The following is a 72,089-nucleotide window of genomic DNA, read 5'->3' as shown; positions in this document are numbered from 1 at the left end:
TCGGTACCTAATGGCAGTCAGGCTACCTCTGGCGAGCACATGGAGGGCTGTGCGGCCCCCCAAAGAAATGCCACCCCACACCATGACTGACCCACCGCCAAACCGGTCATGCTGGAGGATGTTGCAGGCAGCAGAACGTTCTCCACGGCGTCTCCAGACTCTGTCACGTCTGTCACATGTGCTCAGTGTGAACCTGCTTTCATCTGTGAAGAGCACAGGGCGCCAGTGGCGAATTTGCCAATCTTGGTGTTCTCTGGCAAATGCCAAACGTCCTGCACGGTGTTGGGCTGTAAGCACAACCCCCAACTGTGGACGTCGGGCCCTCATACCACCCTCATGGAGTCTGTTTCTGACCGTTTGAGCAGGCACATGCACATTTGTGGCCTGCTGGATGTTATTTTGCAGGGCTCTGGCAGTGCTCCTCCTTGCACAAAGGCGGAGGTAGCGGTCCTGCTGCTGGGTTGTTGCCCTCCTACGGCCTCCTCCACGTCTCCTGATGTACTGGCTTGTCTCCTGGTAGCGCCTCCATGCTCTGGACACTATGCTGACAGACACAGCAAACCTTCTTGCCACAGCTCGCATTGATGTGCCATCCTGGATGAGCTGCACTACCTGAGCCACTCCGTCTCATGCTACCACTAGAGTGAAAGTACTGCCAGCATTCAAAAGTGACCAAAACATCAGCCAGGAAGCATAGGAACTGAGAAGTGGTCTGTGGTCACCACCTGCAGAACCACTCCTTTATTGGGGGTGTCTTGCTAATTGCCTATAATTTCCACCTGTTGTCTATTCCATTTGCACAACAGCATGTGCAATTTATTGTCAATCAGTGTTGCTTCCTAAGTGGACAGTTTGATTTCACAGAAGTGTGATTGACTTGGAGTTACATTGTGTTGTTTAAGCGTTCCCTTTATTTTTTTGAGCAGTGTACATTAGGTGGCTGCTAAAGAATATTCCACTGATTTAGCACAATAATGAAAAATGACCTCATATACAGATAACGGCTGCTACTTTCCATAATATGGAAATATACACTGTTGCACCCCCTAATATTCTCATCTGTAATTAAGGGCTTGAAATCAACCTCAACAGTAGCCTAGCTCGAGGGGAGACTGAACAATGTCATTTCATGGGCATCCTACCTGATGTTGAATGGGAGTGGGGGAAAGGCAAGACGGTGGTTAAGACCAGAGAGCAGGCAGATCATCAGATACCATGCCCACTGGAGGGCAGTTTCTCGGGCAGGGACATGGAGCTGGGTGGCTGATAAGGAGGGATGGAGTGAATGGAAGGGAGAAGTACCTGGGTTTACTGTACACCAGATGGCTTCACTGTAGCATGGCCAATGAGTCTGACAGTTACCTACGTCTCCTTGAAGGCTGTCACCACGTGTCAGGAAACCATCACTCGTGTGTGTGTGTGTCCATGCATGCATGTGTGGGTACACATGAGTGTGAATGTACATGTGCAGCGTGCACTGTTCCCTTGACTGCAAAGCTACTTTGACCAAACCAAACCACATGACAAATGGCACTTTCTTAGGTTGAATATGTTATTAGAGGTCCAGTCATCTAGGAAACCATGCATGCCAAATGAATGCAAATTGACTTGTACAGGGCCTTATATGGCATTTTTGTAGGCGAGGCCTACTTTCAATGGAAAACTGTATTATTATTATTAAAGCGATAATTATCAAGTGAATTAAAATTAACATTAATTTAAGCATGAGAATAACATGCTATTCACCCGCTATTTGTTTGGGGTGGAAATCTATTAAATGAAGGTGTTTATACAGACACTCCGTATTCTGACCTTGACTTATTTCCCTCATAATTCCACAAGGTTATTTACAAATTGATAAGAGCTATTGATTTGGATAAGGGGATTGTAAATATAAATTACAATAGTTTTAGATCAATTTTACCTTATGATCGCTGGAGACAAACGTGAAACCACTCATATGGCAGCAAACTGAAGCATATCAACATGTCACCTTTTCCACAGTGACGATTATGAAATGCTGACCTCAGCTGACCAAGCAAAAGGCATCTGTAGCAAAGCGCAAATTATAGTATAGCACCTAAACCTAACGAGTTCATTTATGATTTCTAGAATATTTTGAATTAATGAATTAATGAACTAAATGTTATTTTCGTGTCAAATCGCCAATTGGCAATCCCTTATTATGGGATTAATTGACACTGTGGCGTACAGCATGTCAGCCACCAGGGGGAGACTCGTCGAGGCCTGGTGACAGACGGTGTATACATCTCGAGGCGATGGCTCCATCTGCTGGATGTGCCAGGTCTCGACGGGCTCTCCGGCAAGGACTAATTGGGGCTGATTGGGGATTGGTGCGTAATCAAGGGCTGATTGCTCACCAGCTGTACAAGTCCCATAAAGCTGCCAGAAGGGCAGCACACAGGGAAGAGACTGGGGGGAGGAAAGGACTCCTGTATAGTTGGGGATGGTACCAGAGGTAACAGGAGGGAGTTCAGTTTTGATCCCCACAGGATACAGCAAGACCCGGAGCCCAGAAGACGGTATCCCAGAGAGGGTCTCTTGGGGGATACAGTAAGACCCGGAGCCCAGAAGACGGTATCCCAGAGAGGGTCTCTTGGGGGATACAGTAAGACCCGGAGCCCAGAAGACGGTATCCCGGAGAGGGTCTCATGGAGGATACAGTAAGACCCGGAGCCCAGAAGACGGTATCCCAGAGAGGGTCTCTTGGGGGATACAGTAAGACCCGGAGCCCAGAAGACGGTATCCCAGAGAGGGTCTCTTGGGGGATACAGTAAGACCCGGAGCCCAGAAGACGGTATCCCAGAGAGGGTCTCTTGGGGGATACAGTAAGACCCGGAGCCCAGAAGACGGTATCCCAGAGAGGGTCTCTTGGGGGATACAGTAAGACCCGGAGCCCAGAAGACGGTATCCCAGAGAGGGTCTCTTGGGGGATACAGTAAGACCCGGATCTCTCTTTTTGACTATTATTTTAATAAACACCTTTGAAACTGAGCTAATCCTACTCTGTCCGTGTCTGATCTGTGTAAACGTTTAGATCCAACCCCCTGGTCTGCCACAAGCGATGGAGAATGCAGGCACTCTGACAATCTGGTCAGATTAGGGTTGATGTTTACGCAACATTAGCATGGACTAGTTGATAGCTCAGTCCATCCGGGCCCAACACGCGGTTCAGGAACGAACGCTGGAGGAACAGGGGCTACAAAACGTCCACCTCATTGAGGAAATCAGGAAGCTACAAGGAGGAGCGTCTACTGAATCACATCCAAACCAGTTTTTAATGACAACATCGAAACCTACCTCTGTACGTTTGAACGGACAGCACTACGTTCCTCTCTGGGAATGCCCAAAAGGTGTATTGGGACCTGAACGATGAACAGGCGACTAACTACGATGGATTCAAACGGGAGATACTCAGCCGCTACGGGTACAGCCTGGCCCATCGGGCTCAACTCTTCCACAACTGGAGGCTCGTAGCCAACGCATCCCCCCGAGCCCAGATGAGCAACCTACTACGCGACACCAGGGGATGGCTCCTAACCGACGTACCACCCGCTCCATCCTAGACAAAGTGGTCCTGGATCGCTTCCTATGGGCACTACCCCACGACATGAAGAGGGCAGCGAGTCTATGCGCACCCCAGACCTTGGAGGGCCTCCTGGAAGCAGTGGAGATACATCAGAACACTCAGGCCCTGCTGAGTGGGAGCTGGTCCGAGTCGGCAACCCATTCAAGGAGTTGGAAGGACAGCCCCACTGCGGGGTACCCCGAACCGACAGTCGGCAGGGCCAAAGGACCGCAAACCCATGGAGAGAAGGCTGGGGTAGGGCTGACCCGCCACCGATGACCCCAGGTAGATGGAGGCCAAAGGAGGTGTTTTGAGTGTGACGCCAAGGGGCACATGGCCTGGAAATGCCCAGCTCGAGAGGAGTCGATGCCATCATCAAGCCCCGGAAGCGAGGTGGGTCACGCAGTGAACTGTTGGGCACACCGCAAATCAACTGCACCCATGGTCCCGGTGAAGATTGACGGACATGACACGGAAGCTCTATTAGACTCCGGAATTATGGTTACCCTCGTAACCACGAGCCTGCTGAACCAGAAGACCAAACGTGGTAGGGCGATGTCCATTTCCTGTGTTCACGGGTACGCAAAGCGGTATCCAACCGTATGGGCCAATATCGTGAAGCCACAAGGGAACTGCCAGATGATGGTGGGTGCAGTACCAGAGTTGCCGGTACCTTTCCTAGTGGGACGAGATTGTCCACTGTTCGCGGCCCTGTGGGGGCACAAGCTGAGGAAGAAGGTATGAGCCGTCCGAAAACGAGAGAGAGGACGACCCATTGCCTGAGTGGCCCAGAAGCAAACGGTTGACCAATCTGTATCTACGGGTCCAGAGTCGGTGCCACCCATGCTCCCCTGGTCTGGATGTTCAGGGGAAGGGACACAAATGATCGGGTCACCAGGTAGTTCTTGTCCCTTCAACGCTTCCCTTTTTCTGTTGTGCACAGGTCAGGGGCGAAGCATGGAAACACGAATGCCCTATTGAGAAGGGAGACATACGTCGCACTGATGACAGTCCCCTCTACTACAGAGCTAAAGGGGGCGTACAGCAGGTCAGCCACCAAGGGGAGGCTCGTCGAGGCCTGGTGACAGATGGAGTATACATCACGAGGCGATGGCTCCATTGCTGGACGTGTCAGGTCTCGATGGGCTCTCCGGCCAGGACTAACTGGGGCTGATTGGTGAGTAATCAAGGGCTGATTGCTCACCAGCTGTACAAGCCCCATAAAGCTGCTAGAAGGGCAGCATACAGGGAAGAGACTGGGGGGAGGAAAGGACTCCTGTATAGTTGGGGATGGTACCAGAGGTAACAGGAGGGAGTTCAGTTTTGATCCCCACAGGATACAACAAGACCCGGAGCCCAGAAGACGGTATCCCAGAGAGGGTCTCTTGGGGGATACAGTAAGACCCGGAGCCCAGAAGACGGTATCCCAGAGAGGGTCTCTTGGGGGATACAGTAAGACCCGGAGCCCAGAAGACGGTATCCCAGAGAGGGTCTCTTGGGGGATACAGTAAGACCCGGAGCCCAGAAGAGGGTATCCCAGAGATGGTCTCTTGGGGGATACAGTAAGACCCAGAGCCCAGAAGACAGTATCCCAGAGAGGGTCTCTTGGGGGATACAGTAAGACCCGGAGCCCAGAAGACGGTATCCCAGAGAGGGTCTCTTGGGGGATACAGTAAGACCCGGAGCCCAGAAGACGGTATCCCAGAGAGGGTCTCTTGGGGGATACAGTAAGACCCGGAGCCCAGAAGACGGTATCCCAGAGAGGGTCTCTTGGGGGATACAGTAAGACCCGGAGCCCAGAAGACGTTGTCCCGGAGAGGGTCTCTTGGGGGATACAGTAAGACCCGGAGCCCAGAAGACGGTATCCCAGAGAGGGTCTCTTCGGGGATACAGTAAGACCCGGAGCCCAGAAGACGTTGTCCCGGAGAGGGTCTCTTGGGGGATACAGTAAGACCCGGAGCCCAGAAGACGGTATCCCAGAGAGGGTCTCTTGGGGGATACAGTAAGACCCGGAGCCCAGAAGACGGTATCCCAGAGAGGGTCTCTTGGGGGATACTGTAAGACCCGGAGCCCAGAAGACGGTATCCCAGAGAGGGTCTCTTGGGGGATACAGTAAGACCCGGAGCCCAGAAGACGGTATCCCGGAGAGGGTCTCTTGGGGGATACAGTAAGACCCGGAGCCCAGAAGACGGTATCCCGGAGAGGGTCTCTCTTTTGGACTATTGTTTTAATAAACACCTTTTGAAACTGAGCTAATCCTACTCTGTCTGTGTCTGATCTGTGTAAACGTTTTGACCCAACCCCCCTGGTCAGCCACACCACATAAATAAACATTACAGTAATTCGCTATGGCAATTAAATTATCATTCTTCTTCCGGTGTTCTCTGTATTGCGCATCGCATAAAGAGTAAACAAAAATATCAATACATAATAGTAAATAAGGTTATCCAAACAATAATTATATCCCTAGAGCAGTACAATAATATATATACATACATACAGTTGAAGTCAGCCGTTTACATACACCTTTGCCACATTTAAACTCAGTTGTTCACAATTCCTGACATTTAATCTGAGTAAAAATCCCCTGTTTTAGGTCAGTTAGGATCACCACTTTATTTTAAGAATGTGAAATGACAGAATAATAGTAGATAAAACCATTATTTCTTTCATCACATTCCCAGTGGGTCAGAAGTTTACATGCACGCAATTAGTATTTGGTAGCATTGCCTTTAAACTGTTTAACTTGGGTAAAACGTTTTGGGTAGCCTTCCACAAGCTTCCCAAAATAAGTTGGGTGAATTTTGGCCCATTCCTCCTTACAGAGCTGGTGTAACTGAGTCAGGTTTGTAGGGCTCCTTGCTCACACACGCTTTTTCAGTTCTGCCCACAAATGTTCTATAGGATTGAGGTCAGGGCTTTGTGATGGCCACTCCAATACCTTGACTTTGTTGTCCTTAAGCCATTTTCCCACAACGTTGGAAGTATGCTTGGGGTCATTGTCCATTTGGAAGACTCATTTGCGACCAAGTTTTAACTTCCTGACTGATGTTGCTTCAATATATATAATTGTACTCCCTCATGATGCCATCTATTTTGTGAAGTGCACAAGTCCCTCCTGTTTCAAAGCACCGCCACCACATGATGCTGCCACCCCCGTGCTTCACGGTTGTGAGGGTGTTCTTCGACTTGCAAGAGTCCACCTTTCCCCTCCAAACATAATGGTCATTATGGCCAAACAGTTCTATTTTTCGTTTCATCACACCAGAGGACATTTCTCCAAAAAGTACGATCTTTGTCCCCATGTGCAGTTGCAAACCATAGTCTGGCTTTTTATAGCAGTTTTGGAGCAGTGGCTTCTTCCTTGCTGAGCGGCCTTTCAGGTTATGTCGATATAGGACTCGTTTTACTGTGGATATAGATACTTTTGTACCTGTTTCCTCCAGCATCTTCACAGGGTTCTTTGCTGTTGTTCTGGGATTGATTTGCCCTTTTCGCACCAAAGTAAGTTCATCTCTAGGAGACAGAACGCGTCTCCTTCCTGAGCGGTATGACGGCTGCGTGGTCCCATGGTGTTATTATATTTATACTGAACCAGACTTGTGGAGGTCTACAATTCTTTTTCTGAGGTCTTGGCTGATTTCTTTTGATTTTCCCATGATGTCAAGCAAAGTGGCGGCCCTGAGTTTGAAGGTAGGCCTTGAAATACATCCACAGGTACACCTCCAATTGACTCAAATGATGTCAAATAGCCTATCAGAAGCTTCTAAAGCCATGACATCATTTTCTGGAATTTTCCAAGCTGTATAAAGGGACAGTAAACTTAGTGTATGTAAACTTCTGACCCACTGGAATTGTGATACAGTGAATTATAAATTAAATAATCTGTCTGTAAACAATTGTTGGAAAAATTACTTGTGGCATGCACAAAGTAGATGCCCTAACCGACTTGCCAAAACTATAGTTTCTTAACAAGTAATTTGTGGAGTGGTTGAAAAACGAGTTTTAATGACTCCAACCAAAGTGTATGTAAACTTCAGACTTCCGACCATCCATATACAGACAAATAAATACAGAAAAAAAAGAAACAGAAGTCAGAACCCAGTCTGGCACAAAGAGAAGATTCATATGGGAGACAAGCCTATACACAATCTATATACACAAGTGCCATTTACCCCATAGACTAAATATTTTTACTATTTAATTATTGTTAGCCCTTTTTTTCAGGCTTCATCTAAATATTCTGCTAATGGAAATACACAATGGACAAAAAAACATTTCAATTTCTCGTCATCACTCACTTCCATTTCACCACAATACCTACGCAGAGGCAATATCCCAGATCTTACCTGTGCACATAGCGATCTCATGCTTTCAGGTAGGTTATACATAATATATCTCTCACACACCAATTCACCCTTAATCAAACAAAAGGTTCTCAATTTGGGTTTATGATTACTATTGCATCAACAGTTGTTTTAATTATTTGCCCAGACTTTTCGCTGTATTTTTTAAAACAATTTGTATTCTGTTAAATATTAGCCACTATTGGTAGCCACTGTCAGTTATACCCACATACATTTATAACTTTCACTTTAGTGTTAGTTTCCTTACATTTTGCATCATTCTATTTTCCTTTCTTTCCAATGTCATGTTAGTGTGGTTGTTCCTGAGGATCGCTATTTAGGGGAAAAATAAGGAAGGAAAATATACGAAAAATAATAATAATATATAGTATATATTTACAAAAAGATAAATATGAGGGATTGTAAATTATGCAGATAGAAGCCACAACCTATCTACAATATTAAAGTTGATCTCCCCCCTACACACCTACTCATTCAAGTTTTATTTTTTATTTGTGCTATTTTCTACATTGTAGTGAAGTGAAGACATCAAAACTATGAAATAACGAATATGGAATCATTGGTTAACCAAAAGAGTGTAAGAAAAATCGAAATATATTTTATATTTGAGATTCTTCATAGTAGCCACCCTTTGCCTTGATGACAGCTTTGCACACTCTTGGCATTCTCTCAACCAGCTTCATGAGGTAGTCACCTGGAATGCATTTCAATTAACAGGTGTGCCTTGAGGATGAAAATGGTGCCGACAGAGATGGTCACTTCGTTTCAGGTCCTTAGAAAACTATGCAGTTGTTTGTTTATTTATGTATTATTTCTTACATTGTTAGTACAGAAAATCTCAAGTGTTAAATACAGCCGAGAAAAAGTATTGGTTATTAAAGCGATGTGAACTTACCATCATTACGACCAGGAATACGTCTTTCCTGAAGTGGATCCTTTGTTCGTTCCTCCACGCTGGACATGCGATCTTATCCCAGAGGCTGATCCAAAACAACGCGGTCGCCGCAGGAGAGGCAGACGGAGCGGCTTACTGGTCAGACTCAGAAGGCGAGCATACCATCCACTGCTTCCGAGCAAATTACTCACCAATGTCCAATCTCTAGATAACAATGTGTAACATTCTCTGTTTCACGGAAACATGGCTCACTCGGATATGTTGTCAGAGTCGGTACAGCCACCCGATTTCTTCACGCATCGCGCCGACAGAAACAAACATCTCTCTGGTAAGAAGAAGGGCGGGGATGTATGCCTGATGATTAACGACTCATGGTGAAATCACAACAACATACAGGAACTCAAGTCCTTTTGTTCACCTGATCTAGAATTCCTTACAATCAAATGCCGACCGCATTATCTTCCAAGAGAATTCTCTTCAGTTATAGTCACAGCCGTGTATATCCCCACAAGCAGATCCCTCGTCGGCCCTGAAAGAACATCACTGGACTCTATGTAAACTGGAAACCATACATCCTGAGGCTGCATTTATTGTAGCTGGAGATTTTAACAAAGCTAACCTAAGATCAATACTTCCTAAATTCTATCAGTCGAATGCGCGACACAAGCTGGTAGTATTCTGGATCATTGCTACTAGAACTTCCGTGATGTATACAAAGCCCTCCCCCGTCCTGCCTTTGGCAAGTCTGACCATGACTCAATTTTTTTGCTCCCAGCCTATAGACATAAACTAAAACAGGAAATGCCCGTGCTCAGGTCAATATAACACTGGTCTGACCAATCGGATTCCACGCTTCAAGATTGCTTCAATCACGTGGATGGGATATGTTCCAGATAGCCAGGTCGCAGTTGCAAATGAGAACTTGTTCTCAACTAGCCTACCTGGTTAAATAAAGGTGAAATAAAAAATAAATAAAAAAACAACAACATTGATGTACAGTATATGCTGACTCGGTGAGTGAGTTCATTAGCAAGTGCATCGGAGATGTCTTACCCTCTGTGACTATTAAAACCTTCTCTAACCAGAAACCGTGGATTGATGGCAGCATTCGTGCAAAACTGAAAGCGCGAACCCCGTTTTAATCATGGCAAGGTGACCGGAAACATGACCGAATACAAACAGTGCTGCTATTCCCTCCGCAAGGCAATCAAACAAGCAAGGCGTCAGTATAGAGACAAAGTAGAGTCGCAATTCAAGGGCTCAAACACGAGACGTATGTGGCAGGGTCTACAGTCAATCACACATTACAAAGAGAAAACCAGCTCCGTCGCGGACATCGACGTCTTGCTCCCAGACAAATTTAAACAACTTCTTTGCTCGCTTTGAAAACAATACAGAACCACTGACACAGCCCTCTACCAAACCCTGTCGGCTCTCCTTCTCTATGGCCAACGTGAGTAAAACATTTATACGTGTTAACCCTCGTAAGGCTGCCGGCCCAGACGGCATCCCCAGCCGCGTCCTCAGAGCATGCACAGACCAGCTGGCTGGTGTGTTTACAGACTTTTTCAAGCAATCCCTATCCCAGTGTGTTGTTCCCACATACTTCAAGATGGCCACCATTATTCCTGTTCCAAAGAAAGCTAAGGTATCTGAACTAAATTACTATCGCCCCTAACTTCTGTCATCATGAAGTGCTTTGAGAGACTAGTCAAGGATCATATCAAATCCACCCTACCTGACACCCTAGACCCACTCCAATTTGCTTACCGCCCAAGTAGGTCCACTGACGACACAATCGCCATGACACTGCATACCTCACACATCTGGACAAGAGGAATACCTTTGTAAGAATGCAGTTCATTGGCTACAGCTCAGCATTTAACACCATAGTACCCTCCAAACTCATAATTAAGCTCGAGACCCTGGGTCTCTACTCCGCCCTGTGCAACTGGGTCCAGGACTTTCTGACGGGCCGTCTCCAGGTGGTGAAGGTAGGAAAAAACATCTCCACTTCGCTAATCCTCAACACTGGAGCCCCACAAGGGTGCGTTCTCAACCCTCTCCTGTACTCCCTGTTCACCCATGACTGCGTGGCCATGCACGCTTCCAACTCAATCATCAAGTTTGCAGACAACACTATAGTGGTAGGCCTGATTACCAACAACAATGAGATGGCCTAGAGGGAGGGGGTAAGGTCCCTCGGAGTGTGGTGTCAGGAAAATAACCTCTCACTCAACGTCAAAAAAAGGAGATGATCGTGGACTTCAGGAAACACCCATCCACATCGACGGGACAGTAGTGGAGAAGGTGGACATTTTTAAGTTCCTCTGTGTACACATCACGGAAAAACTGAAATGGTCCACCCACACAGACAGCGTGGTGAAGAAGGCGCAACAGCGCCTCTTCAACCTCAGGAGGCTGAAGAAATTTGGCTTTTCATCTAAAACACTCACAAACTTTTACAGATGCACAATTGAGAGCATCCTGTTGGGCTGTATCACCGCCTGGTACGGCAATTGCAGGCTCTCCAGAGGATAGTGCCGTCTGCAGGACACCCACACTACCCGATGTCACAGGAAGGCCAAAAGGATCATCAAGGACAACAACCACCCGAGCCACTGCCTGTTCACCCCGCTATCATCCAGAAGGCGAGGTCAATACAGGTGCATCAAAGCTGGGACCGAGAGACTGAAAAACAGCTTCTATCTCAAGGCCATCAGACTGTTAAACAGCCATAACTAACATAGAGAGGCTGCTGCCAACATAGAGACTCAAATCTCTGGCCTTTTAAATAAATTGACTTAATAAAGGTATCACTAGTCACTTTAAATAACGCCACTTTAATAATGTTTACATATCCTACATTACGCATCTCATATGTATATACTGTATTGTACTGCATCTTGCCTATGCCGCACGCCATCGCTCACCCATGTATTTATTAATCCCTTTACACTTGTGTGTATAAGGTAGTTGTTGTGAATTTGTTAGATTACTTGTTGGATATTACTGCATAGTCAGAACTAGAAACACAAGCATTTTGCTACACTCGCATTAACATCTGCTAACCATGTGTATGTGACCATTAAAATGTTTTTTGATTTGATTTGATTTCAAAGTTAATTTGTGGCATTTCTTTCCATCTTAATGCGTTTGAGACAATCAGTTGTGTTAATGCGAGTTGTGTTGTCATAAGGTAGGGTGGCTGCCACAGGAAAGGAAGACCCAGAGTTACATCTGCTGCAGAGGATAAGTTAATTAACGTTACCAACCTCAGAAATTTGCAATAAACTGCACCTCAGATTGCAGCCCACATAAATGCTTCACAGAGTTAAAGTAAGAGACACATCTCAACATCAACTGTTCAGAGGAGACTGCATTAATCAGGCCTTCATAGTCAAATTGCTGCAAAGAAACCACTACTAAAGGACATCAATAATAAGAAGAGACTTGCTTGGGCCAAGAAACATGAGCAATGGACATTAGACCGGTGGAAATCGGTCCTTTGGTCTGATGAGTCAAATTAGTAGGTGAACGGATGATCTCCACGTGTGGTTCCCAAAGTGAAGCATTGAGGAGGAGTTGTGATGGTGTGGTGGTGCTTTAGTATTCAAGGCACACTTAACCAGCATGGCAACCACAGCATTCTGCAGCAATACGCCATCCCATCTGGTTTGCGCTTAGTGGGACCATCACTTGTTTTTCAACAGGACAATGACCCAACACACCTCCAGGCTGTGTAAGGGCTATTTGGCCAAGAAGGAGAGTGATGGAGTGCTGCACAAGATGACCTGGCCTCCACAATCACCCGACCTCAACCCAATTGAGATGGTTTGGGATGAGTTGGACCGCAGAGTAAAGGAAAAGCAGCCAACAAGTGCTCAGCATATGTGGGAGCTCCTTCAAGACTGCTGGAAAAGCATTCCAGGTGACTACCTCATGAAGCTGGTTGAGAAAATGCAAAGAGTGTGCAAAGCTCTCATCAAAGCAAAGGGTGGCTACTTTGAAGAATCTAAAATCAAAAATATTTGTAGATATTTTTGAACACTTTGTTGGTTAACCAATGATTCCATATTCGTTATTTCATAGTTTTGATGTCTTCACTATTATTCTGCAATGTAGAATGTAGTAAAAAAAATGTTTTTACTTGAATGAGTTGGTGTGTCCAAACTTTTGACTGGTACTGTACTTTGTGTATATATAGTGTAGCTCTCTAAGGTATAAAATGAGGAACTGATGATGCACTACCCAATTTCAAAATTGCTCCTTGTGCATTCTAATGTTACAACTTTCAGGAGTAAGTTTAAAGGGGTGGCAGGGCAGCCTAGTGGTTAGAGCGTTGGACTAGCAACTGGAAAGTTGCAAGTTCAAACCCCTGAGCTCACAAGGTACAAATCTGTTGTTCTGCCCCTGAACAGGCAGTTAACCCACTGTTCCTAGTCATTGTAAATAAGAATTTGTTCTTAACTGACTTGCCTAGTTAAATAAAGGTAAAATAAAAAGCCGTACTAAGTTTATAGCCAGACTTGCTCTTGGGGGCATGGCTCACAGTTTGGGAACCACTTATTTAAGACATATGTGTCCGACCGGCTCGATTCGATCTTATGTAAAAAATTGAAATTGTGTTTTATAAATTGGATAAAAGTAGAGACTCAGATGTAGAAAATGGTATATCATACACTACATTCAAGGAATAATGGGAAAGATTTCAATACTAGAAGCTGGTTTATACTAGGGGTGTGTTTGTAGCTTGCTAGCTACTTCCAGACACAAATGAGAGAACAGCTCACGCTGACCATTTTACTCACCCTAGCAGATCTGAGGTTGTTTTTATGTTATCCAGACTGTAACTGTGCTGCTGGCAACAATTTAATTACACATTTTTTTGCCAACGTTTACAGACACCGGCCATATTCAACGGGTGTTGAGTGTTCGTAAATACATCAGTTATTCTTCCAGACACAGTTATTCTTCCAGACTCTGGCACACTTAGAGGAGAGTGCTCTGAAATCGAAGTAGATAGCCAGAGAGAATTTACTAGCTACGTCTATCGACAGTTGTCGCAGTTGACATCAAGAACATTCTATTGAAATGGTTACTTCCATAGACAGTGGAGTCTTTTGTTTAGATGTAGCTAGCTAGCTAAACAATGAACCATAATCCCAAATCATAACGTTACTACCATGCATGAATCTACAGGTAGCTAACCAACCAGGTTCAATGTTAGCTAGCTAACATTAGGCTATAACTAGCAATGCAAATGGCTCTGAGATATGAATAATATTACTACATAGATCATACACGTAATGATAGCTAGTGAGCCAGCCAGCTAACGTTACCTAGATAGCTAACAGTATGCTTTATCTTTAATAAAAATGACTTTCTGACAAAATTAGAAATGTGTATTATCTGACAATGTAGCTAGCTAGACTATCTTACCCGTGGATGGACGCTTCTCCCTCTCTGTCACGAATGCCATGATTGCCCTTAATTTGAAGATGTAATCCTGAGACAGGTGTTTTATAGAATCACCTTCTGTGTGTTCTCTTTTCGATTCCCTCTTCACATTTGCAAACAAACACCTGCATTTTCTCCATCTCCTTAGCTACTCATACTCTAATTCCACTGTTTTCAAAACTCGGTCCTCCAGAAAGTGGAGACCAACACTTTTGCAGTTCTACTACGTGAAATCTTTCAAAAATGCAGCGTTAGAAAGGATTACCTACACATACTGACCAGCTCATATTATAGACAAAAGCGTGCTACATGGCAGACCAATCCGAACTCATCTCTCGGCATGTCCAGCCCATCCATTATCACAGCCACTCATGGCTAGCGGGAAGGTTCCTTTCTTTGACCATGGCTAAACCAACTAGGCTTGTAATTTTTATTCGCATGTACAGATGGCATACATGTTTATTATTAAGGCACATCAAATTCCACATGTTCCAGAAGGCATTTCTGCCAAACAACGCATTTTGATAAAAAATTTAAGTTTACCTTCAAATGGCTCTCCTTTGAAGTAGTGAAGCACGACATACGCCTAGTTTCCCGATACGAATCACATATAACCTATTTTAATCATTATGGAACGCAGACCATATAGTAGCATTTTAAACCTGGAGCCTGGCGCACGGTTCACTCCAGCTGGACCACTACAAGGAGCCACCTCTTTTATGATGAGAAACGATATTGCAACACTGCGCTACACTCTGTCGGCCCAGTCTACATATTCTCCGTAGATAGAGAGAATGCCTTTCGAGATTTTTATGCATGTCTCGGAGCATCAAATGTAGCATCACTAGAGCCTCTCGTCAGAGATCGCATTTATTTTTGGAGATGGCAAAATATTACCTTTCATTCAAGACAGGAGAAACATATGGTTTCAGTTGATAATAAATCATGTTTTGTTAAGTTACTTTTCCCTCAACTTGTTTCTCTTAACTTTGTAGCAAGTCAAGCTTGCTTGCAGAGCAGCCAGTTAGCTAAAAGCTAGGCTAGGTTGAAGATACCGCACTGTAGCTAGTGACTTCCACCTAATAGTTACCATCAAAAACAAATGTCATTACCATCACAATTAACATATACTGGAGGCAACAGTAATTTAATATAATTAGCTTAGCAGCCAATGTGTATTAACGTTATTTAACATGACTTGTACTCACTTAAAGGAATGGATTATTGCTTAGAACTTGCTAGCTATCCCATAAAGCCATCTTCTTCTGTGATTTTGGTAACCTGTTTTTGCCAGACTCTGGCTGCATCCATTTACCTCTGCTTTATGCCCTTGGGAGAATCCCCGCGGGCATCTTTGTTGTTGGTCCAAATTATTAGCCAAGCAAGGGAAGTTGACAATGTAAGCCCATCAGCCCTCGTTTTTGCGAGTGTACAATTATGTTCACTCTGGGGCCTGAAACACCCCATAATTTAATTTGCGATGATTGTACATGTGCTAAGAAAAGTCAGCCAAAACTTAAAACCGACATTAATATGGAGAAGTCAACATACACGTGTAAGTAAAAACGAATGTAAATAAGTTAGACATTGTACTAGTAATGCACAGGATGGCTCAAACACGTATCAAAAGTAATGTTTTTGTTTGGTTATCTTTTGGAAACATTAGCTTGTGCACGTTACTTTCCCTGACATCACACTTATACATTGTAATTTTCGATATAACTTTAGTAGGATGGTTAACATACGATGTCTGTGGATGCGTTGTCTTTTAGCCAAAATATGAAATGTAATCATAATTAACTGTAGTGAATATAAGACACACACAACAGTTCCATGATGACTGAAAACACAAGTGGGATGAACAAGTAGTTATACATTTCTGGGCAAGAGTGGTCCATTTAAAATGAATTCATTCTTCCCTCGCCCCTTGCCCTGCAAGTACCAACTCGTCAGAGGTCATGATAGGTCATCAGAAGTGTCCACTTATATTGAGGGCTGAGGAGAGAGGGTGGGTCTTTTAAGTGTTTGGAATGCAGCCTCTGGCTGGACTGAAGACCACACAAAGTTTGGAAAAATATCAAGTATGCGTCTCGCAACAGAGCCTTCAACCGCAAGGGGGCGTTGCGATTCCACTCCATTGTCGGCGTCCACATTGAAATGAATGACAACCGGTGCAATGTAGAGGAGTGCTTATGGTTAATGTGAACGAGGCTTTGTCTGAATCGGTCCCATTGAGCCTGCTGCTCCAGCACGAATGATGCTGATGCTGCGCCCACGCTCAAATGTCTCTACTGCGCAGTCGCCGATGCAACGAACGCAGTAAGAGAAAGGAGACGCAATAATGGCCCTTGATAATTTAATTTTCGCCCAATGCATCCTCTATTTTTTGGCGTTTGTTTTTGGTTTTATTGCCGTAGTGCCTCTCTCTGAAAACACGGAGGATTTTCATGGAAAATGCTTGCTTTTCACGCGTGGTATGTGGCAGAATGAGAACATCACAGTCTCAAAGCAGCGCTTTATCGTTGAGGAGTGGGGACCGGAGTCTTCCTGCAGTTTCATCACTTTTGTCGGGATAGCATCTCTCATCCTGTCCGCAGTGCAGTCATGGAGACTGCTGTTGTTTCTTTTCAAAGGCCACGACGAGTGAGTGTCAAAATCACTTGTGGTTCTTGTGTTTTGATTTGCAGGTTTTCTTTGTGTTTATTCTATCTGAATGATTTAAATAGAGAAACTAGATGTGTTTCAAGTAGTCCATGCCCATCCACTCCCACACCCGAATGATCAGTGATCCTTCTTGATTAATTACAGCCTTACGTTCAATTGCTTTTTCTGAGGTCTACAGATCTAGCCCTCAAAAAATGTTAACGTATGTTTTTGCTATGGCAAAATCTGCCCATCTTGCTGCTTTGCTCCGTAATCAATATGTTCAATCAGCCCGAAGGAAGACATGCAATTTTCTGCCTTTCAACAGAGGTGCAATTACAAAAACTGCATTGATTAATAGGCCTTATATAATGATTAGACGCTTGCAATCTTTATAATAACCGTTTTGCTACTGTGCAATGCAGAGGTTTTCATTAGTCTGTCGTTGTTTCATTCTGACATAGGGTGGATAGGGTAATCTATCCATCCACTTAAAAACATGTATCTAAACCTAATAATTAATTAATTATTGGCATACAGGTACACCACCAATCTCCTTCTATTGGTCATTATCGTCCATTAGAACGCAACATAGTCACAGTTAAATGAATTATCATCTAATCAAGTCCAATACATACAACATTAGGCAAATGAGCCAGGGATGGTAATGATAGAACAATTACATTATTGAACCTGTCTTACATTCTCTCTCTCACTTTCTCTCTTGCTCTTTCACTCTGTCTCTGTGAGTGCAGTTCCCTGTTCAATGCCTTCCTGAATCTGTTGATCAGCTCCTTGATGGTGTTCACAGTGTTCCTCTCCAGCACCATCATTAGTGTGGGCTTCAACTTGTGGTGTGACACCATCACAGAGGGCGGGGGCATGCCCAGCAGGTGAGGCTCATGACCCCATCTTATGGCTCTTGGACAGTCCGGAGAGTTATTTTCCTAAGCTAACTTTGTCTTGTATCTCAGCTGTGAGGACATGCAGGACACCGATCTGGAGTTAGGATTGGACAACTCCTCGTTCTATGACCAGTTTGCCATTGCCCAGGTAAGGGTCAGGCGGTTGTATATTGTCATACACTGTGTTGATATCTCAGACTTATTAAAACATGTGCAATGAACTTGGAAACCCCTAGCCCTTGTTTAAATCTGTGAGGCTATGTAATGTCTGTTAAACGTCCCCCCCTGCCTCCCCGTCTCTGCTGTGCAGTTTGGTCTGTGGGCAGCATGGCTGACGTGGCTGGGCATCACGGTCATGGCCTTCCTCAAGGTCTACCACAACTACCGCCAGGAGGACCTTCTGGACAGTCTGATCCACGAGAAGGAGCTGCTGCTTGGACACTCGTCCCACCGGGGCTCCGATGGCAACCAGTTGAAGAGTGGCATGATCTAACACCCAGAGGGCACGTGCACATTACTGACACATATCCTCCTATCCTACCCCAACTGCCAGCCCCTGTCAATCTACACTGAGTGTACAAAAGATTAGGAACACCTTCCTAATATTGAGTTTCACCCCTTTTTGCCCTCAGACAGCCTCAATTCGTTGGGGCATGGACTCTACAAGGTGTCAAAAGCGTTCCACATGGATGCTGGCCCATGTTAACTCCAATGCTTCCCACGGTTGTGTTAAGTTGGTTGGATGTCCATTTGATGGTGGACCATTCTTGATACACACAAGAAACTGTTGAGTGTGAAAAAATCAGCGGCTTTGCAGTTCTTGATACAAACCGGTGCGCCTGAGACCTACTACCATACTGCACTTAAATCTTTTGTCTTGTCCATTCACCCTCCCTCTGAATGGCACACAAACACAATCCATGTCTCGGTTGTCTCAAAGCTTAAACATCCTTTTTTAACCTATACCCCCCCCCCCCTTCATCTACACTGATTGAAGTGGATTTGGTGACATCAATCAATAAGGGGTCATAGCTTTCACCTGGATTCACCTGGTAAGAGCAGGTGTTCTTAATGTTTTGTACACTCAGTGCAATTTTCAATCAAGTGAAATCCATTAACTGTTTTTAGAGTGCATAATAATGTCTTGCTTGGACATACTCCTCCTCATACGTTTCCTGATTTTCCCCTTGAAAACGCTGCTCATGACTGTAAAGCGCTGTAGGGTAAAGAGATTCCGGCTGTATTGTGGAGCTGATTCAATCCATTTGTCCACTTGCTATATTTGTATTTGATAATGAGTTACTGCTGACATGTCTTCCCCTTCAAGGCACACACTGGAGCGTAAATGAGCTCAGAAAATCAAGGTCATTTAATGAGGATAGAAATGGTGCACTGAGACTCGTTTTTACCGTGATTTCCATTTAGCTGCACATAGATGGTGACTCACACAAGGTGGTTAAAGAATGGTTCAAATGGATCATATTTTCTTTGTTTTCATTTTTTGCATGTACTGTGTGAATATAGACAGTGTGAGCAGGCTGACATTTTTTTGTGTTGGGCAATATATTATTTTGTAACAGTCGAATACATTCATGATAGGCTTTCAGTAATGTGTAAATTCTTTGCATGCATGCAGCAACAGAGTATGACATATGATTTTCTGTCTGTTATGCAGTATCTACAATTACCAAACAGTATTTTAAAAAAAATGAAAAGTGTACTTTGTTAGAACTGACTGGAACATATCTCAGGATGAAATGCCTGAAAATCACATAAGTAGCTAAATCAGTCATTCTGTTCATCCTGATAATCATAAAAGCTCAGGCTGGCCCCTCCTTTGTTATTTAACACAATCTTGACGCAAAAAAAAAAGAAGTTTTGACAGTGAGTGAGAAGCCTGTAACATAGACGAGATGACACATTATCCAAGGCTAGTTCTGTGTTGTTGTGCGTGAGGAAATGTAGCCTGCGGCGTGGAAAGATGGATCATCATTTTATTGCACACATGCATGCTCTCGCTCTCACGCCAACGCACACACGCGAACACACAAATTCAAAAGCATGTTAGACTTTAAAAAGCTAGTCACCACCCTCACTGACTTTGGTATGCAATGACAGTTTTATTTCAAATTATTCAATTAAATAAAAAAAGATAGAAACTAAGAAATCCTTCTAAAAGGCACTTCTTTCAAAGTGACCACATACAGATTGTCAGCAGTGAAATGCAGCTACTAACCAAAATGTGCAGATACAGGCCATGTTTACTTGCTAGGTATTTGTGCTGCTAATGACAGTAGTTCTGCTTGAGAGTGCAGAGAAAACCTTCAGTCTCAGTGTCTCTTCCATTCAGACATTGGTTGCATCGTATTGCTCAGATTTCTTCCAACACTGACTCTTTCCTATAGTTGTGTTCCCTGAAAGCTGTATAAAGAATATGTATTATTGGAAACAATGTCTTGTGTTTTATTGCTCAGATTGACATGTATTTGATAAGCATCACATTGCCCTTTAAAGCTCAACACCTGTAAAGAAGAGACTCAATTTCTAAATGCTCTATATTTGAATGGTGCCAGTTAATGAAGGTCCCACAGTGATGCTTCAATTAGTGTCACAATGTTGCTACATCTTACCCTAGATCATTGGACCGTACAGTTAATGTACATACCTTTTATTTACTTTGCATCATAAACATTTGCTCTAATTTAAAGTATGTTTCAATCCCCAAATAATCCACAGCTTTTAAAGCATTTGACATGAAGATTAAAACCTGAATATCGGATCAATCAAAAAATAGAAATGCAACAAAAGCCCTTTCAAAATGTGTAAAGAAAACAAAAGTATTGGATATTTGAGTAGATGCAGATATGCAGTATATAAGAAATAAATAACATTTAGAGGATAGAGGATATTACTTGTGGCATTTTAGCATTTACCAAGAGGTACACTGTCATAATCACTCATTGAATTTGAGTACATTCCCAGGAAAGAGAGCGTTCATATTATTGTGCTGAAGTTGTCATCTTTGTCCAACTGGGATCACAACATTTATCTGACCTAAAAATGGTCAGACTACAGTTCTTATGCTGTAAAAGAAAGATGGCTTTGTCAATCAATTTGCTAGATCAACCTGGCACTGTGAATTGAAGCAGTCCTGTGTCGGTTTCAGAAATCCTTTTTAAAAGGTGTTCACATTGTGCTTGACTCAATCCATAATCCTTATTTTAGACAGTAAGGGTGTTGTTTTTCTTTTGCCAATTTAAAGCAGTTTTCACATTTTCTACATTCAATTATGTGCAATAACAAGGCGTAATATTGTGATAATCCTTACTATACGGTATATACACATTCATATCTGTAGTAATCTTTTAAGTACACAAAATTACGTACTGTAATAAAATAAATACAATTGATTTTGCAATCCATTAAACATTTACTCACATACAATAGATTTTGTCAAGAATGGAAAATGTAAATGATTGTAGCAATTAAGTGAGCATAATCAGTGAGCGTCAACATTGCTGATGTGCAAAACGTCTTATCGATAAAACAAACATGGCTGCATACCCACCACCAGTGTACAGGCGTGGAGGATACGTACTGCATCTCTGAGATGACACATTTCTCCATATATGGGTGTGAGCTTAGCAGTAGGGGTGCACATCTCAACACCATAGCTAGATAGTCAGTGTGTATGACTGAGGTGTGCTCGTGGACCAAGCTGGGTAAGGACACCTTAAGGGACATGTAGTGAGGAAGAGAGTGAATTCACTGCTAATGTCTCCCCCTTCGGTGGCTCCCAGTCACTGCATGGTTAGCCAGATCCAGCAGCCCCACAGTAGCTGTTTCATGTGTATCAGATAGACAGCCAGCGAGGCCTCCAGCTCCTCACACACACGCTGTGGGCGCCGGCGGTCCGTGCTGTACATGACCACGCCCAGCAGTGACATCAGCAGGAACAAGCAGGTGAACAGGGCCAGGTGGGGGCGTGGCGGTGACGTGTCATAGGCTGTGAACCAAAAGAGACCAACAACAAACTGTTGAATGATTTTTGAATTGCAATGGCTCATCCAGTCCGCCCGCTCAGGTGTGAGGGGCATGGCATCTTCCTGATTCCAAAATTAATTTTCTCCACCCATTGTAGCTAGAGGCCTGCTTTTTTTGTGTTTTTGGTTATGGCTCTTTGTTAACTGTATAAAATGTTCCATACACCAGATACTGGACTGGAATATGCAATATCAACAGTGGAAACAAATGGGCCAGTTCATTTTGCATGGCCCGGTGCCCCGGTGGGTGAAGATTTCACTTAATCTGCAAACGGGCCATGCAAAACGAACTCACTGGAGGGAGGAAAACCCATGCATCACAGTACAATATTAAAATATCTATGATGGCATATTTTGACATGAATCACCACACAACAGTATTCCATAAACGGGTTTACTATAACAAGTCAGTAATGACCAGTCAGTAAGGGTGACACTTGCTTCATGCTCTTAGTACGTTAATAATTGGGACCACTCTCAGACAGACTTACCAACTAAACAGTCATAGTATGGAATGTCTGCGAAATCGATAGATAATAAACAAGTAAATAACAGCTTCACATTGCACCTAGACATCTAGCTGCAGCCACAGTACACACATGCCTGGTGGCATACAGCTACAATGGATGGCTGCACGTAATTAGCTATCTCTGTGTCACAGATTGTATGCTAACTCATTTGCATAATTCATCATGAAGTGTAAATCACTTGAACATGTTTGTTCTTTTTCTAAATTCAGCATTGCATTAAATACTACAGTATCCTCAAGGGACAGTGTTTTACGATCTAATCACAGGATTTTACTGTATCTTGTTCATTTTCTTTTACAGCTACGCCATAACAATGCAGACCCCTTTGTGAGGTACATTGCCCCATAGAGAATGAGGAGAACAGTAGATTTAGCAGTATATCTCACCAATGTATTACTAAGAATTGCTTTATACATTTTGATATAGTGAGTGTTTAACTCCCCAAACCCAGTGGAATAGAGCTGAGTCAGTCCAATGATAAATGTGTTTCTTGTTTCTGCAGACCAGGGCCTCCGAGTGCAGTAAAGAAGTCAGAGTGATTGGGTAGAGGTGAGAATGCACCAGAAGGTAACCCTCTCCATCAGCTATAGTCTGACACACACGCTTTATCTCCCCTCGGCTCGTTACATGCACTGAATGGGCCCAGACTTTCAAAGCTAGGACAGGTCTTGTCCTCATGGCCTCCCTATGTTTGGTATTTGATCTCTTATCCTGCTGTGTCTCTCTCACCATGCACAGTGGTCTCAGGCTCCCGGAACCGGACCCGTCGCTCGCCTTTCCATCTGTGGCTGGGCTCCGAGTCTGATCCTGAGCCAGACCTCTTCAGTATGGACGTAGGGATTTTACCGTTGGTGACCTGAGGAGAGGGTGAGATATCATTAGAAGTGAGGACACAATGGACACCAGTTTTAAGTACATTGACTGGGAAAAAAAAGGTATTCTTAACAAAAGAGTGTCACCTTCGGTTTGGGTGTGTCATCCTGTGGACTGGGGTCTTTCCTGTGCCAGACCTCGGAGTGTTTCTCCCGATGGGAATGGGAGTGGGAATGGGGAAGACCGTTGTTGAGTTTGTCTCTGAAGGACTCGGCAGCAGCAAACCTCTTGGACAGCACTGACACACACTGGTCCAGGGAGTCTAAGGAGTTAACCATGAGTCAACATTAGTCTCTAACTGTCAATGGAACCTGGAGTCAAGGTACAAGTAAACATGCAGACAAATACTGGGTAGATAGAGCTGACGATGAAAGTTCAAAATACAAAACAAACATTTCTGTGTTGACTCCATCATGGCCATGTACACAGTTACAAAGCAATACACTAGCAATGGCTTATGATAGCTGTGCAATATAATGAATAAGCAACATGTAGACGGCCCAACTATCAATAAAGGAATTTATAGGAGGCGTGCAGCACACACCCATAATGACAACTCCATGACAGCGATTTTAAGTCACAGAGAAATCACACTTTGTGTATGAAACTAAGTTAAGGTTACACAGAGAGAAAACAGAGTCATTTGGATGAAACGGGTACCCTGACAGTGACCTGGATTACATTGCAAAGACAAACTGTGTTCTTGCTTCAGCTGTTCTCTGTATTTATTTACAAATCTATTTTACCTAGGATATGGCCAAGAAGGTCAACCGGAATTAATGACAACGTACAATGTGAACTGTTGTCTTAGCAACCCAGGTTCTAAATAACCTGCTTTACTGAGCCTCCGAGTCTGTGAAAGCTGACTCAACAGTTGATCTTAACATCTAGGGCACATTTTACCCAATGCAGACCTCTCTTCCCTAAAAATGTCAACTTTGGGAAATAATAGAAAATGCATCTTCCTCTTCATGCAAGTGAAGCATGAGCACAACATTACAGTGGCCTCAAACTGTCAAAGTATTTTATGTTCAGCTCTATATAAAACCACTTTGATGTCCAACAGCACAGTGAGTGTGTTATTTAATTGAACATTTCCTTGAGCTGACATCGTAGAGTACGAAGGTTCATTGGAATTCTATGCCACTTACAGTGCGGTGTGTGAGCTGAGGCAAGGTGGTTGTTCTTGGGTTTGTCATGCCACTGGAGAGTGCTTTGTGTTAACGTGGTGACAAGGTCTCCACTACATCACCTCTCAGTGTACAGTGTGCATTTTTAACCACAAACTATCAAATATAAAAGTCTTCGTCTGCCTGCGTGCTGTAAGGAAGGCTTGTCTGTCATACTGACAGTACAGTACATGCTGTCACACTCAGCCACACTCATGACCATTTCAATAAGTCTATGGCTTTTATGTCTTTACTCAGCATGTCTATGGCTTTTACCTGAGTATTCTGTCTTGCCGATCTCTGCGTAGACGGTGGCCAGCAGCTCCAGACTCCTGTCTGTGATGGGGTGGTCGTTGCCAAAGGCCCTCTGATGGATCTTAGTGGCTTTCCCACTGTACTCTAAAGCAAGATGAGGTCTGAAAGACAAAGGACAGGAACACATAGTTAAGTAACATTTTATGGATTATTTTTGTATCAGTAGTAGTTTGTATCAGTAGTATCATTAGATTATTTTTGTATCAGTATGCTCAACACTTGAACTAGAAAAAGCAGTTCATGTCATTCCAAAGAATCAACCTGGGCTTGGATTCGGGCTGAAATATATATTGTCTGGCATCCTTGGTTAATTTAATCCCATAAATAAGTCCTTTCAGGGAGCACAACAATGGCTGACCTTAATCAAGCTTAGTGGGACGTGCTGCATTGTCAGGTGTGAGGATCGATGTCGGTGTTTGAAGCAGAGCAGCATGACAAATACAAACACACGTGGGCTGAGCTGTGATTAGATTTGGAGCAACGAGGCTGGGCCGATAGGGCTGTGGGCTCAGGGCCAGAGACCCAACCTTATGAAGCCAGTGGAAACGTCCAGGGCCTGCCAACTGCTGCCCTCCTCCTGGTTCCAGTGTGAATTACAAATGCCATGGCCCCCACAGGTTGGTTTACTCTGCACCCTTCCATGGCTATCCCCCTCTGGAACAGAGTTAGGTGGGCATAGCATGGCATTACAGATTCCAACTCTGCTGCGCTCTCTGTATCTGTATCTGCCCGTGGGTAACACCCCGCAAGGTCATTCATCACCCTCATGTGTGGCCATAGATGAGAGCAAGTCCCGTTTAGTGTGGCAGATTTCAGGATCGCTGTTCCACAACCATTATTCCCTTCAATTAGTAATGGCCAGGTGTCCTTTTGCACTGTTTAGAATGTCCTTTGAGGACATCCTATCGCCAAAGTACAGAGAAGCCCTTCAACGGCCGAAGGACTTCCTGCCACAGCGTTGAAAGATTCAGGAAGCACCACAAGAGAAGATGGGGGCTGGCGACTACAACAGCATGTTATATTAGTCCAAAAGAAGTTCAGTTATCTCTTATTAGATCACAAATTCTAGCTAGGTGGCTGAAGTTAGCTAGTCTAGGGGTTAGGGTTAGGGGTTAGGGTTGAAGTTAGGGTTAAGTTTAGGAGTTAGGTTAAAGGGTTAAGTTTAGGTTTACGGGTAGGGTTAGCTAATAGGGTTAAGTGTTAATGTAACAGTATAACTTTAGTCTGTCCCCTCGCCCATACCCGGGCTCGAACCAGGGACCCTGGCGCACCACCGCTAACTAGCTAGCCATTTCACATCGGCTACATTAAGTAACAAGTACTTGCAACGTAGCTAAAAAGTAGTAAGTACTAAAACCGTTACTAATTAGCTAAAATGCTAAAATTGTCCCTGATGAGATTCGAACTCGCAACCTTTGGGTTATACGCCGACCAATCCACCCACTTTAGTTTTTGCCTTCAGTAACCAGTATGTAACCATACCAATCAAAACATATATTTAAATGTACATGTACTATGTTACGTCTAGTCTATGAGACCATTGTGCTGGAGACCCAAAACCAAAAGTATTGTACAAGAATGAGGTCAAACAGCAGAAACCAACTAGTGCTTGTCATTGTTTGCCCAGAAACCCAAGACCCTGGGTACAGCCATAGACAATCTCTACAATCTCATTCAAGATGAACCAGCTTCCTCACCTTATCCAACCATCACACCCCTCTCCCTATGCACCTGTTCCCCCCTTCCACCCTCTCAAGACAATCAGGCTTAATGCTTTAATCTTCCAACCAATGACAACATGGACAAATAAATGTTGATGTTACTGTCTTTGTGGCCTAACAGAGTACCCCTGCATCAAGGACCAGATCCCTGTGTTTTGGTAACATTAGAGATGGTGTCTTTGTGGCCTAACAGAGTACCCCTGCATCAAGGACCAGATCCCTGTGTTCTGGTAACACTAGAGATGGTGTCTTTGTGGCCTAACAGAGTACCCCTGCATCAAGGACCAGATCCCTGTGTTCTGGTAACATTAGAGATGGTGTCTTTGTGGCCTAACAGAGTACCCCTGCATCAAGGACCAGATCCCTGTGTTCTGGTAACACTAGAGATGGTGTCTTTGTGGCCTAACAGAGTTCCCCTGCATCAAGGACCAGATCCCTGTGTTCTGGTAACATTAGAGATGGTGTCTTTGTGGCCTAACAGAGTACCCCTGCATCAAGGACCAGATCCCTGTGTTCTGGTAACACTAGAGATGGTGTCTTTGTGGCCTAACAGAGTACCCCTGCATCAAGGACCAGATCCCTGTGTTCTGGTAACATTAGAGATGGTGTCTTTGTGGCCTAACAGAGTACCCCTGCATCAAGGACCAGATCCCTGTGTTTTGGTAACATTAGAGATGGTGTCTTTGTGGCCTAACAGAGTACCCCTGCATCAAGGACCAGATCCATGTGTTCTGGTAACACTAGAGATGGTGTCTTTGTGGCCTAACAGAGTACCCCTGCATCAAGGACCAGATCCCTGTGTTCTGGTAACATTAGAGATGGTGTCTTTGTGGCCTAACAGAGTACCCCTGCATCAAGGACCAGATCCATGTGTTCTGGTAACACTAGAGATGGTGTCTTTGTGGCCTAACAGAGTACCCCTGCATCAAGGACCAGATCCCTGTGTTCTGGTAACATTAGAGATGGTGTCTTTGTGGCCTAACAGAGTACCCCTGCATCAAGGACCAGATCCCTGTGTTCTGTTAACATTAGAGATGGTGTCTTTGTGGCCTAACAGAGTACCCCTGCATCAAGGACCAGATCCCTGTGTTCTGGTAACATTAGAGATGGTGGCCCTTTTCTCCAACTCCTCAAGTGAAATCAACCAGGTGGTTTTTGCATGGGGACCACGGATGCAAACACTTATTCCTGCACTTGTTTATTGGATGAGGAAATATCCATCCTGATGATGTTCAAAGCACTATAAAGATATCATCCGTCTTTCACTAACAATCAGGGGGGGGGGGGCAATGTGTTCCTGAGTTCAATCAACTGAAGATGTGAGACAATCTACGGTTTAAATACGGTACATTTCTGTTAGAAATAAGAAAAGAAAAGCTAACCATCTTGGAGACTGTTCCACCACATAGACAGTTCAGAAATGTTATATTTAAACAATGCAAACAATGTCTCTGTGAGACGGTAATATCACTGTTAATCACCTTTTAAAGATATTGTACTCTCATATACAGCCTTTGCAAAGTAAAAAGAGCTAGACTGAGTATCAAAATACACAGCATAAATATAACTACAGCCTTTTTTTTGCCTCTATACCCCTCAAACTCAACTCTGGACCCTGAAGCCAGTTCCACTGCATTTATTTATTGTTCCAACTGCATGTTTTCATTGTTCCCCTCTAATCAGGGACTGATTTAGACCTGGGACACCAGGTGGGTGCAATTATCAGGTATAACAGGAAACCAGCAGGTTCCTGACCTAGTAATAGTTGAATACCCCTGGTCAATACTGTATATTATACCATCTATACTGAGTGGACAAAACATTAGAAGCACCTTCCTAATATTGAGTTGCACCCTCTTTTGCCCTCAGAACAGCCTCAATTCGTCAGGGCATGGACACTGCAAGGTGTCCAAAGCGCTCCACAGGGATGCTGGCCCATATTGACTCCAAAGCTTCCCACAGTTGTGTCAAGTTGGCTTATTTTCCTTTGGAACGCGGACACACAGTAAACAGTTGAGCGTGAACATCCCAGCAGCAACCATTCTTGACAGACTCAAACCGGTGCACCTGGAACCTATTACCATACCCTGTAGAAAAGCACTTAAATCAGCCTCTGAATGGCACACACATACAATCCATGTCTCAGTTGATTCAGGGCTTAATAATCCTTCTTGAACCTGTCTCATCCCCTTCATCGACTTTGATTAAGTGGATTTAATAGATGACATCAATAAGGGATTATAGCTTTCACCTGGTTTCACCTGGTCAGTGTATGTGATGGAAAGAGCAGGTGTTGTTAATGTTTTGTACACTCAGTTTATACCAGTGGTGTAAAGTACTTAATCATAAATACTTGAAAGTACTACTTAAGTAGTTTTTTTGGGTATCTGTACTTCACTTTACTATTTGTATTTTTGACAACTTTTACTTTGAGTTCACCACATTCCTAAAAAAAATAATGTACTTTTTACTCCATATGTTTTCCCTGAAACCCAAATGTACTCGTTACGTTTTGAATGCATAGCAGGACAGAAAGGGTCCAATTTACACAATTATCAAGAAAACATCCCTGGTCATCCGTATTGCCTATGGTCTGGCGGACTCACTAAACACAAATGCTTAGTTTTTAAATGATATCTGAGTGTTGGTGTGTGCCCCTGGCTATCCGTAAATTAAAAAAACAAGAAAATTGTGCCGTCTAGTTCGCTTAATATAAGATTTATTTTATTATTCATACTTTTACTCTTACTTTTGATACTTAAGTATATTTAAAACCAAATACTTTTAGACTTTTACTCAAGTATTATTTTACTGGGTGACTTTTACTTAAGTCATTTTCTATTAAGGTATCTTTACTTTTACTCAAGTATGTCAATTGGGTACTTTTCCACCACTGGTGTATACTAATATATGCAGAATTGGACAATTATTCATATACACAATTACATTATTGATATTAAAAATGTAATTAGCGATATAAAAAATAAAAACAATTATATTAAAGATTGAATTATCAATATAAAAAATGCAGTTCCTAATGTTTTGTACACTCAGTGTATAACAGGCATTTTAACAAGATAATTCTATACTTGTTCATCCCGTCCTTACTTGAAACCCAGTATAGACCAACAAAAGTACAGAAAGGTCAGCAGAACAGAAACAGCTACACATATTTTTTTATGAGAGGAAAACCAACAGTACTAAGCAACACTGTCCTTATTGCAAGTGAGGACATTTTGTGTTCTACTTGTTCACTGGGCCCAGAGAGCCTTTAGACACACAGAACACATAATAAATTAGCCTGTTTTTAATTACATACAGTATTGTAACACACAGCGGAAACAGCCTTTCACGTTATTCATCTCTACGCACCTTTTACTCACGATGCAGAGCTGGGCTAGCTGCTCCAGGTGCTGTGCCTGGGAGGCCTGATCCGATAGCTCCTCTGAGGATGCCCATCCTGTCCCCGCCGAGCCCAGCAAAGCCTCCTCCTGGGGGCCTGTTACACACACACAGGTCATGTAATCAGACGCAGTCAGCTGCCCGCTAATGTCTGTCTCTATCCTTCTCTTTCTCACGCTCTATCCCTCTCTCTCTTTCTATCCCCCTAACTCCCTCTCGCTCTGTCTCTGCCTCTCTCCACAGCAAGTAAACAGAATCCAAAAGGCTGGCGACGTGGTCTCTGGCAGGGCTGGCAGTGTGGAGATGAGAATGGAGTTTGAACAGCAGGGTACAGTGGAGCCAACAGGATAGTGAGCAGAGGAGCAGAGGTAAGAGGGCAGGGAGAAGATACTGTGAGTCAAAACAAAACACTCACCACGCCCACAAGAGCAGTGACACAGCTACCAGCTTACACAGGCAAATACACAACTGACCTGACCCTGTTGGAAGTGGAGATTAGCCTACATAGAAACGTTTACAGCCTAATGTTACAGAGAGGTAAAAGGAAAAGTAAAGTGGTTCAGAAATGGCAATAAGCAGACGGAAACTTTGAACAGGATGAGGTAAAAGAAAGAATAGGAAATAGGGTAGGTCCAATATCTTTGACGGACAATGAGAGAATGTGGAAATGGGCAAAGGTTTGAACAGGAGATTGAAGAGAGAGAGAGACAGAAGGTTGGTGGAATGATTGTGATGCCAGAAGCAGAGAGCAGGCACAGTGCTGAATCAGGGGCCTCAGTATTCCATGGCGCCACACAACTCTTTATGAGATAATGCGTAGCATGGCCATTAGTCTTCCCTGTCTGTCTCATAACTCCTGCTACCTCCGGCCCACGCAACACTGAGCTGCTGCAGCATCAGCAGCCTCCCGGCAGACAGACAGCAGCCTCCCAGCAGACAAACAGAGAGCAGCCTCCCGGCAGACAGACAGCAGTCTCCCGGGCACACAGACAGATAGCAGCCTCTAGGCAGACAGACAGAGAGTAGCCTCCCGGCAGACAGACAGCAGCCTCCCGGGCACACAGACAGATAGCAGCCTCCCGGCAGACAGATAGAGAACAGCCTCTAGGCAGACAAACTAAGAGCAGCCTCCTGTCAGACAGACAGAGAAAGAGATACAGAGAGTAGCCTCCCGACAGACAGACAGAGAGACAGACAGAAAGACAGAGATGAATGCAGACGTCTGCAGAGGAGAGGCAGCAGGTGACCGATGACAGGACACTTTAGGTGAACACTGTCTCAGAGCTATGCTATGTTAACAGCAAATAAAGATGGACCGAGGTTAAATGAATCACATGGTGCTTGTTGGGCTGTAAGGAATACACCAGGCTCTCTGGTGGAGGTTTGTTTCTCTATTGTACAGAATCACACATTGCTCACTGGTATCAATTCAGATTTGTATATAACAAAAAGCAGGTAACCCCCCCCCCCCCCCCCCACACACACACACTCTGTATGTCATACTGTATACCGCAAAGTTGGCTTCTGGCAAATGCATTTCCTTGGGTACCATTACGACACTCCCTAATCACCAAGTTAGAGTGATAATACCCCCTTAATGCTCCCATGGTATAGATCTAGATGTACTTGCCTGTGCTCCCCTGAACAGCAGTGAGCTCGATCAGAGCAACCTCATAGAACATCTTCTCAGCCTGAATGAACTGCAGGGCCTTGCCGTCTGTTTATATAGGTGAAGGATCAGTTGTCTCAGGGATTAAGTCAGTTGTTGAAGTCAGAAACAGTGCTGTCGCCAGGCTCAACTACAATGTGATTTGTTTTTAATGGCTCCTGAACGTGACCTCAGCAAGTAACAAGCTCATCACCAATATTCTAAACAGACAAGCAACTGTAATCATAGATTCCAACATTCTAAACAGACAAGCAACTGTAATCATAGATTCCAACATTCTAAACAGGCAAGAGACTGTAATCATAGATTCCAAGATTCTCTGTGAAGGCCTGAACTATAATAATCTGGACAGTCTCTTGTTTGTCCATGTTGATATGCCAGAGTCTCTTGTATCTGATTCCATAATAACACACTAAATATGTGTTTTCCCTAAATATAGACTCAGGAGCCGAGTTTGTTCACTTTGTCAAAGGCATTCTGCATACTGAAATAAATGCATCCCTTTGTAAGTCAACACCATTTACACTTGGCAAGGAAAATGTGCCTAAAATAAAACCAGACATAAACGGCCTACTTAAAAGTAGGAGCTCTCTGTTGCACGTGAGACCAGCCTTTGCTTGGTTTTATTTCTGAATTGTTGTGTGTGACCTATTGACTTCTGTTAAAGTAGCACAGATACAAATTAAAGCTTTTTTTTTTAAAGTATGTGTCGTATACAGTGAATACAGGCCACCAGAATGTTTGTAACAGCTTTCTACCTCTGTCAGAGCTAAAAAAACAAACCAATGATTTGACCTGGATCTGAAAAACACAGCAGCTGGTCTCACTCATGGTGTCACTAAGAAAGAGTCCTCTGCCTGCACCACTCCCTTGAGCCCAGTTTTAAGGGCACATGTAAGCCTGCTCTTTCGAAAACATAACAAAATGTTAGCCTATGAAGACCGTAGCCTATAAATCCCGATCATAACTGTCCATGTGAAAGGAAAGAGGCTAACTTTTATGACTACACAGTAAAATCGCAAGAGTTAATTAAACTCGTATGGAGTCAAATGTAATGGAGTTTATATGGTCCCACCCCCATTTTGTGTTAAAACTACTCTGGTCATGGTGTTGATATTTTTGGGGTTAAAACTTCACTAAATGGAGTAAAATCCAACTCAGAGAGTTTCTTAAATGTAACTCCAATTGCCATTTTAGACTTTTCGTGTTGTTTTGAATAAACAGTCAACTCCAGAAGAGTACATTTCTCTTTCAGTTTACTTCCTTTGAGTTATAAATGTCTAAAGCCTTATTTGAATATTTCTAAAATGTGTCACAGTATGGTGCTTTGCAACGTGATCTCCTCCCCTTCGTCTCTAGACTGATTGAAGTGGATTTAACAAGTGACATCAATAAGGGATCATAGGTTTCACCTGGATTCAGCTGGTCAGTCTGTCATGGAAAGTTCCTAATGTTTTGTACTCAGTGTATATGTGTATTTGAACCCATAATGTTTGAATTGAAGTTGTTTAAAAACTCCACGCAACAAAATATATATTTTGGTATTTGTTTCATTATGTCAGTAATCAAGTTTAAGATATATAACTTTCAAAATATAGAAATACAATTGGTATGATGCATTTTGCAACTCGTTTCGTGGCTTAATACTGCATGCCGTAGTTTCAAGTTCTGTCTTTGCATTGTCATCAACTCCAATTCAGCTGGGGGCACAGAATATACTCATCCTAGTCCATTGTGGATTGATACTACGGTTTATGAAATGTCATAGGCTACAGTCATGACTAATACAACAGTAAAAAAACATCAAAGCTGTGTTCGAATACTCATACTAACGGTACTATTTATGACATAAATTGAGTATGTATGATGTTTATTGGTCCTAGTATAGATATTGTTAGTATGCCAAAAGTTCCCGGATATCATACTAAATTCTCCAAAATACACTACCGTTCAAAAGTTTGGGGTCACTTAGAAATGTCCTTGTTTTCCATGAAAACATACATGACATGATTGGAAAATTAATAGGAAATATAGTCAAGACGCTGACAAGGTTATAAATAATGATTTTTAATTTAAATAATAATTGTGTCCTTCAAGCTTTGCTTTCGTCAAAGAATCCTCCATTTGCAGTAATTCCAGCCTTGCAGACATTTAACATTCTCGTTGTCAATTTGTTGAGGTAATCTGAAGAGATTTCACCCCATGCTTCCTATAGCACCTCCAACAAGTTGGATTGGCTTGATGGGCACTTCTTACGTACCATACGGTCAAGCTGCTCCCACAACAGCTCAATAGCTTTGAGATCCGGTGACTGTGCTGGCTACTCCATTATAGACAGAATACCAGCTGACTGCTTCTTCCCTAAATAGTTATTGCATAGTTTGGAGCTGTGCTTTGGGTCATTGTCCTGTTGTAGGAGGAAATTGGCTCCAAATAAGTGCCGTCCACAGGGTATAACATGGCGTTACAAAATGGAGTGATAGCCTTCCTTCTTCAAGATCCCGTTTATCCTGTACAAATCTCCCACAGTTTTCAGCTGGATTAGCTAACTAATCCAACAATTTGCCTTGGATTAGCTAACGTGCCATTGGAACACAGGAGAGATGGCTGCTGATAATGGGCCTCTGTATGCCTAAATAATCTGCAGTTTCCAGGTACAATAGTCATTTACAACATTAACAATGTCCACACTGTATTTTTGATCAATTTGATGTTATTTTAATGGACAAAAAAATATGCTTTTCTTTCAAATACAAGGACCCCAAACTTTTGAACGGTAGTGTATAATGTATACAAGCATTGGACACTATTTCCGTGCTTTTAGGGCCCATAATGCAATTCTTCTGAAAATGATCGTGACTTCCCAACATTTTCAGATTTGAAGTAAATGGCGGAAATATGCAGCCGAAGTCCGACGAGAGCGGATACAAATTCATTATTTTAACTTATTATGACAAATGTTAAGAAAATGTTGAGCAATGTAATAAAGTAATGACTTTTCAAATAAGTTACGTTGGCCCACAATTTGTTAGCTACGCTATCCTTATCATCAAATCAAATCAAATGTATTTATAAAGCCCTTCGTACATCAGCTGACGTCTCAAAGTGCTGTACAGAAACCCAGCCTAAAACCCCAAACAGCAAGCAATGCAGGTGTAGAAGCACGGTGGCTAGGAAAAACTCGAAAAGGCCAAACGGCATAGCATTGCATTATGCTACCGGTATGCAGTATGTACCGGTATGTTAGCTAGCTACCTAAAGTAATGTTAGTTGGTTACTAATACATCGAACGTGCCAGTATATTATCTATATGCTATCTAACTAACTACCCAATGTTTATTGACTTGATTATTCACGTCATTCTTAAAGCTAAGTGGTATAGTCGTTGTGCGTTCTCAATGGACATTGTTAATTCGCTCTGGCTATCTACTCCGATTTCAGAACACTCTCGTCTGAGTGTGCCAGAATAACTGTTGAATTTATGAACGCTCAACACCATTGAATATAACCTGCTCACCAATGCTCTGGATAACATGAAAACAGCCTAACAAGCTCTGTTAGGGCGAGTAAAATGGTCAAAGTGAGGTGTTCTCTCAATTGTGTTTGGAAGTAGTTTGCAAGCTAGCCAACGTTAGCCAGTTGGCTTGGGTGCTTGACTGCCGTTGTGAGGTCAGAATGCTTGGATCAACCCTACACCTCCGCCAAAGCACCCAGTGTGCGCTCTGAACGCTCCGAGAGCGACGAATGCCCAGGTCCTCCAGATTGAATTTACGAACACACCCGAAGTCGTATGATGTCTAGGACAGCATCAACTGCCGGTAGACAGGTGAAGTGCTAGTATGCTCAACTGAAAGGATACTGTTCATTTAAAGTATATTAAAATGAACTAATAGTATAAAGTATGTAGTATATACTCATTAAGTATGTAGTGTACAGTATGTTAGTATGGGTATTCGAACACAGCTCCAGTGTTTTGACAGTCAACATAGATGAAATTGGTTTCAAGGAGTATAGGCCGAAATATCTTTAAGCATCACACTTCTCCTCAAACAAAAAATACTAGGCTCCCACAAATTGTTTTGTATGTGTGAGGCACGTTCTCAATAAGCAAGATATGGCATAGGTCTACCATTGACATGGCATTATAGGACTGACATTTTTTAATAGCCTATGTTTGGAGGACCATCTATTTTGATTTGTTTAACCCTTTTTTGGTTATATGTGTTATTTCATAGTTTTGATAGTTTTGATGTCTTTACTATTAATCTACAATGTATAAAATAGTAAAAATAAAGAAAAACCCTTGAATGAGCAGGTGTGTCCAAACTTTTGACTGGTGCTGTATGTGAGTTGTGAATAATGCAAAAGCATGTAGGCAAAGTTTGTTAATGAAATGAAATGGAAAACAAGCAGTTGTTACAGGAAAATAACAACAACCAAATCTAAATAGGAGTGTCACCAGATGATCTAATCTCTCATTCCACGATGGACATTTAACTGCCAAGCTTGATCTTTTAATAAAACTTTGGTGATTAAGATTTATTTCTAAATGTCTCATGAGCCAAACACTTTATCGATAGTCTTAACTACTTGGCGAATGCATTGGGCATGACAAAAAAACAGCCTTCATTACTGTGCTTGGTTTTTAATCAAATTAAACTAAATGGGCAAAAACATTAGTTTTTTTTATGTACCTCAATACAAGGTTTACGGGCACGAAAAGCACATCCCTCTTGTTCCATGTCCATATGGCCACTGTGCGTCCTGGTTGGATAGGCTGCCCTTCCGTTGTCAAAATCAATGCCATAACCAACCTAGTTACCACTACAACCAGCTTTCGGTTGCTCTTAAATATCCTCACCAGCGCATACTGAAATTGGCACTTTGGTGCACATTTCTAAGGACACACCTCTGATATTGCCACCCTTCCCAACTCAGTGCAAGCAAGGTCATATTAGACAGGTAAATTACCAATCCTGGCTCTAGGATTTGCGCTCGCTTAATGGCAGCCGAAAATGAAGCCCTATAGCTCGTATATAAAAGCCCGGCTGAGGTAGACATATTGGGCTGATGACAGACAGTTGTGGGTTAACTCCAGGGTTTACTGGGCCACTGATGTAATGACTGTTGATGGTCATTACAGACACAGCGCTTTTCACAGGCCAATAAATCAGATGTCTGGAAGTGCGTTCACAACTAATACATTCAGTATGGATTACCAAACAGATAGAACTGCATTGTATTTCCTGGCATATTAACTGTACCCACTCAATCCATCTCTTTACTTTTTCATGAAAAAGCATTCAATACAACGTGATGCCTCAAGCAAGTTACAGAAATCAGCCCAAAGTGAAATGTGCAATCTGAAATTAATGTGCTTTGAAATTTCTTTAAATCCTTTCATTCATGGCCACTTGCTCATCTGGGCCAGGGGCTCTTTAATTAGGTCAGGTGGAAATGTCCGACAGATCTCCACTCATTAAAAGGAGGAAAATCGCCATCGCCCGATCTCGTTGCTTTCTCTTCCTTAACTCCATCTAATCCAGGCATTCTGTGCCTCCATGAATCCACACTTCCCAGTAAATATACCACTTCATGGTTAAAGGAATTCCTGCCTCAGTCTCATTCATTCCTCTGTCACCTGACCGGTGTCCTGTTCACCTTCACTGCCAGTCATCCTACCTATCCAGCTACCCACACAGATTCCACAAATCTTTCAAAATCATTTGAGAGTGAAATTGAATTGACAGATGAGTATACTTTCCATGGAAGAAATGTCAATAAACAAAATGGAGCCAAGATGGATTTTGGCCAGAGGGACAGAGGTCACTTCTGAATTCTGGCAGCTCTGAGAAGAATTTCAGCAACAGGGAGTTATTATTCTGGCATTTGATGCTGAGTTGATGCTATGGAGTCTGTGCTTGTGAATCTATGAGTTCCCATCAGTCAGCTAGATTAGTCTGACTCTTCCCTTCCCTCACTCCCCCGAGAACCTCCCCAAATACAGTTGAAGTCAGAAGTTTACATACACCTTAGCCAAATACATTTAAACTCCGTTTTCACAAATCCTGACATTGAATCCGAGTAAAAATTCCCTGTCTTAGGTCAGTTAGGTTCACCACGTTATTTTAAGAATGTGAAATGTCAGAATAATAGTAGAGAGAAGGATTTATTTCAGCTTTTATTTCTTTCATCACATTCCCAGTGGGACAGAAGTTTACATACACTCAAATAGTATTTGGTAGCATTGCCTTTAAACTGTTTAACTTGTGTCAAACATTTCAGGTAGCCTTCCACAAGCTTACCACAATAAATTGGGTGCATTTTGGCCCATTCCTCCTTACAGAGCTGGTGTAACTGAGTCAGGTTTGTAGGCCTCCTTGCTCACACACGATTTTTCAGTTCTGCCCACACATTTTCTATAGGATTGAGGTCAGGGCTTTGTGATGGCCACTCCAATACCTGGACTTTGTTTTCCTTAAGCCATTTTGCCTCAACTTTTGAAGTATGCTTGGGTCATTGTCCATTTAGAGGACCCATTTGCGACCAAGCTTTAACTTCCTGACTGATGTCATGAGATGTTGCCTCAATATATCCACATAATTCTCCCTCCTCATGATGCCATCTATTTTGTGAAGTGCACCAGTCCCTCCTCCAGCAAAGCACCCCCACAACATGATGCTGCTACCCCATACTTCATGGTTGGGATGGTGTTCTTCAGCTTGCAAGCCTCCCCCTTTTTCCTCCAAACATAACGATGGTCATTATGGCCAAATAGTTATATTTTTGTTTCATCAGACCAGAGGACATTTCTCCAAAAAGTATGATCTTTGTCCCCATGTGCATTTGCAAACCGTATTCTATATTTTTTATGCCGGTTTTGGAGGAGTGGCTTCTTCCTTGCTGAGCGGCCTTTCAGGTTATGTCGATATAGGACTCATTTTACTGTGGATATAGATACTTTTGTACCTGTTTCCTCCAGCAATATCCTTTGCTGTTGTTCTGGGATTGATTTGCACTTTTTGCACCAAAGTACGTTCATCTATAGCAGACAGAAGGTTTCTTCCTTGCTCGTTTTACTGTGGATATAGATACTTTTGTACCTGTTTCCTCCTGCATCTTCACAAGGTCCTTTGCTGTTCTGGGATTGATTTGCACTTTTTGCACCAAAGTAGGTTAATCTCTAGGAGACAGAACACGTCTCCTTCCTGAGCGGTATGACGGATGCTTGGTCCCATGGTGTTTATACCTGGGTGCTATTGTTTGTACAGATGAACATGGTACCTTCAGGCATTTGGAAATTGCTCCCAAGGTTGAACCAGACTTGTAGAGGTCTACAATTATTTTTCTGAGGTCTTGGCTGATTTCTTTTGATTTTCTCATGATGTCAAGCAAAGAGGCACTGAGTTTGAAGGTAGGCCTTGAAATACATCCACAGGTACACCTCCAATTGACTCAAATGATGTCAATTAGCCTATCAGAAGCTTCTAAAGCCATGACATCATTTTCTGGAATTTTCCAAGCTGTTTAAAGGCACAGTTAACTTAGTGTATGTAAACTTCTGACCCACTGGAATTGTGATACAGTGAATTATAAGTGAAATAATCTGTCTAAATAATTGTTGGAAAAGTTTCTTGTGTCATGCACAAAGTAGATGACCTAACCGACTTGCCAAACTATAGTTTGTTAACAAGAAATTTGTGGAGTGGTTGAAAAATGAGTTTTAATGACTCCAACCTAGTGTATGTAAACTTCTGACTTCAACTGTACAACCCAGAGAGCATTGTTCAACTCTGGCTCTGCCCAGCCACATGACTATCCTGTTTTAATTCGTCTTCAGGGACCAGGGACTCTAACTGACTCTGTCATGTATCCAACTATTCTGGCCTGTTCTCTGTGTCGACAAAAATACATGTCTGGATCATACTGAGTTTCATATAAAGTTCCATAATAACAACTCAAATTACTTTGTGAATGAATAAAAATATTTACTTTGAATCATTACAGTGTTAATGATATACTTGCTGTAGTCAGAGTAGCTCACATGGAGACGCAACCCATGACCTCTGCCTATAAAGTTTATATAATGTTACTGTTAACAATTCTGCCATAATTATTCATGATCCTATGTGTCTGGTTCATGTCCAAAGACAATCCTGCCATGACCGATGAGCCTCTTAACTAGATGAGTTCTGAGGACATGAGCAGACTATGAATAGCTCTATTGATGAAGTCAGCCCAGTAAATCAACCTATTTTGGGAGATGGGTTGTGAAGAGCTGGGTCTTGCTGAGGCAGATAAGTTGACCTGGCGTGTAAAGTGTTTCAGTGTCTCAGTAACAGATAGGAGTGCCATGGGAAGAGGTTATAGATCCTGCAACACTACACCCATCTTATCTGAGCACTATACTGCACTGGCCTATAGTGGATAATGGCGGTGGTGGTGACACACAGCCACTGCAGAATACAGGTTAATTCGTTTTCTCATACTCTGTGTTGTGGAGAGATAAGCACTTACAAATCCTCTTAGGAGAAAGACACAGGGTTTGAGCCCTATTCAAAATCTTGAGCATTCTGGGACAAAGCCGTGATTATATTCTGGCCCAAGGACACTCTTTCTACAGTGCATTCTCTGTACAGTCAAATCACATTTTGTGCTGGAATTCACCATGACCGCTGCCACCAAAAATGGAAACAATCTTCTGTTCCCCATTATACTCACAGGTGTAGGCTTTTCATGCAAAGATAGTACTAATAGTTCTCTGGAAGTGGGGGTCAGATAAGGGCTAGGGGTTTGGTTTCACAAGGCCTCTGTTGGTGTGTAAAGGATACAATTCTTTTCGGAGATGAAGAGTTCAGCAATCTGTAATCACAGAGGAAAACACATATCAGGATTGTATGATATGAATACACTACACAATGAATTTACTATCTGCATTCTACTCAGATCACCATGTATGAACCTTCTCAGTCCACTATTCTCATATCAGCTACTATATTGTGGTGAGGAATGGACAACTCCTCTCTGTCAGAACTGTAGGTAATTCCGTACTGACATACTGTATCATACACTCACTATACATGGACCAGTTCAAACACTCTTATTCTTGCAGAGCAGATGACATATTTACAAGTTTGGCGTTATGGCATATTACTTACATTCAAAAGAGCCATTTGACATTTTTCTGTCTGTTCTTGTGCTAGACAGACAGACAGACTCCTTCTCTTCACCGTGTACCGTGCACTGTCAACAGGAAACATGCTGATCCTGTGCTGTGAGTGGCAACATGACGTTTCACATTGGTGAAGGTTGTATTGGTATGTATAGTGTGACTTGTGTCTGTATAGTATATGGTAATGTACAGTATGAGTAACAGGCATACACACACTGCATTTGCGAATCAGTAAAAGTGTCAGTACTGTATGTTACAGTATGTATGGTATCAGTATTGTGGAGTGTGTTTTGTGTCTGTGTGCTCATATGTATGTACACCACAAGTGTGTGCATTTGTCTGTTGACCCTGGACGTTTGTGTGCGCAAACATGCATCTACAGTATGCGTGTCTGTATTTTTGTGCGTGTATGTGCATGTATACATGTGTGTGGGAGAGTGAGTGATCATCCAGATATCAAGGTCGTTGGCTCACCTGATGCAGGCAGTTGGGCAGCGAGGTAAAGCTCTGCACATGCCTCAACCCCAGCAGAGAGCTGAGGAAGCAGTGTAGGGCGGCCTGGTACTCCCCCTGCTGCTGGAGCTGCTGTCCCAGCTGAAACAGGCCCTCCCTCCCCCCGTTCAGCATCCCCAGTCCCAGCCAGAGGCAGAGCTGCCTCCCATCGGAGCTCTGCCAGCCAGGGACAAATGCTCCACTCCACCCAACTCCACTACAGCCCCAGAGCAGAGAGGATAAAAAAGAATGAAAACAGCCCTGAGATAAAAAATACAGCAGAGATAGGGTTTAGAAGAGCCAGACTACAGAACGGCTTACACTCAGTCTCATCTATCCACAGGAACTCAAGGGCAGGTGACGAGCTGAGCCAAAGAGCAAGCGGAGGCAGGCTGAGAGAGGCTCAATGGCTGAGAGAAGACAGATCCACGCCCCTCCCTCTCCTCCCACGCTGCATCAGGAAAGGAGGAGAGGAAGTCAGAGGGGATTTGTTCACTGACTGGCAGAGCCCACGACCAATCACTGTTTTACTCACGTACAGTAGCCCAGCCAGCGTGTGTGAGCAGTCTCAGCAAGTAGGAAACGGAGCTGTCGACTGAGCACTGTGGCTGGCTTTCCCTCACTCCTTATGAAACCAAACTGCAGGGCTTTAAGCTTCTGCAAAGATTCACTACTGTGCACGCTTAATGTATTAGATTTGTTAATTTCATATAATTTCAGGATACACTGACCTAATTTGTCTAGTGCACTCGTACAGCAATTTTGTGCAAGTGTGAAAACATGTCTTGGGGGGAAGGAATTAAATCAAGAAATCTTAATGCTTTACTTATGGTTTATAAATGAGAAGCCTGTGAAAATGTGCAATGTCCATACACAGACTTGAGAATGTGCTTGAGAAAGAAATTCAATATGTCTACATGTTTCCCTGAGTAGCATAAGCACATGGACGTTTTAACATATATTCTTAACATTTTTATATTGATATATATCTTTTTTTATAATAATAATTACATATTTGATATCAATAATTAAACAATTTTTATATCAACAATTTTTGGGGATGTTAATGCACTTCATGAAGGCGGGATTGCATGTGCATGCTTCTACATACAGTCGCTAGTCTACACACCCCTTGTACGATCTTCACATTTTGCTGCCTTAAAATGTCATCTAAAAAGAGACGTTCATGGCTAGATTTATTTCCTATAGATCTACACAATTTGCTCCTCTTTTTCAAAGTAAAATAAAAATGATAACATTAACATTTTACAAATGAATACAAAAATAAGAAATGAAAATGTGTTAATGACGTGTCTTCACACTCCAGAATTAATATGTGGTGTCACGACTTCTGCTGAAGTCGGTTCCTCTCCTTGTTTGTGCGGTGTTCGGCGGTCGACGTCACCGGTCTTCTAGCCATCACCGATCCATTTTTCATTTTCTATTTGTTTTGTCTTGTTTTCCCACACACCTGGTTTTCATTTCCCTCATTACTTGTTGTGTATTTAACCCTCTGTTCCCCACATGTCTTTGTGTGGTATTGGTTGTTTGTAAGTGCTTGTGCACATGTTGACTGGTGCGTGTCGGGTTTTGTACCCATGTTGTTATTTTCTTGATGCCATTGATTTTGGTATTAATCTGCTCTGGCTATTACCTAGTTATGCTCTCCTGCGTCTGACTTCCCTGCACCAGTTATGCACCCCTTACATGTGGTGGAAGCACCTTTGGCAGCCATTAAAGTTGTGAATCATTTTGAAAAATATTCTTCTAGCCTTGCATGACTTTAATGGCAACATATCCATTACTTTTATCAAAAATACTCAAGCTCAGTAAATTTGATTGAGATTCATTGATGGACAACAACATTTAATTCTTGTCACTGATTTACAAGCAGATTTAGGTCAGGACTGGGACTACAAGATTCTTTCATGAACACTCAACACCTCTTGGAAAGCCATTCTGGTGTGTCTTTGGCATTAGAAGTTGTGTAATTGTTACACTGAAAAATATAACTATCCAGGGTTAGCTTTTCAGTAGACTATGGCTTGTTTTCCTCTAACTTCTTACCTATCCTATTCTTACCTATCCTATTCTTACCTATCCTATTCTTACCTATCCTATTCTTACCTATCCTATTCTTACCTATCCTTTTCTTACCTATCCTTTTCTTACCTATCCTTTTCTTACCTATCCTATTCTTACCTATCCTATTCTTACCTATCCTATTCTTACCTATCCTATTCTTACCTATCCTTACCTATCCTTTTCTTACCTATCCTTTTCTTACCTATCCTTTTACCTATCCTATTCTTACCTATCCTTTTCTCCTTTCATTTTTCTTTTGATTGTAACATACTCCCCAAGTGTACCCATAACATGATTCTGCCACCACAAAACTCATCTTATTCAAAATGATTCACACTTCCCCTATCCTCTATTACCCTTTCCTCTTCACGCTGTATACAAACGACTACGTGGTTAAGTTCTCGGAAGACACCGATGTCCTAGGGCTCTTAAACAAAGGCTTTGACACCAACGAGTACAAGGCAGAGTTTGAAGGATTCACCAGACGGTATAATGAACATACCCTACAACTGAATGTGAAAAAAACTGAGGAGATGATCATTGACCCTAAGTCCAACAGCCCCATTGTGGTACACAGAGAGAACATTGAGCAGGTGAACTCTTACAAGTACCTGGGTGTCCACATTGACAGTGGGCTGTGCTGGTGCACCGATGTGGAGAGCGAGTGCTCACACATCCAACACACTTGCACTTCCTGTGTCCTCCTCTTTTATAGATCCATCAATGCATCAATCCTACGCTACGGCATTGCTACATTGTTTGGTAACCTGACAGTGCAGCTCAAGGCCAAAATCTTGAGACTGACCAAGACAGCAGGGAAGATTATTGGCATGAAACTTCCATCCTCTCTCCAGGACATTTTCGAGGAGACCATCAGCAGCCAATAGCCTCAAGGTCATATCGGACCCCACACATGCACTGAACACAGGGTTCTAGCTGGGTGCCTACAGTGCATTCGGAAAGTATTCAGACCCCTTGACTTTTTCCACATTTTGTTACGTCACAGCCTTATTCTAAAATGGATTGAAATATTATTTTTCCTCATTCCTACATTATTCTACACACAATACCCCAGGATGCATGTTTATTAAAAACAGAAATAACTCATTTACATAAGTATTCAGACCATTTGCTATGAGACTCGAAATTGAACTCAGGTGCATCCTGTTTCAATTGATCATTCTTGAGATGTTTCTAAAACTTTATTGGAGTCCACCTGTGGTAAATTCAATTGATTGGACATGATTTGGAAAGGCACACACCTGTCTATATAAGGTCCCACAGATGACAGTGCATGGCAGAGCAAAAATCAAGCCATGAGGTGGAAGGAAATGTCCATAGAGCTCCTAGACTTGATCGTTACCAACGACGACCGCCGAGCACCGTCCGAACAGGCAGGAGACCCAACTTCGGCGGAAGTCGTGACAGTGTCGATGCACAGATCTGGGGAAGGGTACCAAAACATTTTTGCAGCATTGAAGATCCCCCAAGAACACGGTGGCTTCCATCATTCTAAAATGGAAGAAGTTTGGAACCACCAAGACACTTCCTAGAGCTGGCCATCTGGTCAAACTGAGCAATCGGGGGAGAATGGCCTTGGTCAAGGAGGTGGCCAAGAACCCGATGGTCACTGACAGAGCTCGAGAGTTCCTCTGTGGAGATGGGAGAACCTTCCAGAAGGATAACCACCTTTGCTGCACTTCACCAATCAGGCCTTTATGGTTGAGTGGCCATACAAAGCCATTGTTCATTAAAAGGCACATGACAGCCCGCTTGGAGTTTGCCAAAAGGCACCTAAACACTCTCAGACCATGAAAAACAAGATTCTCTGGTCTGATGGAACCAAAATTGAACTATTTGGCCTGAATGCCAAGCGTTACGTCTGAAGGAAACCTGGCACCATCCCTACAATGAAGCTTAGTGGTGGCAGCATCATGCTGTGGACATGTTTTTCAGCTGCAAGGACTGGGAGACTAGTCAGGATCGAAGGAAAGAGGAAAGGAGCAAAGTATGGAGAGATCCTTGATGAAAACCTGCTCCAGAGCTCTCAGGACTGCAGACTGGGGCGAAGGTTCACCTTCCAACAGGACAATGACCCTAAGCACACAGCCAAGAGAATGCAGGACTGGCTTCGGGACAAGTCTCTGAATGTCATTGAGTGGCCAAGCCAGAGCCTGGACTTGAACCCCATCGAACAGCACAAAAGATAAACTGCAAAAAAATTGGCAAACCTATTCACTTCTTATGCTGAACAACAGGTGTTGACTTAAATCTACTTGAAAATCTATGGCAAGACTTGAAAATGGATGTCTAGCGATGATCAACAACCAATTTGACAGAGCTTGAAGACATTTTTAAAGAATAATGGGCAAATGTTGCACAATGCAGGTGTGGATTCACAGCTGTAATTGCTGCCAAAAGGGTTTCTACAAAGTATTGACTCAGGGGTGTGAATCAGATAAATGAGATATTTCTGTATTTGATTTTCATTTTTAATCTAAAAACATGTTTTCACTTTGTCATTATGGGCTGTTATGCGTACTGTAGATGGGTGAGAAAAAACATAAAGTTTGAATTCCGACTGTAACAGAACGAAATGTGGAATACTGTAAGTCAAGCGGTATTAGTACTTTCTGAAGGCACTGTATGGACATTTTGTGTGGGTGGGGAGGGCGGTGTACGATGGTGTGTTCATTGTAGTATTGATATAAAATAATATATATATATTGATATAACAAATTCAATGAAAATATGTAAAAACGTCTTTCCATACATACACTCATGTGTTTAGTAATGTGTGACAGTCAGTGAGTGTAAACACTGAGCCATTAGTAACACCCGCTGTATGTGTAGATAGAGAGCACTCCACTGTCCAAAGAAGGATGACTAATATTTTTCCACCGGCCGGGCTGCCTCAGATGTTTGCACTTCCTTCACACTCTGCTAATCAACATTAAACCAGGGACAATCTGTCCAGGGAGAGGGTGTGATCTGCCCACAACACTTGACATGATCTCGGTGAATATGAATGGGTCCTGATGTCCAGACCTGACCTCTTCTATGACGACAGAGCCCTGCAGAGCCATGGTGGCTCTCAAACCAAATGAAAGGGGAAACACAAACCAAATGGCCAGAGTCGGTCTCCATTTACGTCTGATCCACCTTGCTTCACAGCATAGGATTTTAATGGCTGTGAATGCCAAGTCGCAGGAAGATCCGAGAGCATTAAAGCTGCATGGGCAGGTCAGGCTGAGGGAAGGAGCGCCACGCCATGGAGCACTACGTCTCAGCTAATAGCATCAAGAGGACTGATGGAAGTTGATTATGCTAAGGATGTCCGCACTATTCATTCTCCTTCACTTCTCTTCAGTTTCACTACATGGTAGGATTCAGTCTGCTGGCAGAGCAGGAGCCCCTGATGTGACGGAGCAGCTCTCCGACTCTCATTGTTCAGGCCATTTTGTCCAAATTGAAACAGAACAGGATCCATCTGTACATTAGAGTCCAACCAAGCTGAAACTAAACCTGCCTGATCTGATAAGGCCTTGGATGTTCCTCTGTCCATGTTATCAGGCTTCAAGCCATGCCATGGTAAACCCAACCAGCATTACATGCTTTCACCTACCACAACATACCATGCATCAGGATGAACAACACCCTTCTGTAATTATCCCGCAGAAAAGGTTCAAAGTTATACTAGGTGACTACATGCCATTGTGTTCTGAGAAGGTTACAGTGGGATCCAACCATAGCGAATATATCGTATTATTGCAACCTCATTTATACTGTAATTCTAGTCACGTTTTGAGAGGTTGAGTTGGCATATCACTCGATTGAAATAGCTACAGCTCCATTTTACAGTAAAGAACAAAGTAGTTGTTCTGAACACATTCCTTCACTTATGTAATAAAAAATGTAATTAACCCAAGATGCCTTTTCTAATATCCCTAGGGTGACCACTCCTTGCTGACTGCATGGGCCTATTCTGAAAAAGAAAGAAAGTCTACATTCACACATATGCGTTGACTCAAATATACTTTTGTTAATGTTTCTTATGCAGTATAATGGTTATTCTAAATACCATGCTTTAGATTTGTAAGTCTTGCAGTGTTCCAGACCCTACCTTGTACCTGTGGTGCAACTTGTTTTGACAACCATATTGATTGATGTTCAATGGTTCAACGGCCAAAGAATCTACCTGTAATTGGAATATTGATTGCCTGACCTGCAAGCTTCCTGGACAAATACTGTACATCAGTGTGATCAGTAGACACTGTCTAAGGCCCCTGTCTTCAGACAGGCCCATACATTTATATATATATATAGTTTATAATATATATAGTTTATATATACATTTATAATATATAGTTCAGATGTAACCTTACAAAGTGTTTGCACAGTAAGGTGTTGAGCCTTTATGAACTCAGTCCTCAGTGAATAGTGTGTCTAGTGTTAGCTACATGGTATAATAAGTACTGACTTAAACACTGGTAATCCAAGTGAACATTTGCCATCTTTGGATGTGCCATTTTATCCCCAAAGGACCCAGTGTCTGAACCAACCTGACCAGAGCTGATTCATACAGTATAGCATTTGTTGGAGAGGTCAATTTTGCATAGTCCAGCAAGTTCAGAAAAGGAATTTGCTTCTCTTGTGTCCTTGTGTTGTTGGACATCACTGCGCATGGCCCTACATCAGCACATACTATTTATATTTACTGCACCATACAGATATACACTACACTACAGTATGCAGTCCTCTCTCAACCAATGGTCTTGTGCTGTGGAAAATGTTACATTCAGCGAAATGTCAGTGAATATGTCCCTAGTTACAATAATGTCAAGTTAACTGACTTGAGGACATATAAGATACACCTCAATCTTCCATGGATATTCTATAGACGTTGTTTTCCCTATAGAAGTGTACTTTCTCCAGTGATCAAAGACCTGAGAAGGTACAGGGAAGGAGGACCCTATGAAATCATTAAGAAGAACATTTCTTCTTAATCAATCTAGATATGCAGTGGTAGACTGTCTCCTCTGTACAGCAGCCTGGTAAGTCCCGGGCTGCAGAAGAATTCCCTTCAGGATTCAAGCTCTGGGTGTTTTTATGTACTTGGCCTGGTCATCCCCTCTCCTAGTGAAGATACTTTTATGACCTCCATGTAATCAGCAGTAAACGCTGCCACCATCTGTCTCTTTTTACTCAATTATCTGATCCAATGACTTTTACTGACAAACACTGGCCCAGTAAGTACTGTAAGGCAAACTCCAGCTATGTCTATGTCATGTTCATAAATCATCCAGCATTCACTTTTTGGTCAATTCTCAGAGCCAGTCAACTTTTCTAGTAAACACTGTCCTTGAGCATAGTGCAGGAGGCCATTTACTGTTGTTCATCATAGATCAAGTACAGTTTTGGCTTCAGGCTAATTGTTCCTTTCACACTCATTACACTTGTCACGTTATAACAGCTTGTACATACCAGAGGTCCTCCCCACTGTCTCTGTAAATGTTCACATTGAGTACAACAAAATGATTGTGTTTATAATGATGGTCATTATTATTACACTGTAAATACCATTCCCATTCATTTGCTCGGAATTGATTAACTGTGGCCTGTACTTGCGCTGAAGTGAGAATTGTAAATTTTGCTCCATTCTAGTGCCCCCCAGTGGATAATGGAGAAACATCTACCAGCTTCAATGGGATTTGCCTGTCTACCGCAGATAACCGACCCTCTAGTAACTACACACAGAGGCAGTGCTTTAATGCAACTGAAATGTGTTTTACTTTTGGAGATTTCATAATGGATATTTCCGTGCTGTACAATAATAATATCTGCTACTCTCAGCTCTTTATTTCTAACGACGAGCCACGTACAGAGCCAGGAGAAGAGTGCAGATTGACATTAGAAGAGCGTACTGCGTGGGATTACTGTTGCTGTGTGGAGAGCTAATTGGGAGACACTATGAAGTGTTCTGGGATGCCATTTACCTCCCACTGTGGAAGTAATCAGTCTCACACAATGACATAATACAACTGGTGAAAGCCTATCTGATCTGCTTGCTGGGTGCTGCTGACAGCATCAAGCTCAGGGCAATTAACGGTACTTCTCCTCTCTCCCACTCTAGATCTCAGATGCCTCCCCTCAGTAGTACTGCATCTATTCGCCTCTCCTCTCTCTGCCAATCATACCCTGCTCTCTCTTGTCTTCTACCCTCAGCTGTGTTGTCACAGCAGCTCGTATTGCCCTGCTATGAGTCTGGTAGGGAACTGTGGACAATGTACGCCACAGGTGTTCTTCAGCCTGTTGGGACCGAGGGTGGAGCATGCCAGCATAATTGTCATCCTCACAGGGTTGGAGATCTCATTGATTGTATTGCAAGCAGCATCATTAACAGCAAGCCCCTTTGCCTTTTGTTTGCCATTTGTGCTGCAGTGCTTCACACACACTAATTCATGGCCATGATTATGTGAGCTCCTTGACTCAAGTAGAGAAAATGACGTGAGAACCAGGGGGAAAGGTAATTCTATTAACGTAGAATCACGGACATTCCAGTGCCAGCTAACCTGCATTTATGACACTACTCAGTATAGTCCCATGACAACCAACCAGTTCTACCTTCAGAATAAGGAAATACAGAAGGGGAAACCATAATCCACGTAAGACGAAACAAACATGGCCATTTTATCTGTCAGACAAATTATTCTCATCTTTGACTGTTGACATGTCTGTGCTGTACCTCTTAGCTCATGTATCAGCCTTTACCTGAGAGTGTGTCAATGGCTCTCTCTTAAAAGTGTCCACCCCTAGGCTACCCATATCTGTGGGGCCATGTTCACATTAGATATGCTGGCTGATGGTCCTCTTTGTAGCTAAAGAAGGGGAGCAGGAGCCGTTGCCTGATGGCATGTGTGGTTTGACAGGTTACTGCTTTGCCCTCTGGGAGATAACCACACACCACCAAACAATCACAGCCAAACACTAACAAGACACACCTGCAGGTTATGGATGTCTTAATCCTTTCATGGTCCTCCTCCCTCCTTCGTTCCCCTTCTTCCTGCGTCATGGTACAGGTGTGGGCCACATGGCCACCCCATCCAAGCTGCTGGATTTGGTCGATTTCCCCCAGTTAGTGTGACCGAGTGGAAAAATAGTGATGGGATCTGGGAGTCTTTTATTAGGAAAGCGAAGGCCCCTGGTTTGTGCAATATGAGCTGATTCGGGCTGAATATAATGGGTTCAGTCAGCAGAGTCTGCCAGGACTGAAAGGAGAATCTCAATCACAACTCAAATCAAACAGCAATGGAATCACAACACTGTATCCTCATCAACTCCAATTCATCTCCCCTCAATTAGTTTAAACTGTGGCACACAAGCCTATGTGATACCTTGAACAGCAAGCAGTTGGTCCAATGCTAACATCCTGTGCCAAGGGTATGATGTTCGATGTAACCCACAGTTTCTGTTTTTGCTCATCAGAACAGACTGTAGTCGCATTACTGTTGAATTTATTCATGCTCTCTTGACGACAACCATCCTCCTAACCAGAAGTGTTGTATTTTAATGAGTCAAACTGATTATATCAAACCCTCTTTTTCACCGAAGTGCATACCGTTTGTTAAATGACTTTTAGATAGGAGTTGTCAAATAAAAAATGTGGTTATGATGAATCTGCTTCTACACCTTTCATGCATGTTAGTGGATTTTGATTGCAGTGGGAATTAGGCCTCGTAGCAATCGCTCTCAAATAAATGGGTCTGTTTAACGAGAAAGTCCCTGCGCTCCAGCACAGGAATGTGCTAATTCAATCTATCTTTAATTTTAGACGTACAGTACGCTGTCAAATTCTCATTTGTTAAATCAACCAAAATATGTTTTTCATTATTATTCTTTTCCACAGTGCAATGAATCCGTTCATTTTATGAATACACAGAGCACATAATCCATTTCACTTTACGGCTTCGAATTTACTTAAATATGTTTTCATATATTTAAAATCTCTTTTGTGTTTGTTGTGAGATATTGATAGCGGACTTTAATTGAACTAAAGGGTGATAATGTTTATTTCCCCTTGTCCTCTTCTCTCCATTTCAGCTGTTAAAATCACCATGGTAACAATAACACTCATACAGTAGGTCAGCCAGTCACTGAGACTCTATTTGACACAGACATCAGAAAATGCTTGGTGCGCTGCTGATAAGGCAGTACTGTTGCAGATATTACATTACTCACGTCACTATATTCATAAGAGGCCTAATATCCTGGCTACGACATTGAGCAAAGTATACCTCCTCTCTGTTGGGTCAAACATCAACTTTTCATAAGAGCTACTGTAGCCTGAGCCCAAACAGGTACAGCCACCCCGCCAGATACAGAGAAGAAGACACGTGGTAAAAAGGTAATGCATCACCACCAGCTCAGATGACATGGACCATGACCATGTATTGCTGTTGCCTCAGGAACGATATGTCCTTCAGAAAGTATTCACTTGACTTTTTCCACACTTTGCTGTGTTACAGCTTGAATTTAAAATGTATTAAATGTTGTGTCATGTGTCACTGGCCTACACACAATACCCAGTAATGTCAAAGTGGAATTATGTTTGTCGATTTTTTTATCAAAATTCATAAAACATGAAAAGCTCTCCCGAGTGGCGCAGTGGTCTAAGGCACAGCATTGCAGTGCTTGAGGCGTCACTACAGACCCGGGTTCGATCCCAGGCTGTGTTGCACGGAGACCCATGAGGCGGTGCACAATTGGCCCAGCGTCGTCCGGGTTAGGGGAGGGTTTGGCCGTCACATTGCGCTCTAGCGACTCCTTATGGCGGGCCGGGCGCATGCACGCTGACTTTGGTCGCCAGTACGGTTTTTCCTCCAACACGTTGGTGCGGCTGGCTTCCGGGTTACACAAGCAGTGTGTCAAGAACCAGTACGGCTTGGCAGGGTCGTGTTTCGCAGGACACACGGCTCTCGATCTTCACCTCTCCCGGAGTTGCAGCGATGGGACAAGACTGAAACTACCAATTGGATATCACAAAAAGGGGTAAAAATTACATCAACAAAAAAGTATGAAAATCTGAAATGTCTTGAGTCAATAAGTATTCAACCACTTTGTTATGGCAAGCCTAAATACGACCAGGAGTAAAAATGTCCTTAACAAGTCACATAATAACTTGCATGTAATCAGTCTGTGTGCAATAATAGTGTTTAACATGATTTTTGAATTACTACCTCATCTCTGTATTCCACACATACAATTATCAATATTTAATCAGTATTTAAGATACTCTTTGATGGTTTCAGGGTTCTTTCAGAAGATGGGCAGGGACTCTGATGTCCTAGCTTCAGGGGGAAGCTGGTTCCACCATTGTGATGCCAGGACAGAGAAGAGCTTGGACTGGGCTGAGTGGGAGCTGCCCTCCCATAAGGGTGGGAAGGCGAAAGAGACTAGAGGTGGCAGAGCAGAGTGCTTGGGTTGGGGAGTATGGTATGCAAGCTTTAAATGGAAGCCAGTGGAGTGTTTCGGGGGAGCAGGGTGACAGGAGAACTTGGAAAGGTTGAAAATCAGGCGAGCTGCAGCATTATGGATAAGTTGCAGGGGTTTGAAAGCACAAGCTGGGAGCCCAGCTGACCGCGAGTTGTAGTAATCCAGGCAGGAGATGACAAGTGCCTGGATTAGAATCTGCGCCGCTTCCAGTGTGAGGTAGTGTTGTACTTTATGGATGTTGTAGAGAATGAACCTGCAGGAGCAAGCCACTGCTTTGATGTTTTCAGAGGTGTTGTCCAGGGTCACGCCATGGTTATATGCACTCTGGGAGGGCGACACGCTGGAGTTGTCAACCATGATGAAGAGGTCGTTGAACGGGCAGGCTTTTCACTGAAAGAAGAGCAGCTCTCTCTTGTTAATGTTGATCTTGAGGTGGTGGGCCAACATCCAAGTTGAGATATCTGCCAGTCGAGCAGAGATGCGTGTCACCACCTGGGTGTCAGAAGAGGGGAAGGAGAAAAGTAGTTGAGTATCATCCGCATAGCAATGATAGGAGGTACCATGTGATGATATAACGGATACGAGTGACTTGGTGTACAACGATATCATAACCTCCATTGATAAGAAACAATACTGTGCAGCTGTATTCACCAACCTGGCCAAGGCTTTAAACTCTGTCAATCACCACATTCTTATCGGCAGACTCAACAGCCGTAGTTTCTCAAATGACTGCCTCGCCTGGTTCACCAATTACTTCTCAGACAGAGTCCAGTGTGTCAAATCAGAGGGCCTGTTGTTTGGACCTCTGGCAGTCTCTGGGGGTGCCACAGGGTTCAATTCTCGGGCCGACTCTTTTCTCTGTATATATCAATGATGTCGCTCTTGCTGCTGGTGATTCTCTGATCCACCTCTACGCAGACGACTCTATTCTGTATACTTCTGGCCCTTCTTTGGACACTGTGTTAACTAACCTCCAACATACAACACTCATCCTGTGGCCTCCAACTGCTCTTAAATGCAAGTAAAACTAAATGCATGCTCTTCAACCGAACGCTGCCCGCACCTGCCCGCCTGTCCAGCATCACTACTCTGGACGGTTCTGACCTAGAATATGTGGACAACTACAAAATCTAGGTGTCTGGTTAGACTGTAAACTCTCCTTCCAGACTCACATTAAGCATCTCCAATCCAAACATACCCTCGTAAAACTGACAATCCTACCGATCCTTGACTTCGGCGATGTAATTTACAAAATAGCCTCCAAAACTCTACTCAGCAAATTGGATGCAGTATATCACAGTGCCATCCGTTTTGTCACCAAAGGTACATATACTACCCACCGCTATGACCTGTATGCTCTCTGGTGCAGTCTGCTTTCCACCAGACACTGAGTGATTAATCACAATTTCAGCAGGACAATAACCTAAACACAAGGCCAAAAGTGGAGTTGCTTACCAAAAACACAGTGAATGTTCCTGAGTGTCCGAGTTACAGTTTTGACTTAAATCTGCTTGAAAATCTAAGGCAAGACCTGAAAATGCGATGATCAACATTTCATTTGACAGCGCTTGAAGAATTTTGAAAAGAATAATGGCCAAATGTGGCACAGTCCAGGTGTGGAAAGCTCTTAGAGACATATCAAGAAAGACGACCAGCTGTAATCTCTGTCAAAGGTGCTTCTACAAAGTATTGACTCAGGGGTGTGATATTTCTGTATTTTATTTTCAATAAATGTGCAAAAATGTGCAAAAACATGTTTTCTCTTTGTCATTATGGGGTACTGTGTGTAGATGGGTGAGAGAATAAAAACAATTTAATCAAGTTAGAATTCAGGCTGTAACACAACAAAATGTGGAATAAGTCAAAGGGTATGAATCTATTCTGAAGGCACTGTATGGTCAGCGTCACGGTCAATCAACCACTGATACAGGACTTAGAGAGAAACCCGCCTGGCTTTATGGTAACTCAATAACGAGGAGATTATCAAAGGCTATACAGATGGCTAGTGGCTAGACGAGACACCACGCAGTAAATGTTTATGTGTTACTCATCCTCAAAGCTCTCCTCTTTCCCCAAACCCCTGCTTCTCTAAGTCCATCATAACATTTTTTTCCCTCTTCCTCAATCCTGGGATGAAGGGCAGTTAAATTTAATCGTCTAGAAAATTTGGTCAGTTTTTTTTTAATGGTTGCAACTGTAACCTACTTAACACTCCTTGAAACTTTCTACTATTCTACATGTGAGTGGTTTAGAGAGTAAGCGAGATTGGCTCATCGTTCGATAGAGCTGTGAGGATTCTGCTGATGACATTTCCATTAACAACCGCACATAATATGTTTATTGATCCCGTTAACTTGGGCCTTTAAGTTCTCCCTTCCTCACACGGGTTCATACAGGCATGGAGGCGTTGGGGGGAGGTGTTTATAGATTGCCTATACTGTGGATGCATTGGGTCAGTAAGTTGCGCTGACAACGCATGGGATGGAGGCAGATCTGAACAGCAACATGACAACATTTCACAGTGAATTACAAAGACAATACTTTGGATCATTACTTTGTGATAATACAGTATGTTGTACAGCATCATCATAAAGAAGAGGGCTACACAGTCAATCATTGAGGTTTTATAACATAGGCTAATAATCCTATTGCTCTGCTGTACATTCTCTGACTGTTGTAGATGGAGGCATGGATATAAACACGCTCACTGTTGTAGCCCTCCGGTCATAGAGCTTGCATGCAATGAGTCCATTGCATCAACTAAATGTCACACACAGCCTATCATCATGAACCCAGACATGAATGAATCCAAGAACAATGCAAGAGCACCTTCCAATGCAAGAGCAGTAAAATAACAATAGCGAGACTATATACAGGGGGGTACCGGTACAGAGTCAATGTGCGGGGGCACCGGTTAGTTGAGGTAATATGTACATGTAGGTAGAGTTATTAAAGTGACTATGTATAGATGATAACAGCAGAGAGTAACAGGGGTGTAAAAGAGGGAGGGGGGCAATGCAAATAGTCTGGGTAGCCATTTGATTAGGTGTTCAGGAGTCTTATGGCTTGGGCGCTAGGAGATGTTTGCAAGCCTCGCTCCGGTACCGCTTGCCATGCGGTAGCAAAGTGAACAGTCTATGACTAGGATGGCTGGAGTTTTTGACAATTTGTAGGGACTTCCTCTGACACCGCCTGGTATAGAGATCCTGGATGGCAGGAAGCTTGGCCCCAGTGATGTACTGGGCCATACACACTACCGTCTGTAGTGCCTTGTGGTCGGAGGCCGAGCAGTTGCCATACCAGGCAGTGATGCAACCAGTCAGGATGTTCTCGATGGTGCAGCTGTAGAGCCCTTTGAGGATCTGAGGATCCATGCCAAATCTTTTCAGTCTCCTGATGGGGAATAGGTTTTGTCGTACCCTCTTCATGACTGTCTTGGTGTGCTTGGACCATGTTAGTTTTTTGGAGATGTGGACACCAAGGAACTTGAAGCTCTCAACCTGCTCAACTGCAGCCCCGTCAATGAGAATGAGGGCATGCTTGGTCCTCTTTTTAGGCTGTCTTGTCATTGTTGGTGATCAAATCGACCACTGTTGTGTCATCAGCAAACTTAACCTCGCTAGAGGGTGTGGGAAATACACATTATAAAAATTCATGAAACATACAAGTGTTATACATGGATTTTCATCCAAAATCCCAAATGCCTGCTACCCTAGTGAAGTTAATGATGGTGTTGGAGTCGTGCCTGGCCATGCAGTCATGAGTGAACATGGAGTACAGGAGGGGACTTAGCACACACCCCTGAGGGGCCCATGTGTTGAGGACCAGTGTGGCGGATGTGTTGTTACCTACCCTTATCACCTGGGGGAAGCCCGTTAGGAAGTCCAGGATCCAGCTGCAGAGGGAGGTGTTTAGTCCCAGGGTCCTTAGCTTATTAATGAGCTTTGAGGCCACTATAGTGTTGAATGCTGAGCTGTAGTCAATGAATAGCATTCTCACAGATTTGGTCCATAAATATCAGTCTTTCTCTAGACCAGAGAGAACATGGACAAGGTCATCCAGCACCAGAGGAACAGGATAACTTAACTCTTTCCACAGGGTCTGTAGATATTCCAACCAAATCAGGACATACTACTAATAATATGTCAAAGATGGAGTCCATTAGGAAAACATTTGAATGTTAATGCATTTTCACTTGGCAAATAGACAATGCAGCAAGTCCTAACCCATTGCTATAGCATCTGACGGCAAATAGACAATGCAGCAAGTCCTATCCCATTGCTATAGCATCTGACTTCAAATAGACAATGCAGCAAGTCCTATCCCATTGCTATAGCATCTGACTGCAAATAGACAATGCAGCAAGTCCTATCTCATTGCTATAGCATCTGACTGCAAATGTGGCAGCTAATGGCCTTTCCTACAGTACCTGCTGACTGCAGGGCAGACCTTTGATTACACAGTAATAATTGCGATGGTCACAGAGGGTGGTTGGGTTCTACTGCTGCTGGTGGCTCCATGGACGGGATATTTACCAAGTCATCAAACTCTGGACAATTTCATCATGGGAAATAAACAACCTGGGTCACATCCTTCACTGGTGAAATATGTCATGTTGTCTGTGAGCCACCCCGTTAGTAAAACACTCAGACAGAAATACTTACAAATCAAGCAGGAGATGCAGAGTAAACAACTTAATTTAACTTCGTGCTTGGATGCTAAACTTCTAACCAATAATTGTGCAGGTTTTCCTTCCAAATTTGTATCTATCTTCCTAGATAAAATCCCAAATTATATGAAATGCCAAATTATTTAAGTCATTTAGCAGACACACTTATTCAGAGCGACTTAGGGTTAAGTGTCTTGCTCAAGGGCACAGACAGATCTTTCACCTAGTTAACTCAGGGATTCAAACCAGCGACCTTTCGGTTACTGGCCCAATTGTCACGATTTACTAGGAGTGGTGGGTGGAATCAGGCGCAGAGAGCAGGGTTCAGTAGATTGTCAATTTATTCTCCGGCGCACAAAAACGGTCACGCCAACACACAGGGCGCATACAATTGACCAGCCCAAACACAGGCCCAAAATAGTCCAGAAAATAACCACACGAAAACCACCATACAACAGAATAACAAAAACAATCCCGCACAAAACAAGGGCGGGACAACCTACTATATAGAAGGACTCTAATGAAACTAAAATACACACAGGTGAAACTAATAAGACAAAACCAACAGACAAACGAAAAAGGGATCGGTAGTGGCTAGTAGGACGGTGACGACGACCGCCGAGCACCACCCGAACAGGCAGGGGAGCCAACTTCGGCGGAAGTCGTGACACCAATGCTGTTTACCGCTAGGTTACCTGCCGCCCAATATTAATTTTATGCTCTTGGGAGGTACAAAATGCAGTGGTGAGGCCTTGTTCCGATTTAAAATAGCAACTATTGAAATTAGCTCAAATATTTAATTCAGTTCATAGATTCAAAAGAAAATTACATTTGATACAAATGCTGTATTTAAATAACGACAAGATGGTATATTTTTATCCATAGGCACTAGAGTTTAACCATATCCACACTCACCTTCAGCAGCTACTTTCTGGATAGGACTCCACTCTGTCACATCAGATTCACACACATGATTATTCCATAATTGTCACGTTCTGACCATAGTTCTTGTGTGTTTTCCTTGTTTTAGTGTTGGTCAGGACGTGAGCTGGGTGGGCATTCTATGTTGTGTGTCTAGTTTGTCTATTTCTATGTTTGGCCTGATATGGTTCTCAATCAGAGGCAGGTGTTAGTCATTGTCTCTGATTGGGAACCATATTTAGGTAGCCTGTTTTTGTGTTGGATTTTGTGGGTGGTTGTTTCCTGTCTTTGTGTTCTCTGCACCAGATAGGACTGTTTCGGTTTTTCCATATTTGTTATTTTGTATTTGTGTTCATGTTTAGTTTTCTTATTAAAAAAACATTAACTCTAACCACGCTGCATTTTGGTCCTCCTCTCCTTCCCAGGATGAAAGCCGTTACAATAATCAATCACAGGCTCACAGAATTTAGATGCTGCTTTGAAAAACTGATTCCTCTCCCCTATACTTGCTGATGCAGGGTTTGATGAATGAATCAGGAGACGGATTAATGTAACATTTGACCGTAATAGTTTTCCTGTGAAATGAATCACACCAGGTAATTCAACAGAATGAAGTACATGATCGACATGGCGATATATGGGATGTCCTCTCATTCTGCGCTAATAATTTAGCTGTGTCTGAGACCCAAAACCCTCCCCCCTCGCACACACACAGATTTAAAAACAATTGTGATTTAATTGTTTTTATCTGGCACAGCCGCCCATAAAGCATGTCCACTAAGGACATGGCATGAGGGCCAGGAGGTCTCCTGGGAAATCTAACAGTTTGTTTGGCGGGAAACAGGAGACGTAAACAAATGGAAGCCCAGGCTGGATTTACTGCTTCCTGATCCATACATCTCTCTGGTCAGACAATTCCCCAATCTCAGCCATTGCTCATCCTGACAGGACACACCACAATGGGAATCAGAGAGACTAACCTGGAGGATCACCATCACCTCTGCTGGGACTGCTCTATTCTCTGTCATGGAGAATGGAGATGCGATATGGTTACACTAACTCTATTTATTTAGTGATAGCCTACACAATATCGTAATTATGTCCACCACAGTGCTTCATGACGGCTGACGATATCTGATGTTTAATCAGAAACAGATGAGACACTGTTCACTTTTGTGACCTATTGTGTTTAAACTGTCGTACAATACCAGGCCTAAAGACAAGCAAGGATTGTACAGTCCCTCTGTGGTTCAATCATACCCCACCCCTTGGCTCATCTGTTGTTGTTTAGGGAATGAGAGATGTTTGATTACATTCCCACATGCCTCGTCCTCTTCAGGGAGGACCCCTACACCACCTAAGCGGTTTAAAAACACAGAGATTTATTGATCTACGCAATTATTTCTTACATCACCCATCTGGATCTACTGAGATGTGGACTCTCTACCACACAGGACTCTGGGTATCATGTCACAATGTGAGATATAGTTCATCTTTGGGAGCCAGTCCCCCCCCAAAGACCCAACAAGGGAGTCCTTTATATTGATTTTTTAGGGGGTAGATCAGCTTTAATATTGCAGATAGATTGAAGCTTCCATAAATGTAATTGTCTGCATCATTTCCAATCCCCAATATATATTTTTGTAAATATAAACGGTTGAAATCAGAAGTTTACATGCACTTAGGTTGGAGTCATTAAAACTTGTTTGACAACCACTCCACAAAATTCTGGTTAACAAACTATAGTTTTGGCAAGTCGGTTAGGACATCTACTTTGTGCATGACACAAGTCATTTTTGCAACAATTGTTTACAGACAAAGTATTTCACTTATAATTCACTGTATCACAATTCCAGTGGGTCAGAAGTTTACAAACACTAAATTGACTGTGCCTTTAAACAGCTTGGAAAATTCCAGAAAATGATGTCATGGCTTTAGAAGCTTCTGATAGGCTAATTGACATCATTTGAGTCAATTGGAGGTGTACCTGTGGATGTATTTCAAGGCCTACCTTCAACCTCAGTGCCTCTTTGCTTGACATCATGGGAAAATCAAAATAAATCAGCCTAGACACTCAGAAAAAAAAATTGTACACCTCCAAAAGTCTGTTTCATCCTTGGGAGCAATTTCCAAATGCCTGAAGGTACCATGTTCATCTGTACAAACAATAGTATGCAAGTATAAACACAATGGGACCACGCAGCCATCATAGTGCTTAGGAAGGAGACGCGTTCTGTCTCCTAGAGAGGAACGTACTTTGGTGCGAAAAGCCCAAATCAATCCCAGAACAATAGCAAAGGACCATGTGAAGATGCTGGAGGAAACAGGTACAAAAGTATCTATATCCACAGTAAAACAAGTCCTATATCGACGTAACCTGAAAGGCCGCTCAGCAAGGAAGAAGCCACTGCTCCAAAACCGCCATAAAAAAGCTAGACGACAGCTTGCAACTGCACATGGGTACAAAGATGGTACTTTTTGTAAAAATGTCCTCTGATCTGATGAAACGAAAACAGAACTGTTTGGCCATAATGACCATTGTTATGTTTGGAGGAAAAAGGGGGAGGTTTGCAAGCCGAAGAACACCATCCCAACCATGAAGCACGGGGGTGGCAGCATCATGTGGTGGGGCTGCTTTGCTGCAGGAGGGATTGGTGCACTTCACAAAATAGATGCCATCTTGAGGAAGGGAAATTATGTGGATATATTGAAGCAACATCTCAAGACATAAGTCAGGAAGTTAAAGCTTGGTCGCAAATGGGTCTTCCAAATGGACAATAACCCCAAGCATACTTCCAACGTTGTGGCAAAATGGCTTATAAGGACAACAAAGTCCAGGTATTGGAGCGGCCATCACAAAGCCCTGGCCTCAATCCCATAGAAAATATGTGGGCAGAATTAAAAAAGCGTGTGCGAGCAAAGAGGCCTACAAACCTGACTCAGTTACACCAGCTCTGTCAGGAGTAATGGGCCAAAATTCATCCAGCTTATTGTGGGAAGCTTGTGGAAGTCTACCCGAAATGTTTGACCTAAATTAAACAATTTAAAAGCAATGCCACCAAATACTAATTGAGTGTATGTAAAACGTCTGACCCACTGGGAATGTGAAGAAAGAAATAAAAGCTGAAATAAATCCTTCTCTCTACTATTATTCTGACATTTCACATTCTTAAAATAATGTGCTTATCCTAACTGACCTATAACTGGAGATTGTTACTAGGATTAAATGTCAGGAATTGTGAAAAACTGAGTTTAAATGTATTCGGCTAAGGTGTATGTAAACTTCCGACTTCAACTGTATATGTACATTTATACAGTACCAGTCAAAAGTTTGGACACACCTACTCATTCCAGGGTCTCTTTATTCTTACTATTTTCTACATTGTACAATACTAGTGAAGACATCAAAACTAAGAAATAACACATGAAATCATATAGTATCCAAAAAAGTGTTAATAATTTAAATATATTTTATATTTGAGACTCTTCAAAGTAGCCACTGTTTGCATTCTATGACAGCTTTGCACACTCTTGGCATTCTCTCAACCAGCTTCATGAGGTAGTCACCTGGAATGCATTTCAATTAACAGGTGTGGCTTGTTAAAAGTTAATTTGTGGAATTTCTTTCCTTATTAACACCACCCATATTAGATTTATATTTGTCATATTCTTCAACTCAGCTGTGAGGTTTCACAAATGTTCTGAACCTTTCTATTCTCATAGTTTTAACAGATTAAAATTGGACAATATCTACATAAAATATTCACAAAAGGTTTGCCTCATGGCTTTTTCAGTCTGATATGAATCTAAAGAGAAAGTGTACAAAGAGCCTAAAATAATGGCTTCAAAGCAGAAGTACATTAAAATGTTTGGCATCAAATAAAAACAAAAGATATCCAATACCTCCATTTCCCACCATATTTTGCATTAGTATGCCACCACTCAAGCGTTCAGCTTTTATATTACAGATTCCTTTGACTGTAAAGCTGGGCTACTGCTTTAATTCCCCAGATCTAAGCATTTATTTTACTGTGCGCTAATAAAACCCCAAATTCATCTGCAAATGGTTGACAGTTTCCCCTCCAGGAGAAATGTGCTCAGCATATGGTAAAAATCCATGAACATTATCCAGCAATATTCGTTTTATCACTGATGAATCCCAACCTCATGCTGCTTTCGGTTCCAATATGATGGCTCCAGTACTGTACCAAAAGGGGGGGGAAATACAACCAAGAAGCAAACACACAAAATAAACACTAAACTTTCAGCTCACACCACCTCAAGCATATCTGACTCCTGTCAGTGTCTTGTTTTCTATTTACCATTCAAAGTCAATTCAGTGGAATCTTCAATAGTGTCAATGGCCTTCTTTTGCTTGATGGTACCCAACTCTACAGTGACCAGATATGGGTCCACAGCCAGGTCCTCACAACCATGTCTACTACAGTATGAATTTAGAGCACGTCTGTAGAAACATCATTTTCCTGTTTGTTAAGAGGCAGCTGGTTTGGACAACCATTCATCTTCCCAAACACAGTGATTCCCTTCAGGGTAAATTGGATTGGAGTGACAGTTTCTCTGGAGAATGCTGCTTGATTCATTATTTCCCAAGGACTCTTTCAATGGCATTATTAACTAAACCCAAGAATTCATCCTCCCATTTACTACTACAGTACCACTACCATACAACTCTACACATGGGTTGGATAGATCTCACTTGATTCATTCTTTGTCAAGAGGGTATAGACCATGACAGGTGCTTTATAGCACCATGGACCTCACTAAACCCACACATTGATCTGCTCCAGTGTCTTTTCACAGTGGATTGGATGGGATGAGAGGACTCAGTGCACAATGTTCAGGCTATCCAGCTTGATTGATCCTTTGTCAAAAAAGCCTGCACAATCACAGGAAAACCCCTCTCCACTCCAATGCAACATGGAGTTGACTAAACCCAAGCATCCATCTTCCCAATCCACTTCACACCCGCTGCCCCAAACCGACCATGTGGGGTTTGGATGGATCTGGCTTTATTAACTCCTTGTCAGAAGGGACTGATGCATCAGATGGGATAAACCCTCCATTCTGTTACTGGTGAATGATAGAAGAGTCCAGCTCTAATTCTCCTGGTCCATTCTACTGTATGGAGGTCATCTATATAGCTACATAGATTACTGTATAAAGTCATAACTCATAGAACCAGACACTGTCACTCTGGGCCCTTGTCTGAATAATAAGTACTCAATATTGGGGCCCTGGCTATGTGTAATCATGAATCAGATTGATGTAGCTCTGATATTAACCCCCTCATATTCTCACTGAACCCCAGAGTCAATCTGATTCAGAAGGCAGTCAAAGGGGAATAGGGATTCATTTGTGTTTGGTGTGATGGGAGTCTCTGACTGTCTGCTTGTGAAAGGAACATTTGAGGGGAGCAGCGCTTGTGTCCGTTTCATCTGTTAGAAACAATCTCTTTCTGACTTGACAGCCATTTACAGTCTCTCATTGTACTCTGATGTATGATGATGTCACCCTATAAATGCAATCATGAAGGTGTGTGTGTTGAGTGCTGCTCTCCAGCTGGCTGAACGCAGGCCGACAGTACAGTGCTGTTGAGTAGGACATTAGGTCTGTGATAATTGCATCCATTCTCTGAGGTCACCCGAGGCCGCTGAGTATTAGGATGGACGTGTATTACTGGTAAAACCCACTGAGGTATATATGAACTAGAGACCACATCCAAGACGTTTTCAATGTAATCTACTCACGTTCGCATACACCGTTTCGTGGTTGCTGCCACCTTTCTATATCCGGTTTTACTGGGATTACTATGCCTGCGCACTGTGCACTAGCACTCAGTACCCACTGGACAGACAGCAGTATAGCTTGAACATGCTCTGGGAACTCTGCCAGAGCGTGCCAAGCACGTGGACATAGGGGTGCGCGATATTGGCAAATATTGCGATTGCAATTTCACTTGCGATATACACTGAACAAAAATATAAATGCAACATGTAAAGTGTTGGTCCCATGTTTCATGAGCTGAAATAAAAGATCCCAGAAATGTTCTATACACACAAAAGGCTTATTTCGCTCAAATTTAGTCAACAAATGTTTTATGCCCTGTTAGTGAGCATTTCTCCTTTGCCAAGATAATCTATCCATCTGACAGGTGTGGCATATAGAGAATCTGATTAAACATCATAATAATTACACAGGTGCACCTTGTGCTGGGGACAATTAAAAAAATACTCTAAAATGTGCAGTTTTGTCACACAACACAATGCCACAGATGTCTCAAGTTGAGGGTGCGTGCAATTGGCAATACTAAATGCCCACCTGAGCTGTTGCCAGATAATTCAATGTTAATTTCTGTACCATAAGCGACCTCAAACGTTGATTTAGAGAAATTGACAGTACGTCCAACCGGCCTCACAACCGCAGACATGTATGGCCTCCAGTTGGCAAGCGGTTTGCTGATGTCAACACTGTGAACAGAGTGTCCCATTGTGAGGGTGGGGTTATGATATGGGCAGGCATAAGCTACGGACAACAAATACAATTGAAAGCCATGACGAGATCCTGAGGACCCTTTGTGAGGCCCATTTCTTTTAAAGTATGTGACCAACAGATGCACATCTGTTTCCCCAGTCATAAGGAACTTTAACTCATTGAAATTGTTGCATGTTGAATTTTATATTTTTGTTCAGTATAGATCAAAACACTTGGGTGAACTGTTGGAATCAAATAAATATGATGATTTACATTGGATTCATATTAAGAAGCAAAGTGGAAAGCAGCATCGTTCATGTTTGGAACAATCTGCAGACTGCTTTTGACCTAACAGAACAGCATGCAAACCATACACGAATCTAACAACAAGGAGGAGGAACTGTGCTGCTTGAGTGGCAGGGGGCGGAGAGAGACAACAAATGTTGTAAACTATAAAAATGAACATTACACCCGTCTGAGTGGTGTTTCAAAATATTGCATGTGATATGGATCTCTTGCGATATGGATATTGGCACATGTCAATATTGGAATTTCGATGTGAACAAACCAACCAGCACTTCCCCTTGCCAGCTGGGCATGATTATTCTTATTTTATATTTCTTGCCATTATCTTAACTCTGCATTGTTGGAAAAGGACCGAACCATGTGACAAATACAATTCTATTTTATTTGAATATAACATTTACAAACTTTAGCTGTGAGTGATGGAAAAGAAAGCAGCCTCAGCAACAATTATTTAAATAATTCAATGGGTGTTTTGTGCACAAATGTGATGACAAAAGTGTTGTGTCTTATTATGAATTTTCTAATTTGACTTCTCTATGGGGCCATCTATGGAATTGTCTTTCTGGGCCGTAGTTGGACGAATCGACTCCCGCAGTAGTTGATAGAGTGCTGGTCAGGAGAAATGGGCCAAATCAAAAGGAATCTAAATGCAAATAAGATATTCCCTAGACTCTCTAGAAGGTTTGAGTTCAGAACAGTCGTCTCCTTGAGGATCTGCATACAGATATACTGTAGCTGTTCTCATTCATTGACTAGACCTGAAGAGGGCAGACAAGACTTCTTTTGAACATAGTCACAGTTAGAGGGCTCTCCACAACAAATCTATTTCTCAGACTAATATACAGTGTACAAAACAACTGCTCGTTCCATGACATAGACTGACCAGGTGAATCCAGGTGAAAGCCATGATCCCTGATTTATGTCACCTGTTAAATCCACTTCAAGTTAAGAACAAATTCTTATTTTCAATGACAGCCTAGGAACAGTGGGTTAACTGCCTGTTCAGGAGCAGAATGACAGATTTGTAACTTGGGGATTTGAACTTGCAACCTTTACGGTTACTAGTCCAACACTCTAACCACTAGGCTACCCTGCCGCCCCGGCCATAGCTTCAGTGTAGATGAAGGGGAGGAGACAGATTAAAGAAGGATTTTTAAGGGACATTGATTATGTATGTGTGCCATTCAGAGGGTGAATGGGCAAGACAAAATATTGAAGTGCCTTTGAACGGGGTATGGTAGTAGGTGCCAGGCGCAGCGGTTTGAGAGTGTCAAGAACTGCAACACTGCTGGGTTTTTCACACTCAATAGTTCTGTGTGTATCAAGAATGGTCCGCCACCCAAAGGACATCCAGCCAACTTGACACAACTGTAGGAAGCATTGGAGTCAACATGGGCCAGCATCCCTGTGGAAGCTTTCATCACCTTGTAGAGTCCATGCCCCGACAAATTCAGGCTGTTCCGAGGGCAAAAGGGGGTGAAACTCAATATTAGGAACATAGTTCAATAATTTGGCTAGTGATCTGGAACAAAGATGTATGAACTCTATTTACAGTTTTAATTTCATTTACTGAAACATTCCTATGAAATTATCATCAACTACTATGCATATGTCAACACGGTATTGTTTTCTAACACAAAAAGAGACTTTGTCGTGTTAACATCCAACACTGTACATTTCTACACCTGAGCTGCTGTACTTCAGAACTACTAAAGCATGCTATTGTACACATGGCATGTGCAGGTCCTTGGCAGAAGCAGTCTTATCAGATCCATTCGTTACGCCAATAAAACAATGACAATGTTTTAAGCATGCCCGGCAGACGACAGCAATCAGTGAGAATATGAGTGTATTTCTCCATGACACAGGCTATAAAACGCATCCATCCACAGTTGTGTATGTATGCAGACAAAAGGCTCTGCAGGAGCCCAGAGAATGGAAAGCAGAGAGAACGCCCATCTTATCTTTATGATGCTGCTGCCTCTGCTTCACATGGCCCAGGCTTTTACCACAGCTGGAGGTCCTCTTCTTTTAGTTTACACCTAACGTGTACCCTCCCATGGCTTCCTATCCAGCATTGTTTGTCTGCTATAGCTATTGTTTATTGAGGCGTCGATATGGAAATGCAAACTGCTTTCATTTGAGCAGAAACTACATATACTAAGATATGAATATCAATGTGAAATGTCCTTACATACTATATATATTGTACTTTCTCCAGAATACAGGTTGGATAAAATGTACCAAGAGTTACATTGTGACAGACAGTTACATTATTAGACTTACCATTTGAAATGAGTTACCTGGTTGTAGTGTGTAGTTACATACAGTATTACAGAGAAATCAACATTCCATGAAAGTACATGCTGTTGGTGCAACTAATTGTAGGAAAATTGTGGAAATTGTAGGAAAAAAGTGACCCCGCAAGAGACAGGGAGAAGGAAGGGAATAATGCTCTTAAAGCTGCTGCCAGGCATACAGTCCAGTCTGATTTTGATGGCATTGCACAATATAATATAGCAAGTGAATATTTCCAGATATCTGACCGGGTCTGTCATTAGGAACATGTTGAAACCCGCAGAAACACAAATGTCCCTCTCTAACATAGAGAGCTTTAAGTTGAAATAGACAAGCTACAACTTAAGAAATGGGCCCTTTATTAAAATGGGGTTATTATGGAGAACAATAGTGTGATTTCTGGAGCGGTAATGAAACAAACTGTTTTCCCAACTTAATCACATGTATGTCATGTGAATCCAGCTGTAAAGTGGTCTGGGATAGATGGATGTCGCCATGGCATCGTTTGGCTGAATGACGAGAGAATGGCCACCTGATGCCATAGCGCCTACTGTAATATCCCAGAAACCTTAATACAATCATCTCTCTTGGTACAGTAATGTTTCCATGCCTCCAGGAAAGTATGGGAAGACCCTCATAAGATGATAAGTCTATTTTACCTCCTCTCCTGTGCCGGTTAGATCTGCTTGTCTCAGATGGAATAATTACTAAAAACACTGGTGTACCTCTCCCTTTCAAAGGAGAGATGAAGATGAATCATGGAAAAAGATAAAAGCCAGACAACCTGTACAGTCCATCCTTCAGTTTAACAGCCAGAGAATGCACCACTGAGCAAATGAAGGTGGGCTCATGGGAAGAGAGGAATCTCATTATGGTGAGGGAGGGCACTTCTTGGTGGTGAGAGAGTTGGACTGGGGGTTTACAGTAAGTGTTTCTGTGTGTGGGTGTGTTGCACTGATTCCATGATATCTGCTTCCTTCCTCTCTAAGGGGACTCTGGCCTATTATTCACGGAGGCCCTCTGACTATCTGGAGCTCTGCTTGGCATCGATGCAAGGGGCACTTCTTGGTGACTTAGAACCGGTGGACAAGTCTAGCGTCAGCATTTCACAGTAGGTTGTTTGCTGTCTCCTGGGCCGGGGACCTAATCGTTGGAGCTAGCAATGAGATCACTAATCCATCAAAGTGACATGATAAACCCCCCCATGGCCAACACCTTCAGCTAGCGCAGGCTTCCAGAGACAGCCAAGAGCCTCTACACACACCCAACAGCTGCTTTCGCCACGATTCCCAAAGCGGTCACACTTGCATAGCGGCAGGCACACAGATGCACGATTGCCAGAGAGAAAAAAGAGAACTGGTCGAAAGGCTCAAGTAAAAACAGTAGGCCTACTGAGAGAGAGCTTCATTCCCCTCAGACAGACAGACAGAGATGAAGTCACAGCTTTCTAAAAGTTTCAGTGTCCTTTTCCCTAATCTGATCACTGTGTCTGCTGTGTGGGGTCCTGGAGGCCAGGGTAATCTCATTACTGTGTCCCATGTAAAGGGGCTGCCGCCCGCGGGGCCAGACCCCATGCCCCACACACACACACACAACAAGCCGGCACACACACAGATCTAATCAGGTGATATGCAAACCATTGATTTTTCAGCTCTTCTCCAGTATGGGTTTGAATAGGATTTCTATTGATGCGATCAAGCCGACTGGGCCATGGAGAAAGGAGACGAGACAGGATGGAGAGATTGAGACAAGGTGAGGCAGAGCTGCGTGACGAAGCAGATTCTCTGTGTCTGGTCATCCTCATGCCTATATTCCCCATGGCTCCAACAACACCAGGCATGGTCATTTAGAAGGGTTGGAATTCCATCTTCTGGAAGTTAACAACTCAAAACAGAAAATATTTGGCCATTGTCTCTTTTATTGAAGAAATAAATCAATTTACTAGCCTTTTTTCAATATTGACCTTTTTTATACAAGTCCTGTCTTGCACATTGATAAGGAGTTTGGCAAGCTGACAATTCTAAATGAACAATAGGCATGAATCTACTTTAGTTCGATCACAGAAATTCATATTTTTTAAATAACAATGGGATAGATTCAAAAAAAAAGAAGTCAAGAGGCGGCGGAGACCGACTGCCAAACGTCAGTGATTTCAAAACGCTGCTCAGCAGTCAACCATGACTACCTTAATGTACACTACATGACTAAAAGTATGTGGACACCTGCTCATTGAACATCTCATTCCAAAATCATTGGTATTTGTATTTATTAGGATCCCCATTTGCTGCTTCCGAGGCAGCAACTAATCTTCCTAGGGTCCAAACACATTAAGGCACTTACATTACACACAAAAGACAAAAGATGAAACAGTATATCATATAACATTACTACAATACAAAATGTATAATATCACCATATAACAATGTTACAATGTACGTATCCGTGTGTCTGTAGCTGATTCTACTGCTTGTATCAGTTACCTGATGTGGAATAAAGTTACATGTAGTCATAGCTATATGTAGTACTGTGCACCTCGCAATCTCTGTTCTGGACTTGGGGATTGTGAAGAGACCTCTGGTGGCATGTCTTGTGTGGTATATCATGGGCATTAATATAGAGTTGGTCCCCATCCTTTGCTGCTGTAACAGCCTCCACTCTTCTGGGAAGGCTTTCCACTAGATATTGGTGCATTACTGCGGGGACTTGCTTCCATTCAGACAAAAGAGCATTAGTGAGGTTGGGCACTGATGTTGGGTGATTAGGCCTGGCTCACAGTTGGCGTTCCAATTCATCCCTAAGCTGTTCAATGGCATTGACGTCAGGGCTCTGTGCAGGCCAGTCAAGTTCTTCCACACCTATCTCGACAAACCATTTTTGTATGGACCTCGCTTTGTACACAGGGGCATTGTTATGCTGAAACAGGAAAGGGCCTTTCCCAAACTGTTGTCACAAAGTTGGAAGCACAGAATCGTTGAGAATGTCATTGTATACTGTAGCGTTAAGACTTCCCTTCGCCGGAACTAAGGGGCCTAGACCAAAACATGAAAAACAGCCCCAGGCCATTATTCCTCCTCCACCAAACTGCACAGTTGGCACAATGCATTGGGGCAGGTATCGTTCTCTAAACCCAGATTCGTCCGTTGGACTGCCAGATGGTGAAGCGTGATTCATCACTCCGGAGAATGCGTTTCCACTGCTCCAGAGTCCAACGGCGGCGTGTTTTACACCGCTTCAGCTGACGCTTGGCATTGTGCGTGGTGATCTTAGGCTTGTGTGCGGCTGCTTGGCCATGGAAACCCATTTCATAAAGCTCCTGACGAACAGTTCCTATGCTGACATTGCTTCCAGAGGCAGTTTGGAACTCGGTAGTGAGTGTTGCAACCGAGGGCAGACCATTTTTACGCCCTCACCACGCATTATAGCTTTGAAATTAAAAAGAGAAATAAAGTAGAGAGTCTAAAGTCTATATTATATTCGAACGCATTAAAAGTGGTATGTATAGTTGACAGTGAAGCTACAACTAAATCGGCTCTATATGCCAGCATTTTGAATTTGAGATCAAATGTTTGCCTTTATTTAACTAGGCAAGTCAGTTAAGAACAAATTCTGATTTTCAATGACAGCCTAGAAACAGTGGGTTAACTGCCTTGTTCAGGGGCAGAACAACAGATTTTCACCTTGTCAGCTCAGGGATTTGATCTCACAACCTTTCGGTTACTAGTTCAACTCTAACCACTAGGCTACCTTGTTTTGATTGTGTTTGAGATTGCACAAATGATGCACAAATATCATGGCCCCATAACAAGGTTAGCATTTGGGGGGGTATATCTTTATTCCTCTAACTTTCACTCATCATTATCCACGATTCCACATTAATGTAGAACACCTTATTTGCAATAAAAGTGACTTCAAAATTTACATTTACATTTAAGTCATTTAGCAGACGCTCTTATCCAGAGCGACTTACAAATTGGTGCGTTCACCTTAAGACATCCAGTGGAACAGCCACTTTACAATAGTGCATCTAAATCTTTTAAGGGGGGTGAGAAGGATTACTTTATCCTATCCTAGGTATTCCTGAAAGAGGTGGGGTTTCAGGTGTCTCCGGAAGGTGGTGATTGACTCCGCTGTCCTGGCGTCGTGAGGGAGTTTGTTCCACCATTGGGGGGCCAGAGCAGCGAACAGTTTTGACTGGGCTGCGCGGGAACTGTACTTCCTCAGTGGTAGGGAGGCGAGCAGGCCAGAGGTGGATGAACGCAGTGCCCTTGTTTGGGTGTAGGGCCTGATCAGAGCCTGGAGGTACTGAGGTGCCGTTCCCCTCACAGCTCCGTGGCAAGCACCATGGTCTTGTAGCGGATGCGAGCTTCAACTGGAAGCCAGTGGAGAGAGCGGAGGAGCGGGGTGACGTGAGAGAACTTGGGAAGGTTGAACACCAGACGGGCTGCGGCGTTCTGGATGAGTTGTAGGGGTTTAATGGCACAGGCAGGGAGCCCAGCCAACAGCGAGTTGCAGTAATCCAGACGGGAGATGACAAGTGCCTGGATTAGGACCTGCGCTGCTTCCTGTGTGAGGCAGGGTCGT

The 72,089-nt window shown here is 43.0% G+C and overlaps 2 protein-coding genes across 4 annotated transcripts; one reads left to right on the top strand and one right to left on the bottom strand.

Annotated features, from left to right (window-relative positions):
- Positions 1-16,470: 16,470 nt before the first annotated feature.
- On the top strand, positions 16,471-20,311 carry LOC115138983 (transmembrane protein 179-like). Its single transcript, XM_029676161.2, has 4 exons — positions 16,471-16,954; positions 17,710-17,847; positions 17,929-18,007; positions 18,170-20,311. Exons 1-4 carry the CDS (start codon positions 16,653-16,655, stop codon positions 18,350-18,352), a joined length of 702 nt encoding a protein of 233 aa, XP_029532021.1. The 5' UTR covers positions 16,471-16,652; the 3' UTR covers positions 18,353-20,311.
- On the bottom strand, positions 19,940-42,155 carry LOC115138542 (uncharacterized). Of its 3 annotated transcripts, XM_029675470.2 has the most exons (10): positions 41,228-42,155; positions 40,740-40,853; positions 40,413-40,443; positions 31,543-31,629; positions 29,883-30,009; positions 24,751-24,890; positions 23,392-23,567; positions 23,162-23,288; positions 22,394-22,420; positions 19,940-21,865 (listed from the first exon to the last, which is right to left on the bottom strand). In XM_029675470.2, the coding sequence occupies exons 1-10, from the start codon at positions 41,378-41,380 to the stop codon at positions 21,660-21,662; spliced, it is 1,188 nt and encodes a 395-aa protein (XP_029531330.1). In that variant the 5' UTR covers positions 41,381-42,155; the 3' UTR covers positions 19,940-21,659. The 3 variants fall into 3 exon arrangements, with proteins under 3 accessions (XP_029531330.1, XP_029531332.1, XP_029531331.1); XM_029675472.2 differs by lacking the exon at positions 40,740-40,853 and having other exon boundaries at positions 41,228-42,004; XM_029675471.2 differs by lacking the exon at positions 22,394-22,420 and having other exon boundaries at positions 41,228-42,002.
- Between the last annotated feature and the right edge of the window lie 29,934 nt (positions 42,156-72,089).

This window comes from Oncorhynchus nerka, linkage group LG12 (genome assembly GCF_034236695.1).
Source record: "Oncorhynchus nerka isolate Pitt River linkage group LG12, Oner_Uvic_2.0, whole genome shotgun sequence".
Classification (NCBI taxonomy): Eukaryota; Metazoa; Chordata; class Actinopteri; order Salmoniformes; family Salmonidae; genus Oncorhynchus; species Oncorhynchus nerka.
This window is presented reverse-complemented; position numbering and strand designations above follow the sequence as displayed.

What these genes read in the sequence shown, in the direction of transcription:
- LOC115138983 (XM_029676161.2), top strand. Translation starts at nt 16,653, where the DNA reads ATGGCCCTTGATAATTTAATTTTCGCCCAATGCATCCTCTATTTTTTG. An exon ending in CTTTTCAAAGGCCACGACGA is followed by an intron (nt 16,955 to 17,709) that starts GTGAGTGTCAAA and finishes CTGTGAGTGCAG; the next exon opens with TTCCCTGTTCAATGCCTTCC. An exon ending in ACCAGTTTGCCATTGCCCAG is followed by an intron (nt 18,008 to 18,169) that starts GTAAGGGTCAGG and finishes TCTGCTGTGCAG; the next exon opens with TTTGGTCTGTGGGCAGCATG.
- LOC115138542 (XM_029675470.2), bottom strand. Translation starts at nt 41,380, where the DNA reads ATGCTGAACGGGGGGAGGGAGGGCCTGTTTCAGCTGGGACAGCAGCTC. An exon ending in CGGCAAGACAGAATACTCAG is followed by an intron (nt 23,568 to 24,750) that starts GTAAAAGCCATA and finishes TTAACTCCTTAG; the next exon opens with ACTCCCTGGACCAGTGTGTG. An exon ending in ATGACACACCCAAACCGAAG is followed by an intron (nt 23,289 to 23,391) that starts GTGACACTCTTT and finishes CCCTCTCCTCAG; the next exon opens with GTCACCAACGGTAAAATCCC.